Below are 72,089 nucleotides of genomic sequence, written 5' to 3'. Positions count from 1 at the left end.
AATAAAAGTTTATCATATCCATTACCATGTCCTGTCCGATCCAACGATTATCGCGTCACCCATTCTCCAACTATCTTGGCCGATCTCCACCGTCGATGTGACCCATCCAATCGAACGACTATCGCGCAATCTCACGCAGATTCTTGCATGACCGATATCAGATCGAGAGCACACGCGAAAAGTGGTTTTCTCGTGCTACGTGTCACCTAATAAGGTTAATCGCATGAAATTGAGGAATAATGTTCACCATTTTATAAGCACTCAAGATAATGCTTACCGCTTATGAATACTACTCCTCTGTTCTGCTAACACGTTTCTTAGTTTGATCTCTTCGTTTATTAACTTTATTTTGCATGACTTAATCCTAGCCGTCTATCTCCCTCACTCTCATTCGTTGATCTGATTGATCCAATGACTGTGATTCACTGCTCTGATACCACTTTCATCTGCATTTGAAGACTTTGATCCGGAGGCAAAACTGAATCCATTTTGGATCACTCCTCCCCATTGGAAGCTTTGGTTCACCAAAAGTTGGTTTTAACTATCGAGTAAGTGAGGATAAAGTTCCCTCACTTTTCCAATCTCTATCCATCATGATTTACTCGGATTTGTACCTTTTTTTCCAACTCAAACATACTCAACATTTCCCTATCGCAAAGTCCTTATCGTCCTATCAAGAACTGTGTCCTCGTGTAGCTCATTGAGATACTCGGGAAAAAGATCTTCAATGGAAGATAGCTGACCTTGCTCTTCAGGATCTTCAATCAATGAAGGCTCATACAATCACAAGTTTTCAACATTTATCACAGAATATATCCGCATATAGGCTGGTAGATCTAGGTGGAAAGCATTTTCACCAATTTTTTCAAGTATTTTGAAAGGACCATATCTAATTGGTTTCAACTTTTTACCTTCACCTTGTAGTATTTCTTTGCTAATGTACAACCAAACTTTATCACCAACTTGAAAACCATGCTCAACTCGATGCTTGTCATGTCATGCCTTATACTTTTCTTAGCTTCTTTCCAGCTATTCCTGTACTGCTTCGTGAATTTCCTAGATTTGTTCAATGAACTTGGTTGCTTTGTCCACTTCACTGTGTCCATCGACTGCTATGTCTTTGCCAAAGACAAAATCCAAGGGAGACTTTGGTATAAAAGCAAAACAAGTCTTAGAAGGAGATCTCTGAGTAAAAGAATGTTTTGCATGGTTGTAAGCATGTTGCACTTAACACAAATGCTCATCCCAAAGTTTGGGATGCTTGCTGAAATATCCCCGAAGCAACTGTATCACTATCTTGTTGACCACTTCTGTCTAACCATCTATTTTCAGATGAAATGATGTGCTCTTCTTTAACTTTGTGTCCATTAACTCCCATATACTTTACCAAAATTTCCTGACAAATCGAGAATCTCGATCGGATACAATAGAAGTGGGTAACCCAAAATGAACCCATACATTTTGAAAGAACAACTTTGTAGTTTGTTTAGCTGTGACTTGTTTATTACATGGTGTCAAAATACACATCTTACCAAACCTATCCACAACTACATACAAATAATCATGACTCTTTCTAGACTTTGGCAATCCCCCAACAAAATCCATGGAAACACTTTCCCAAGGACGAGAAGGAATTGGAAGTGGAGTATAGAAGCCTAATTTTCTATTACTTGGCTTGCTTGTAGCACACATAGTACATCCTTTAACATATCTAGAAATTGTCTCATTCATTCGTGTCCAATAGCAAAATCTTTGTAATTGTGCAACTATTTTACTTACACCAAAATGACCTGATATGAGAGAAGTATGTGCTTCTCAAATTATATTAACTCTTTCAGTTTGTGGAATGCATAACTTTCCCAAATGATATAAGAGTTTTTCCTTTATGAAATAATCCAATTCTTCTACCTGCTTGCCATGACTTAAAGTTGCATATACATCCCTAAAATATATGTCTTGAGCATATTGTTCAATGTAACTTTCATGAAATACTTAATTATGCTTAAGTATTGTGGATGCATTTATAATTGGTCTTGACAACATGTCTACAACCTTATTATGTATGCCCTTCTTATATCTGATAACAAGATGAAATTGCTATAGAAAACCCATCCACCTGTTATGTCTCGATTGTTGCAATTTAGTTTGTGAGTGTAAGTATTATAGTGGTTGATGATCTATATGTATGATTTTTTCTTTACCCATTATGTAATGTTTCCACTTCTTAACACTATGAACTAATGCATACAATTCTTTATCATCTATAGGATAGTTAACTACTACTAATGTGAATGTCTCAGAATGAAAGCATATAGGCTTTCTGTGTTGCATCAACACTGCCCCCATGGCATATTCACTTGCATTTGTCTCGATCTCAAATCGATGTTGAAGATCTGGCAGTGCTAGTACTGGCGTTGTACTGATCCTTTCTTTCAATGTGTCAAAGGCTTTCTATTGTTTGCCTCTGCACTGAAACACCTGTTTCACACTTGTAAAAGCATGTAAAGGAGCTACAATCAAAGAAAAGTTAGCAATAAACTTTCTCCAATATTGCTTTGCCCTAAGAAACTTCTAACTTCTGTAGCTGTATTGGGCTTAGGACAATTTACAATCACTGCGAACTTAGGGGGATCTATCTTCAATTCACCACCCCCTACAATATAACCAAAATATTCAAAGATGTTCTGCCAAATTCACATTTTGATAGTTTTACACAGAGATTTTCACTTTTCAAAAATTCTAAAATTTTCTTGACATGCTTGACATGTTCATCCCATGTTCTAGTGAAAACAAGAATATCATCTAAATAGACTATTACAAAATCATCAATGAATGGTCTAAATACATCATTCATGACTCACATGAATGTAGCCGAAGCGTTAGTTAAGACAAAAGGCATAACCATCCATTCATAGAGTCCTTGCTTCGTTTTGAAAGTAGTCCTCCATACATCTTGTTCTGAAACTCTAATCTGATGGTAGCCGCTTCACAAGTCCAATTTAGAGAAGTAAACTGCATCTTTTAACTGGTCTAACAAATCATCAATATGAGGAGGAGGATAATGATTCTTATTGTGATTTTATTTAATGCTCTAAAATCAATGCACATTCTCCACAGACCATTTTTCTTTCGCGCTAACACAATAGGTGATCCGCACGGTGATGTGCTTGGTCAAATAAACCCTTGATCGAGCAACTCCTATACCTGCTTCTTTATCTCTGCATTCTCTAGAGCTGATGACCTATACATAATAACGTTAGGTAGTGGAGCATCTTTCTGGAAATAAATCTCATGTCCTATCTCTCGCTTGGGTGGAAGCCCTTTAGGCTCTTGAAACAAAATATCATAATTAGAAACAACTTTAACTAGATCTACTTTCTGTTTAGGATTATAGCCTTGGAAAGCATTGGATTTATCAATATCATTTTCTTTTACAATCATAAGTAAAAATTGTTTACCTGAATTTACAATTCTTTTCATCTATCCTGAATTAATGAGAGAGAAATTATCTTTGAGTTTATGGACCCTTACAATATATTCAATTCCATCCTTATTGAGTTGATACTTATTTTCAGTTCAATAGAAGATAGCATTTCTATCGTACAAGTATGGACTTCCTAATACAATTCCACATATGTCCATTGGGACTATGTCTAACTCAACTTCATCTACAAACTTTGACCCAATAGCGAAACGAAGTTTACATTGCTTCATAACTTGTAGCTTAGTTTTATTACACATCCAACCTAATGGATATGAATTTTTATGAGGTTTTGTTTCTAGACCCAACTTCTTTACAATTGCTTCAAAAATCAAATTAACTTGTGACCCACTATCAAATAAAGTATCAATTTTAGTATGCTTAGAAATGACTCTATTGTGAAATATCTCAATTCTTTTCCTCTCATAATTATCATTATCAACAGAATGCGAAGAAGTACTTATAGATGCTTTATAATCTTTACCTTTTATACCTATATCTGTAACCATTGTCTCGTCACCTGAATCTGATCCCAAGAACTTTTGAGTACGAGTAGCATTCTTTCGCTCTTTACTCCCAAACTTCTCAGGCTTCAATTCCAAATTCAATGACCAGCAATGTGCCTCATCGTGTCCTTCCTTACAATGAGTGAATGAAGGTTTATCCTTCTTCAAAGTGTTTGTTTTCTTCTCCTTCCATTTAAGTTTTGTTTTGCTTTTATTCTTACTTTCAATAGGTTTGGATGATTTCCCAACATCTTGGGTTACATTTTTGCCTCTAGCTTCTAGATGAGTTGCTTGAACCGATACATCATCTAAGCTAGTTGGATTAAACATAAGTATGGTATGCCTCAAATAACTATGAAGACCACCTATGTATTTCAACAATGTCTCTGGTGATTCCAATGATATGACTAATGTTAAAGCTCTCTTACAGAATTCTTGAGTATAACTTTGAATACTTTGAACTTTTAATTAACGTAGTGTTTGCCTACTCATCATTTCTTGTTGCATATAAGCCAAAGGATAAAATTTCTTTTTAATGGCAAAAAAAATTTCATTCCAAGTTGAAATGATTTTACCATGCTTTTGGAGATCTGCTTGTGTCTTGCCTTCCCACCATACAAGTGTGGTTCCTCCAAGTCGAAGGCTAGCAAGCTGAATCTTCTTTCTTTCTGAAAAAACTTTCTGCACCCTGCAATATACTTGAATTTGTCTTATCCAATTATCAAGCTTTTCAACGTTAAGTTCTCCATCATAAATTGGCAAATCAAATTTTACATCTAATTTGAACAAAGAGGACTTCTTCTTCTTCTTCTTAGAAGGACTAGATTTATGAGAAGAAGAGGATGATGATGACGACGATGGTGATGATGGAGGAGATGGTGGAGGAAGCATTCCTACCTTTCCCTTATCTTCTTGATCTTAGGTGATGAAGTGCCTTCATCTTTGTTATTCTTAAACTCGTGATACATCTCTTCCACCATTGCACGTATCATCATGAAACTATCCAAGAATTGAGATTCTGACCCAAGTGGAGTTTCATCTGCCATACCTCTTTGTGAAAATACCCTTCCAATCTCTGGATTCGCCTCAACAAGTTCACCTTCACCTCATCCGAGCCTCAAACTAGTAAGCATTCAAATCTCCAGACAAACTTTTGAAGCCTTAAAAACCTTTCTGCTTTGATACCACTTGATCCGTTAATGAAAAAGGCATTATAGACTATGTGTGAATTTTATTGTGTTACTTAGTGCAACGGATCGAAAATATTTCGAATAATATAAACACATAAACATCTTGAAAAAACTTTCAAATGCATCAGCAAAACCAAGTTTAATAAAGGAGTACAGCAAACCTTCTGGCTACGTCTCCTGCTCCTTTCACTTCTAGTGTTGACCTCTTTATTTTGTCTTCAAATTGTTGTTACAAGTATGAGCTCGAAAACAAAGTCAAATAAGAAAATGGACATCACCATTGCGTTCAACTTGAGATTTCAAGTCAAACTAGTATAAACGTGACCATATTTGGCCATTGTGACCTCCAAACCCCCTGGAATGGTCCAAAACCACCTTTGTCCGTGCAAAACCACCCTCTGTTTAGCAAAAAACACCTCGGACTACGCACTGGTGGTAGGGCAGGTTCGGCACCTACAATGGTTTATTAAAAAATTGGTGGCTTGGTTAACTAAGTCCCACCCTTCGGCATGTTGGTTCTATTTTGGTGATATGGTATTGATATACCATATGTAGCTGCAATCTATGGTGAATGTGGGATAATGCGATAAAATAAAATAAAAGGTATGTCAGTCATGGGGTTGACCCCAACCGTCCAGCCTTTTTCTGTTGAAGATCCCGACACCAAAATAAATACAAGTTTATCATATCCATTACCACGTCTCGTCCGATCCAACGGATATCATGTCACTCGTTCACCAACTATCTTGGCCGATCTCCATCATCTATCAATCCCACGTGATCCAACGGCTATCGCATCGTCAGCTAGCTAACTAGCCTAGACGATCCCCACTGTCAATGTGACCCGTCCAATCGAACAGCTATCGTGAAATCTCGCACAAATTCTTGCACAACCGATATTAGATTGAGAGTGCACGAGAAAAGTGGTTTTCTTGTGCTACGTGTCACCAGCTAAGGTTAATTGGGTGAAATTGAGGAATGTCGTTTACCATTTTATAAGTGCGCGAGATACTACTTACCGCTTACAAATACTACTCCCCTATTCTACTAACACGTGGCTTAATATGGTCTCTTCATTTCTCAACTTTATTTTGCACGACTTAATCCTAGCGTCTATCTCCCTCACTCTCGTTCGTTGATTTTACTGATCCAACAACTGTGCTTCGGTGCTCGGATACCACTTTCATCTGCATTTGAAGACTTTGATTCAGAGGCAAAACTGAATCCATTTTGGATCAGTTCGTTACAAACACGACTTCCCAACATGTTGTTACTTCAGTCCCGGTGCAACCCACCATTCCAAATACTCTTGTATCGTCAATCCTAGTTACCCGTCAGGCACAACTAGTAGTTTCAAATATTGTCTGTGAGTTCTTCCATCCCGCTAGTCAGTGGCCAGGTTGTGCCATCACCTGGGGGTCAGAACCTGAATGTTTCTATGGTTTCAGGTGCCACTAATGTGAGCGGCTCACAAGCTCACATGCTTGCTATAAACTAGCCTTCTTCGAGTATTATTTATAACCCTGTTGATCCTACTAGATCAACTAATGTCCAATACCAATAGGTTCAGAATCCCATTGGTCTATCTGGATCGTGAAATATTCAGTACGAGCAACCTTATGGGGCTAAGGTCCAATACCAAAGTCCTTACGTTCCATATGGTTCTCAAGGAATGGTTAATCAACCTTACACCCTCCAATCTGGGCATTACATCCAACCTGGCTATGGCCAAATTCAGTTCAGTAATTTCCCAGGCACTGTTCAAGTACCCTTGCAACAGCAAGGATAACCTCTACAACAACAAGGGTAGCCTTTGTTACCACAAGGGAAACCTTTTTTGCAGCAAGGTCTCTCCGTGCAATAGCCAGGACAAATTATCCCCTAGCAAGGTCAACTGCAACAACCGCAAGGTAAATCCTTACAACAGTTGCAACAATCCACACAATAGCAGATGCAATATGCTCCGCACACCTCTCAACCCATGTCCTTGCAGGGCCAACCTCTGTAGCCCCAGGGACAAATTTTGCAACCACAAGGTCAACCCTTGCAACAACAAAACCAACTAGGGCAGCAAGAACCCTTGTATACATATCAACAAGGTCAACCCTTGCACGGGCAGGGTCAAGGTCAAGTCCTGCAGGAGCAGGTTTAAAATCCTCATGTCTTAGGTCAAAAGGTTTAAAATCTTGCTAGCCAAGGCCATCAGGTACAAAATCCTTATGTTTAAGGGCAACAAGTGTATCAACCTTATGCCCAAGGATGGCAGTTCCAAAACCCTCATGTTCAGGGACAACAGGTTCATCAGCCATATGTTTAAGGACAATAGGTCCCATATCCATATGTCTAAGGTCAACATGCTCAAAAACCTTTTGACCCATTTGTTGCTTATCATCAACCTATGGCTGGACAGTTTCAAGGTATTTAAGGTCAAAATCCTCCCTATGTTCAAGGTAATCCACAATGGGGGCAGCCTCAGATGCCATATGGCCAAAATCCCCCACGATGGGGCCAAAATCCTTACCAGGAGGGATGGGCTACTCCCTATGGGCCCGCTTATCGATCTCCCATGCCTTTTAATACCAAATTTCCATTCTTGGCTACACTCGAGTTGCTAGATTTATCCTGCCTTACAAATGATCCAATCCTTCATTTCCTGTACTGGCCTCCAGTGTCGTCCAAGATACCAAGTGATTGCCCAAAGTTTGATGGGAAAGCTAAAGAAGATCCTTAGGCCCATGTGATGACATATCACCTCTCATGCTCGTTGAACTCATACGTGGACGATTCCATTCGTCTCCATCTTTTCGAACGAACCATCACGGGTGCTACAACAAAGTGGTACATCAAGCTATCTTGAAGTACTTACCATGACTTTAACTCTTTAGCCATGGCTTTCCTCATGCATTTTCAACTACAATTTCGCCATGAAACTGACACCTATTTGCTCACATCACTTAAGCAAGATACTGCGACACACATCTCTCATCACATCCATGAATGGAGACGTAGATGTCACCTAATCAAATTCAAGATTGCTGATCAGTTGCTCACTAAATGGCTCACCAAATTGTTCATGGCCCCAATTTCTCGCAATATAGCTATGGGTGGATGCGTCACTGATGAGCAGGCCATCGCTCGTGTCGAGTACTTGGATCTAGTTTACTCTAGTCTGGAACTTTGTACAAGTTATTACCCAATGCTCCACGGCCATCATCTGATCCCGTAGCATAAAATTCACTAGTTGTTCCTCCCATTGATGGAGTTATTGGTTCAGTATCCCAGACCCCTGCTAAAACTTCTTCCAAACATAATTCGGTCTCAAATGTTGTTCCTAATAGTTCATCCCAGAATCCTCCTGGCCCTGGTAAAACCCCAGAGGTCCACACTGTCCAGTCCACTGCAACAGACAAATCCTCGAAAGAAAAGAAGAAAGGAAAATGAAAATCTAAATTTGATGCCCCAAAATAGTGTCCTCCCAAATTGTCTGCTGGCAAATCTTTGCAATGGAAACCTAAGTATCCTTGCCTCATTTTCGAGGAAGATCACTACACTAAGGAATTTCCCCAACAATCCAAAGTTAGTTTCTTGCTCAAAGGGACCCCTGTTGTCCTCAAAGAGTTGTTTCCATCTCAACAAACCCAAATGGTAGACCAACCCCCATTTGCTTCCTCCAAATCTCAATTTTTCATGATGAGTACACATATTAATGTGGCTACTTGGTTGAAAGACTATCAAACTCCTGCTCTAGCAGTTGGGAAAGAGAAAGAAGCTACACCTTCTTATTCTACCCTGATTTCTAGTCCTCTGCATATTGAGCACCCTAACCTTGATTCCGCTATGCGGCCACCCTCTCGAGGTGTACTGTGGAAATCCTTATATAATCCCAACGCCCGAGCTACTCAACACGACACTATTGTTGAGGATTTAGCTCAGGCACCATCAGCCAAGTCAGCTCTCAAGGTACTCCAAAGCTACCCATCATAGTGGAAATCTTTCCTATTAGCTATCGGGGGCATCGATCCCACCGATTCCAATTTGATATGTTTTTATCTAGAAAACCATGTTCCGTGGCTCCCTCATTAGATTTCCTTTTGTATTCAGGCAATCATCAATGAGAAGACCATCCAACAAACTATCATCATTGAAGGTGCTTCCACCTGCATCATGTCAACCGCATGTTGGAAGGCTATTTGTTCTCCTGCACTGAACCAATCTCTGAACACTTTGGAAGCTTTCGATGGGCACGATTCGTGACCCTTCGGTGTCTTACCTAACCTTGCCATCACCCTGGAAGGCAAGGCAATGCAAGTTGAAGTAGAAATTTTTGGCGCCAATCTCAATTATAATCTTCTACTCGACTGAAGCTGGACTCATGCCATGCATGCCATGGCCTCCTCCTTATTTCACATGATTTATTTTCCCCATCAAGGGAAGATTGTCACCATTGACTAGTCTTTCTTTGCCTCTTCCTCCTTCGACGGCAATGTTCCATACGTCAAGCACACTGGTGCTCCCTATGAGAGTGTCGGGGCAGGTCTCTTCAAATATTCTGCCTTAATGGGAATTTTTCCACTTACACCTCCTCATGTTCCCTCTGTCAACATGATCTCAGTCAAGTTTGATCCTTGGGTCATACCTGCACTGGATCTTGTTGATACCCGGGGCATGGTTATGCCACTTAGTCCTACCGAAGTCAATTACGTGGAAATTGTTTCATCTTCAAACTCTACATCCTTTGATTCTCATATGTCGAAGACCTATTTTGATATGCACTCTCAATCCCCATGGCTTGGAACTTTGGAATCACCTGATCCCTTAGCCGAGACCTTCCTTGATGATGAAAGTATCATGGAAGTCATGTCTCTCAAGGAATCGCCTTGGATCGATACTCATCATCTCTCCTCGTTCCTACCTCGCCCGATGGTCACGTGTACTATTTTTGAAAATTCCTCTTCTCCTTTTCCGCCACCGATTGTTACTCACGAAGTATGGTTGGAAGGAAATCTGGGTAATATTACCCAAATGATGCTGATTGACATCTCTATCAAACCCAGTATCATTGAACACATTCATATTGGGTTATCTTATTCTCCGTATGAGATCAAGACATATACTCATTTATTTTAGGAATTATGTGATGTGTTTGCATGGTCCTACGAAGAAATGCCCATTATTGATCCTAGCATTGTGGTGCACGAAATACCAATGTATCCGTATGCAAAGCCTATTCGCTAACAGCTTCACCCGGTGCACCCTAGGAAGGTCACTGATGTTACAGGTGAAGTGGAAAAGATTCTCAAAGCTGGGATCAACTATCCCATCCCCCTTATAGACTGAGTGTCTAATATTGTCCAGGTGACTGAAAAACAAGGCATGATCCATGTTTGCATGGATTATTGAGATATCAATCATGCCTGTTGTCTAGTCAATTTAACATCTTAAATTGTTCTACATAAATTATCAATCCGGGTATTGTAAACTGATGAAGTGTGGTGCACTATATGTGCTTAGTTAACCTTTTTCTTACTTCGTTGTTTTATAGTTTATTTTGTTTATAGTAATGGTTTTATAAACAAATGAGTGATTTGTGTGTGTATGGTGGTTTCTAAATGAGTGAGTGTGTGTAACTGGTGGTTTCTAACTACCTTTTAAACTTGCTGTTAACACCCAGGTTGTTCCCTATGACTCCCAAGGGAATACGGCCGGGGTAACCACTAACCAATCTTTGGATCACTGTCTCTAGCCAAACTGTGATCAGAGAGGGCTCTCTCTTTATGATTTGTAACTGTTTATGATAGGGTTTTAGGCTAGCTATTATGCACAGGTTTTGTTTATGTTTTGGTTGAAGAGTTTCTTTTAGGTCTTATGATGTAGTATTCAAAGAGTCAAATATCATTGGGCAATGGAGTCTATGGCTGTATAGGTGTCTAGAAACCTTGAGGTGAACTGGTGAAACTTACAGGGCCATTTGGATACTTCATACAACAAAATTTTTGATTTATAACACGAACAGGTGAAAAAACCAGTGAAAGCAATTAAGAATTTTCACTAAAGTATTCGAGTATTTCCACCAAACTAGGTATGAGAAACAGATAGATGCCTCAGGAGCAAAACTTGAATCCCTGGGGATGTCTATCACTGTAAAAGATATAGTTTTAAAGTGCAGCAATTAAGAATTACACTTCATTCACTGTATCTGAAGAAAACATGGATAATAGCTCAGATTGAGTTCAGGGTAATCAGTGATTAAATCCTGTAACTATTCTTCTACTTTGCTATTAAGTGTAAAACATTTAAACAATGAAAGAGAACAAAAGACTCGAAAACATGTAACACAGAGATTTAAGAAAGACTTATTGTTTTATGAAACACTCTGGAATCCTGCAACATCCACCATTCATCACAATGCATCAAGGTACACCAAGCTTCGGAAATTCCATTCACCCTTTGTATTATTTCTCTGAGAGTTTTACAGCAAATGAGACGCCCAAAATGAAAATAACAACAACCCCTTAAGCTTCAGTCAGGGGCGAATATATACATACGATTTCACAAAATATCTGAGTTCTGAGTTATCTCAGACTTAATATTCTCACCAACTTTTGAGATATTATTATCAGAAATTTATTACAGCATTGAATACAAGATAAAGGCGTCTTGATGTTCTGTCAGAAGATATTTTGGCCTTTGGGATCTGCTAAGTCGGTTGGGATACTTTGATCAAATGCTGGAGAACCCGACTTTTTGGCTTGTGCGCTGTATTTCGGGTCTGCTACCTTGTGATGGTGATTGTTGTTGTGGTAAGTAAATAGCCCTGCTGAGTTGGCTCAGCATCTGTCTCTTCCTTGTAGATTTTATCCACCAAAATTCTGCCTGTGCATGACTGTTCATAAACTGGAGAAAAACTATCGCTACAGGTTCGGGCCTGATAAGATTACCTGTGTCAAATTCCTCCATTCTTCCTGTGTGGGCAATTGATGATTTATAATTGCCCCCATAGTCTCATCTGCTTCTGTATACTTAAAGAAATTTGGTGGTGTATCAAACAGGTGATCAATTTCATTCATGATAAAAAACAAGTTATCCACCCTACCATACAAATTCTGCCCTAATGCTGGCCCTGTTTCTGCTGAGGTACTGGGCTGTTTTGCAATTTGTGATGCAGCATGGGCATCAACCCTTTTGATGTAATTTTCCAGGGTAAGCAGCCTTCCTACACTACTTAATATGCTGGGGAGGCCTCTGTTTTGTAATGCCACAAATCTGTCCAGGAATTTGTTGATCTCGGTCTGCATATCCTGTGTTCTTCTTTCCAGCGTTCCAACTAGGTTTCTTAGTGTCAGGACTCTTTTAACTACTGAGATTGTTTCAGTCGTGTTAGTAATTCCCATGGTAGCTAGTTGAGAGCTAGTTTTGTTATTCAAAATAGTGATCATTCTGCTGGCAGCATCTGGCATGTGGCCCAAGCTTGCTCTAGCTCTCTGTACTTCCCTGTTTGCCTTGGTAATGAGTACTATTTGCTCATCCATAGTCTCAATATACTGCCACTGATTGGTGATGGACCGCCCAATGTTACCCCAGAGGACTGCTTTTAGTTCTGCTGTTACTTTTTCTAGTGCAAGCTCTTTTTCTAGTTCAGCTATTCTCTTTTTTAGAGCTTTTATTTCTCTTTCCTTTGCTGCCTCATTCTGCTTGCTTTTATCAAATCTTTCATTCACCTTAGTCAAAGACTTTTTGACTTCATCAAGCTCTTTCATTTGGGATTCAAGAACTCGGATCTCAGCTTGCAACTTCTGCATATCCAGACTAGGAGTCTGCTCTGTTGTTGGCGTAGTTGTGGCTGTAGATGGTGCTGTAGTTCCCGTCTGCTGAGGAGGAAGAGTAGTTATTGGAGTAGCTTCTTCAAGATTGATTACTTCCGGAGGGGGCTGGGAAGTTTGGCCTTCTTCTCTTTGCTTTAATGCTGCTTGTAGTGCTGCCTTTGCAGCTTCTGATTCTCCTAGCTTGTCTTGAATCCGAACTAGCTCCTTGTACAGGGATATCATTAGGTCTGTAGCATCCTTTTCCTGCCTTTGCTGGGCAACCTCGTCTGTTTGTGGATGGATGGTAGCTGGGAGCTTGATTTTCTTTCTTAAGGCCGCCATGTCTGCATCCCTTAGCTTCAAGAGTTCTTGGATACCTTTAACATCTTTAGGATCATGTCCTATTTCTATAATTACATCTTCCAAGGACTTGATCCTGTTGTCCTTGGCTTGTGATGATGCTCTTTCCGATTCCAGCTGAGAGGCTGTGTTATCAAGGCTCCTCTTCAATTTGTAGTTCTCCAATGTTTCATCTGCCAAGGAGGCATACACCATTTCACCGATTTGTTTATGCAGTTCGATCTTATCCATAGGGTGTATGTCTTTAGCCATAACCTCCATGTTGGTTCTTAGATAATCCGAGGTAGATTGAGGATGCAGCGTTGTGGGCATGAAGTGACTCATGATCATCTTGCCTTCACTTACATCAAAGGCAGACATGAGTCTTTGCTGATTGGTAGGAGCCAGGTTCAGCAAATGATTGTACAGCTGTACTTTAATAGGATCACTTCTCCTCTTAATGTCAATAAATTGTTGTTTGATGCTTGACTGTCCTTCTCTGTGCTGGCTGGAGGAGCTGACCTCTCCTCCTATAGCTCTATCATGTTCATGCTGGAATGAACTGGCTGAAACTTCTCCACTGGGTGGGCCCATGCCCATTGCTTGCCTTACTGCTATGTCATCCTCCGGAAAGTCATTTAGTCTTTGTCTTTTCTCTCCCCGATTGATGGATGAAGTCAGGGGAGTCTCTCTATTTCTTTTCCTGGTTAAGTCCTCCTTTTGTGGGGTTTGGAGGACCGAGGTATCAACAGTAGTCTCTGCCCTAGGAGGCACTATTGTCTGAGCCTGTTGCTCTGTGGAGCTTGGAGAATCAATCACTTTTTCTTGCTGCAAGGGCTATTGTTCACTATATTGTACCTCTTCTTGTTGCTGCCCTTGTTCCCGCTGCTCCATTTCTTCTTGTTGCTGTAGCAATGTATCCACTTGTTCTTCTGTCAATGGAGGTGGCTGCTCCACCTGCTTCCCTTTATCTTTGCTTGCTATCTGCGGTGCCTTCTCGGCAGTTTGCTGCTGTGTTGTTGATGATGTAGTAGCTGCTCCCAGCTGTCTTCTGTATGAATGAGGAACCTGTCCACAATTTTCCAAGTCAGCTTGCTTTTGTATATTTCTAGCTTCTCTTTCTAGAAGCTCTTCAGCAGTTATTTCTTCTTCTAAGGTACCCTCTTCCCAGCTTAAGGCATTGGCATACTGTTCAATCTCACGTTGTCTCTTGTGTGCATAACCACCCAATTTGTATTTTATCCTCCTGAGGGAGATAGAATGATTGGGGTCATAGGGTACCCATTCAAAACTAGTTTGCAGTCTGAGGCCTTCCAGGATAGTGTTTGCCTCTTTCCATCCCTCCTCTTTTCTGTTATATAGGAAAGGACCCAGCTGGCTCCTTACCTTTAGCTGTGACTTCTTGTTCTTGCTCTGAAAATGCAGGTAGTCTGAGTTGCCAAACTGTCTGAAATATTCCAAGGCAAAAAGCCTCATGGGGACATACCTTGGCAATCTAAAAGGTGTCAACTCACAGCCATATATTCTGATGACTGTATGGTTTTGGTAGAAGTACCAATTCCCAATGCTGTAGGACTTATTCAAATGGAGAATTCTCCTCATGTCATCGGTTAGTCTAGGAGGAGGAGTACCCTGCAGTACTGTCATGGCTTGGGCTTCCTTGGGCATTGAGTTGCTTTAAAGGAAAAGAGAAGGTGGCTGGTTGATAAAACAAGAAGAGGTGGTATATGTATGAGGTATACCTGAATAGTCTTTCTCTCTTTAAGTTCATAAACTGGTCATGGATTTTATCTGCAATGTATGTAGCATAATCATAATGCACAGCTGGGGGCTTACCAGGAGAGAATAGAGACAGCATTGCTATTATGGTTTCATCCACATCCTCCATTCCCTTGAATCCTAGGGCATAGCTGATTAAATCCACTAACATCCTACCCAATTCATTCAAATATTGATACCCAATAGGAGGGGTTCTGATGGTGTCCGAGCCTGGTCTTACAAACAGCTGATTAATCTTAATGATTTGGTCACCTGACAGCTTGCTCCCTTTGTTTACCAAATTCTGCATATAGAGGGGGGTCAATTGCTTGGCAGTATGGAAGTGCAGCATTCCATTTATACTTTCTGGGGTAATGTGGAACAGGACTGACCCTGTGGGGCTGATGACAGCTCTTTGGTTTGGGTCATAGCATTCCTGGCAGCTGTAGATCAACTCTGGCATAGGATTTACTTGGGGGAGGTTGTAGATGGGCAAGTTTGAGTCCCAAATTCCCAGGATGTCTGCCCCACTCATGTGCTGGGCTTTCAACTCGTTCATCATCTGGATATTGTATTTGGATCCCATAAGGAACCAGTCCAGCATCTGATAATCCATGTCTCCTAGGGCTTTCCATGCTAATTCCTGGTGAGGAGCATTGAGGGGCTTGATATTCAGAGCAATAGGAGTCTCCATGGCCTTCTTCAAAGTTCAACAATTGTAGGTGGATTGTTTAATGGAAGCAACACAGAATAGAAGTGATTTTCTGTAAAAACAGTTTGTATCTCAGAGGCCAGAGGAGGAAATTACACAACAGCAGTTGAAATACTGTTTGTTTCAGGAGCAGGGCTTCTCTATGGTCTCACTATGTCCTCTTTTAGCGGGTGAATTGAGCTTAACAAGAAATTAGCCGGGAATACGCAGTGAATGTTGTTTTTGAGTGAAATTACAGGTATTAAGGCTCGGCTGGTGTCTTTGGACTTCACAATTGCAAATGTGGATGTGCAGAGGGAAATGGCCGGTGAAAATATAATTTTTATGGTGTCCTTAGCCCCCTGAGTAACTTTTATTTCAATAACAGGCGTATGGAGGGCAACAAGCGGTAAATACCTGTTAATTGACGAACAGAGGTCGCATGGGCGTGCACAGTTGGAGCTGTGGAGGTCGCCTCGGTCAATCGAGCAGGTTGGCGAAAATTTGGACGTAAACGCTCATGCAGAAAAACAGTAGAGAAACGCACAAACAATGGAAAAATAGACGTTTTTTGGCTTAATATGGGCTTTTTATGATTTTGGCGCTTTTTATTGATGACGTCAGCATGACGTCATTGGTGGGTCAAGGTGAGGTGGTGTCAGCTGACGTCATCGGGTGACGTGTCAATACACTGTTGGTCCATGGGGGCGATGAGGTGGCAGCCATGTCAGCGGCCAGGTGGACGAATAACAGGGGCGAGGACAAGCGGATATGACGTGGCGTTGTGACATAGGAGGGCAGCTGGCGGTCTGAACCGTAGCGGTTACGGTTAGGGCTAGCCGCTACGGTCTCTCGGGGCTGTTTAGGTACGGTCTCAGAACTGTCAGACCCGGCTCCGAGAGTCTTTAGCGCTTGACGCGTGGAGAGGCCCTGACGTGACGCAACGTCACCTTCTCGGGCGGTAAAGGGCGGCTGCGGGGGCTGCTCCGATATCATCGTGGATCGTCGGATCTTCGGGCCTTGATCCGACGGTGGGCGGAGCAACAACATGCGCGGGTGATATGTGGGCGGAAAACTTTGGGTTGCGGGTTTTTTAATGGTTTTTCCAATGTTTTTTCATAAAATCAAACTGCGCGCTAACCCTTTGGAAATGCGCCAGAGGCGGGTTTTTTGACTTTGGGTAATTCCTGCAAAGGTTTTAAGGGGTAAAAGAGGGTTTACAAGGGTTTTTCAATGCAAATGGTGGTTTGAGGAGCGAGTTGGCTTGTAGCAAGGGGGAATGGGATGTGATAGGTTCACCAAGGTGACCAGAGGTCTCTTTGGTTCCTTTTGAAGAGCATATGGCTATAATGCCAAGGGGAGGAGTATTTATAAGATTTTGGGGCTTTATACACCATAGTGTTAGTATTATTAGGGGAGGGGTAAGATAAGGGAGCTATATAGTAGAATTAGAGGTTAATATGAATGAGGGGAGCAAATGAAGGGGATTTTACTGAGTTTATGTAAAGTTGATTTAGTTTTGAGAGTAGATCAAAATGAAAAGATCTTAGACAAGAAATGTGGCTTCTGAAAGAACAAGAACCATCATAAAACCATGATCTCTCTTCATAAATCTCAGCTAAAGAAAGGGAATGTTAGTAATGGAATGAAGGGGGAGAGGGAGGTTAGTCATGCTCCTTGCTGTAATTTGATGGAATTCACCACTTTGTCCATTGATAGATTTTTGCCTTGGCAAAACACCTCTTGACATGTGTGAAATGGTGAGAATACCTTTTCTGCAACCACAACTGCTTACCCAGCTATTTTCCTAGCATTTTTTGTTTCTCCATTGGAGGGTGCATTTAGGCTTGCAAACCCTTACTTGCCTTTTCTTTTCTTTGGCTTTTTCTTTATTCTTTTCTATCTACTTCTACCCTTATCTCTTCCAAGGTCCCAGATTAAGCTGTTGGGAACCTTTACTTCTCTACCTAAACTACTTGTCTGCCAAGATTAAACAGTTTGGACAGACTTCTTTCTCTATTCTATAACTCAAAATTGAAACATGGCATGATCCAGGTTAAACTGTTGAATCATCCACAAAATTGAAATAAGGTCCTCAATATTTGAAACAGATTACACACCTCTTGTTCTCTAGGAAATATGGGATCTTTGTAATACCAAAGCAGAGCATATTTGGACTTTCCTTGGCCAATCATGAAATATGAAACCTATTAGTATAGGTATCCAACAGTGGCTCCACATGGGGATGGTTTTTCTTCTGAAAGACCAAGAACAGCAGGTCAGATTGCCTTGTTCTTTGACTGCCCATCCCAGTCTTTGAAATTTGCTGCAAAAATGTGTCAAAATTGTGTGCTTTTTTCTTGGAAGACCTCTGATTCTACTTGCCTCTAGCTGGTTGGTGAATCACTTGGAAAACTGTATTTTACAATCTAAAACAGAAAACAATATGTACATCTGCATATATACAATGAATCCTTAGTTTCCATTCATGGGGAATAGTCAAAGTAGTGCTTCAGCATCCTGCCATTGACAGGACCTTCATCCAAGTCAGTTTCAGTCAGACTTTTAAGGAAGTAAGTGTTGTTACCTTGTACTGCTTGGATAGCAAATGGTCCTCTCCATAAAGAGTCAAACTTTCCATGTTTTCCTTTCTCTTCTCTTCTTGCATCCCACTTTAAGACTTTGTCCCCCACATTGAAATCTTCTGCTTTGGTTCTCCTATCAAAGGCCTTTTTCAATTTCTCTTGTAATATCTGCACTCTGCTGAAAACTTGTTCTCTAGTTTGCTGTAAACAGATTACCTGATTGATCCTCCTTTGCATATCATTTGGCTCTGCTTGGCTCTCTTGCAGAAGTTTCATAACCGACACTCCTAGTGATGAAGGAAATTTGGCTTCTAATCCGTAGACTAACTCATATGGGCTGGTCCCAATAGATCTTTTTGTTGTTAGTCTATCTGCCCATAAAGCATTTACTAGTTTCTTATGCCAGTTCTTTTTGTTTTCCTCCAGCACTTTCTTTATGATGTTTATTAAACTTTTGTTTGATGATTCAGCAAGGCCATTTCCTTGAGGATAGTAAGCTGTAGAATGGCCCAAAGTAATGTGAAATTTATGGCAGAAGTTCACCATTTTCTTGGATCTGAAAGCAGCAGCATTGTCTGTTATTATCTTGTCTGGACAGCCAAATCTAGCCAGTATATTGTTTTCCAAAAACTGAATAATTACTGAATCATTTGCTTGTCTGCATGGGGCAGCTTCAATCCACTTGGTGAAGTAGTCTGTTGCTGTTAAAATCCATCTGTGTTGCCCTGAAGATGAGGGATGAATTTCCCCAATGAAATCCAAGCCCCATTGTTGAAAAGGTCTCTCTGTTGCAATGGGCTTCAAAGGAAGTGGCAGCAACTGTCTTTTGCCTTCAAACAGTTGGCATTTGTGGCATGAGGCTGTAAATTTCTTAACATCAGAGAACATAATGGGCCAGTAGTATCCAGCCCTCAATATCTTGTCCACAGTGGACTTCCAGTACAAATGTCCACCGCAATCTCCAGCATGGAAATCTTGCATGATTTTGTTAGTTTCATTCTCTATTAGACAGTGCAGCAAGATACCTTCATGGTTTTTCCAAAGTAGATTTCCATTCATCACACAAAATCTAGATGTTTTCATTTTTAGGAACCTACACTTAGTTCTGGACAGTCCTGGGGGAGCACACAGGTTTTGTAACACATAACAGATGTCAGAGTACCAAGGAGATTGTTCAAAGGCTACATTGATCTTTGGAGTCGCCAGCTCTGTTTCACTGTCCAGTTGGTTGATATCTAAGGCTTGGAAATTTGCTTCTGTCATTAATTTGGCCAAACCTTGCCCTTTTATCAGCTTTGTGGGTTTTATTTCAATGTCAAATTCTAGTATATTGGCAATCCATTTTCCTCTCCTACCCTCTAAGTTTTCTTGGGTGAGAATGTCCTTGACAATAGGACTTGGTACATAAGCCACAACATGGGAGTAAAGGATGTAAATCCTAAAGTCTTTAATAGCTTTGATCAAAGCATAGGCTTGTTTTTCCATAATTTGATACTTTAGGGGGGCATCTCTAAGAGCTCTGCTGAAAAAAGCAATAGGTTTCTCATTCCCTTGGTCATCTTTCTGTAATAAAACAGCAGCAATAGTATGTTGGGAGGCAAAGGAGAAAATGATAAAGTCTCTGTCAAACTGTGGATTGGTTAACACTGGGGTTTGAGTCAAGGCCAATTTTATACTTTCAAAGGCTTGTTTTGCTTCAACAGTCCATTTGACCTTTGAATCTTTCTTTAGCATATTGTTTAGTAATCTGATTAATTCTGCTAAATTCGGGATAAACCTTCTTAAAAAGTTGATTTTCCCTAAGAATCCTTGCAATTCCTTGACATTCCTTGGATGAGGCATTTGTAGGATAGCTTGTATCCTATCTGGATCAATTCTTATGCCATCTTTTGAAATAATGTGTCCTAAAAGTTTCCCTTCTTCCAAGCCAAATAATGACTTCTTGGGGTTTAAGGAAATGCCATATTTCCTGCATGTTATGAAAATTTGTCTCAAATGTTTCAAGTGTTCTTGGTCTGATTTTGAAAAGGGTGTGAGATCATCTAGGTAAATGACCAAGAAGTCATGAATCTCTTTTGCAAAAGCAATGTCCATTGCTCTTTGAAACGTTGCCCCTGCATTTTTCAATCCAAAGGGCATTTTCACATACTTGAAAGTTCCCCATGGGGTTGTAAATGCAGTTTTGTCTTGATCATCAGGGTGTACTAGGATTTGATTGAAACCTGAGAATCCATCAAGCAATGATATCCTTGAAGCCCCTACTACTCTTTGAAGAATGTGATCCATTTTGGGTAAAGGGTAGTTATCTTTGAGTGATACTTGATTCAAATTCCTTAAGTCTACACAAAGTCTAATCTCACCAGTTTTCTTTCTTGTAGGGACCAAATTTGAAATCCACTCAGAGAACCTGATTGGTGCTATGATACCAGCTTTGAACATTTTATGTAATTCTTTTTCAATGGAAGGAAGGAGCATAGGATTGATCCTTCTCAATTTCTGTTTGAATGGTTTTTGATTAGGCTTGAGGGGAATGGTATGCTGGATAACAGAGGTATCATAGGACTTTAGATCCTCATAACCCCAAGCAAAAACATCTTGAAACTCTTTAAAGAGGTCAATATATTTGGGTTTTTGATCAGGGGGCAAAGCAACAGATAGTTTTATTATTTTAGGCTTGTCAGTAGTACCAATGTTGCATTCTTCAATTGCTGCATCTAATGGCTGCATTTTTGGTTTCCTGGGGACATCATTTGAATCAAAAATGTCTTCTAATGGGGTAAGGCCTACTGGAAGGAAATTGTCCTTAAGTTGTATGATTTCAGCTTCAGCGCTGCTCATCTCTTCACAGTCAATTTGGTGAATTTGCTGAATGTTTTCATTGTTGAAAATAGTTGGACTCAGTAATTGTTTTGCTGTTCTAGGTGACATTGGGTGAGCAGACTGTTGAAACAGTATTTGTGATTGACTTGCTGACTCGGGTATTTGTGATTGACTTGCTCCATCAATATCAATATTTAATCCTGTGAACTCTTGTTGCAAGGTTAAAAAATTGTTTATTTGCATGTCATCCTCAAATACTTGCCATTCTTTAACATTGTTTGGAATAGAGGGTCTGTATTTGACCTCGGCTGTGAAACAGTTATTGGGTTCTAATGGGAATTCGAAGGTGCTGGCAAACGTTGCCAAGCTGTGTGCATGGAGATTGTGGCCTCTTGAAATTTTTGTGATAACACACTCAGAGAAGGTCTCTAATATTTCAATTACAGCAGATCTGTAGGACCTCAATCTTTTGTCATTGGTGACAAAGTTTCCTTTTACTTGTTGAATTACTAGATCAGAGTCTCCCATGATGGAGAGTTTAGGAGTTTGTAATGACCTTGCTAGTTTGAGACCGAGCAACAAAGCTTCGTATTCTGCCATGTTGTTAGTGCATCTAAAATTCAATCTATAAGCCCTGCCTTCTGCATAATCTTTCTCTTTGTTATGTATCCACACTCCAGCTCCTGCTCCTAGCTTGTTAACTGAGCCATCAAATTCTAGGACCCACAGGATGTCTTGCTGAACAGGAGATTTAAAATTCTGTTCATGGGATGGCAATGTGAGCATGAGTTGGGGTTTCTTTTCCCATTTGTTTTCTAGGACAATTTCATCAGTTGTTTGACAATCTTTGACAACTAGAGGAGGGTTAATGTGTATTGTTGGGCTGATTGATGTTTGGCAGGTGCTACTTGTCTGATCAATGTTTTGTTCTTGTGTGAGTGTTTCGGTCCTAATGTCATTGTTTGAGAGGTCTGCGCTGTCATTGAAGAGGATGAAGGAGTCTATGTCCGAATGAACAGCGTATATTGGAAAATTTTGAGGCTTCTCTTCACTGCTGACCATATACTTCATGAGTGTTTCCCTATAAAGTCTTTTTGGTTGCCCAAAGACAGAAATAGTTGCATATGACATGTCTAATTGCAGGGAGCCTTGGAGCTTGGCTCCCCATGATCTTGATAACAGCATCCCATATTTGGGTGGGATATCAGCGACTACAACATCCATTAGAATGGTTTTGTTGGGGTATTGAACCAGGGACACACATAAATCTTTTATTAGGCCCAAACATTTGACCTGGCTAGAATCAAAGGAAAACAGGTCTTTGTATGGTCTTGTTATATCCAAGTTTAATCTTTCCATGACTGCTTTTGGCATCAGGTTATGAGAGGCACCTGAGTCAAACATTGCATTGTGCAGTATTTTATCATGAACATGCAGGCTGACATAAAAAGGTAAAACCCCTGTGACTATTGTTTTTCCATCTACCTCTGGGCCAAACAGTAATTCTGGAGTGTCATCTAGCACATTTACATCATCTTTGCTATTAGTGAGTTGAAGGGAGTTCTTGATCTGCTGTTTATAGATATCATGCTTGGCTAGCTCTGAGAGGGGAATTGCTATTTTTAGCTTGCCAATCTCTGTGCCTAGGTCAAAAGGTTTGTCAACTTGGATTTTAGAGTCACGGATAGCAGTCTTTTCTTTGTTCACTAAATCTTCTTGTTGGATTTCATCTTGATTTTGAAACCTGCCCCTTATACTCATGTCTTGAGGGGTAATGTTTGGATTAGGGTGAGAGGACGAGGTTGCCATGGGCTGTTGTAGTGGGGACAGTAGTTCAGTAACCTCCTCAACCACTACTTCTTTTGTAGGCAAGTTTGTTTTGTCATTAGGTTCTGTGACTGAGGTTTCTTTAGACTGCTGTTTCTCCTTTATCTTTTCAGGCTGATTTACATTCACAGTCCTACTCCTTAGTTTGTATTGTTTATGGACTTCATAGACAGCAGTATCATATCCTTGTTTAAAGTCAAAGGATTCTCCTGTTTTAGTTTGGAATGTTTTGCTTTCATCCTCCTCATGGTCTTCTTGTGTTAAGAAAACATGGCTTTTACCATCCAGACCCATTAAGTTAATTTCAGGATCTTCATTGAGCTGATTGTCTGTGGAAGTTTCTGCATAGTTTTCTTGAAAAGGGGGTCTAATATCTTGGTCAGCACTTGTTTTTCCTATGTTTGGGTTCTGATTTCTCCTAAAATTTGGGTTTCTAGGAGGGTTGCTTTGTGATGCTTCCCATGATGATTTTCTTTCAACCGATTCCACTCTTTCACCCAATCTCTTCATGCTGTTTAGTATTGCATCCAGCTTCTGATCAAAACCTGAGGGCTCTTCTCTGAAGCCAGCCTTCTTTTCCAACTTTGCCCTGTTTCTTTTGGCAATTAGGTTAGCCTCTACAGTGACTGCAACCCTTTGAGCTTCTGCAAGGGTTGGAGGATCTCTTTCTTTCAATTGATAGGCCATATCAGAATCAAAACCGTCAGGGAAGTTATACAGGGCCAAATCAGGAGGGGGCCTTAAGTTCTGGGGGATAGCATTATATACATTGTTAAACCTAGCACAATATTCCAAAACTGTTTCTTGGGGACCTCTTTTAATAGTGTTATATTCACCAAGTATGTGGAGAGGATCTTTCTTCTTCTCCCATCTCTCAGCAAAAACTTCGTAAAGCTGATCAGGTGTTGCAATGGAGTTTGCATTGAGGGATCTGAACCAAGTTCTAACATCCCCAGTTAAGCTTTGAACAAAAATTCTCATCCTGACGCTGTTATCATCTATTTCATAGGTCTCAAAGTGGTCTTGCATCTTCTTAGCATGCTGGACAGCTGTCAAAGGGCCATGGGAGTCAAAAAATGAGATTTTGGTTTGGTAATCTTGGGGTAGAGCTGGAGCATTAGCTGGTATCTGCAGAGGTGCATACCTGTTAGCCATGTTTATGGGATTTACAGGGTTGACAGGAATAAATGGGACAACAGGGATTATAGGTGTGACAGGGTTAATGGTATGGGTAACAAGCGGGGAACTGGTTGAAAGAGTATGTGCAGATGGTGAAGATGGGAGAGGAGGGCTTTGAGGTGTTGATGATGAACTAGGGGAACTAGGTGAGGACCGGAAAAGAACTTTGCAGGGTGTAGGAATAAGGATAGGTCGATCTGAACTTATATCTGACTCAGCAGGCTTCTCCTGCTTTTGCTGTTTCCTAATGTTCTTTGGAATGGTATTTGGATTATCAACAATGATAGGTTGATTAGGGTCAGGGTTTGCCCTAGTGTGCCTTGGGTTTCTTTTGGGAGCCAGCTTCTAATTTCTCTTTGAATTTGTACAAGAAGCTGCTATATATGCAAGGACTGGATGAAAATTTTGGAATGGCTATATATGTTTCAAAGCTAGGATGAAGATTCCCTAATCAGCTCTTCCCTAAAGCTGTTCCTGTGGCACAGAAACAGTCCTGAGGCCTCTTGGCTAGTTTCGGGCTTGATGGTAGCTTCGGAAGATAGATAGTAATTGAAAAATCTTTAAGAGATCCCCAGTGGAGTCGCCAATTATGTTAACACCCAGGTTGTTCCCTATGACTCCCAAGGGAATACGGCCGGGGTAACCACTAACCAATCTTTGGATCACTGTTTCTAGCCAAACTGTGATCAGAGAGGGCTCTCTCTTTATGATTTGTAACTGTTTATGATAGGGTTTTAGGCTAGCTATTATGCACAGGTTTTGTTTATGTTTTGGTTGAAGAGTTTCTTTTAGGTCTTATGATGTAGTATTCAAAGAGTCAAATATCATTGGGCAATGGAGTCTATGGCTGTATAGGTGTCTAGAAACCTTGAGGTGAACTGGTGAAACTTACAGGGCCATTTGGATACTTCATACAACAAAATTTTTGATTTATAACACGAACAGGTGAAAAAACCAGTGAAAGCAATTAAGAATTTTCACTAAAGTATTCGAGTATTTCCACCAAACTAGGTATGAGAAACAGATAGATGCCTCAGGAGCAAAACTTGAATCCCTGGGGATGTCTATCACTGTAAAAGATATAGTTTTAAAGTGCAGCAATTAAGAATTACACTTCATTCACTGTATCTGAAGAAAACATGGATAATAGCTCAGATTGAGTTCAGGGTAATCAGTGATTAAATCCTGTAACTATTCTTCTACTTTGCTATTAAGTGTAAAACATTTAAACAATGAAAGAGAACAAAAGACTCGAAAACATGTAACACAGAGATTTAAGAAAGACTTATTGTTTTATGAAACACTCTGGAATCCTGCAACATCCACCATTCATCACAATGCATCAAGGTACACCAAGCTTCGGAAATTCCATTCACCCTTTGTATTATTTCTCTGAGAGTTTTACAGCAAATGAGACGCCCAAAATGAAAATAACAACAACCCCTTAAGCTTCAGTCAGGGGCGAATATATACATACGATTTCACAAAATATCTGAGTTCTGAGTTATCTCAGACTTAATATTCTCACCAACTTTTGAGATATTATTATCAGAAATTTATTACAGCATTGAATACAAGATAAAGGCGTCTTGATGTTCTGTCAGAAGATATTTTGGCCTTTGGGATCTGCTAAGTCGGTTGGGATACTTTGATCAAATGCTGGAGAACCCGACTTTTTGGCTTGTGCGCTGTATTTCGAGTCTGCTACCTTGTGATGGTGATTGCTGTTGTGGTGAGTAAATAGCCCTGCTGAGTTGGCTCAGCATCTGTCTCTTCCTTGTAGATTTTATCCACCAAAACTTTTCCTGTGCATGGCTGTTCATAAACTGGAGAAAAACTATCGCTACAGGTTCGGGCCTGATAAGATTACCTGTGTCAAATTCCTCCATTCTTCCTGTGTGGGCAATTGATGATTTATAATTGCCCCCATAGTCTCATCTGCTTCTGTATACTTAAAGAAATTTGGTGGTGTATCAAACAGGTGATCAATTTCATTCATGATAAAAAACAAGTTATCCACCCTACCATACAAATTCTGCCCTGATGCTGGCCCTGTTTCTGCTGAGGTACTGGGCTGTTTTGCAATTTGTGATGCAGCATGGGCATCAACCCTTTTGATGTAATTTTCCAGGGTAAGCAGCCTTCCTACACTACTTAATATGCTGGGGAGGCCTCTGTTTTGTAATGCCACAAATCTGTCCAGGAATTTGTTGATCTCGGTCTGCATATCCTGTGTTCTTCTTTCCAGCGTTCCAACTAGGTTTCTTAGTGTCAGGACTCTTTTAACTACTGAGATTGTTTCAGTCCTGTTAGTAATTCCCATGGTAGCTAGTTGAGAGCTAGTTTTGTTATTCAAAATAGTGATCATTCTGTTGGCAGCATCTGGCATGTGGCCCAAGCTTGCTCTAGCTCTCTGTACTTCCCTGTTTGCCTTGGTAATGAGTACTATTTGCTCATCCATAGTCTCAATATACTGCCACTGATTGGTGATGGACCGCCCAATGTTACCCCAGAGGACTGCTTTTAGTTCTGCTGTTACTTTTTCTAGTGCAAGCTCTTTTTCTAGTTCAGCTATTCTCTTTTTTAGAGCTTTTATTTCTCTTTCCTTTGCTGCCTCATTCTGCTTGCTTTTATCAAATCTTTCATTCACCTTAGTCAAAGACTTTTTGACTTCATCAAGCTCTTTCATTTGGGATTCAAGAACTCGGATCTCAGCTTGCAACTTCTGCATATCCAGACTAGGAGTCTGCTCTGTTGTTGGCGTAGTTGTGGCTGTAGATGGTGCTGTAGTTCCCGTCTGCTGAGGAGGAAGAGTAGTTATTGGAGTAGCTTCTTCAAGATTGATTACTTCCGGAGGGGGCTGGGAAGTTTGGCCTTCTTCTCTTTGCTTTAATGCTGCTTGTAGTGCTGCCTTTGTAGCTTCTGATTCTCCTAGCTTGTCTTGAATCCGAACTAGCTCCTTGTACAGGGATATCATTAGGTCTGTAGCATCCTTTTCCTGCCTTTGCTGGGAAACCTCGTCTGTTTGTGGATGGATGGTAGCTGGGAGCTTGATTTTCTTTCTTAAGGCCGCCATGTCTGCATCCCTTAGCTTCAAGAGTTCTTGGATACCTTTAACATCTTTAGGATCATGTCCTATTTCTATAATTACATCTTCCAAGGACTTGATCCTGTTGTCCTTGGCTTGTGATGATGCTCTTTCCGATTCCAGCTGAGAGGCTGTGTTATCAAGGCTACTCTTCAATTTGTAGTTCTCCAATGTTTCATCTGCCAAGGAGGCATACACCATTTCACCGGTTTGTTTATGCAGTTCGATCTTATCCATAGGGTGTATGTCTTTAGCCATAACCTCCATGTTGGTTCTTAGATAATCCGAGGTAGATTGAGGATGCAGCGTTGTGGGCATGAAGTGACTCATGATCATCTTGCCTTCACTTACATCAAAGGCAGACATGAGTCTTTGCTGATTGGTAGGAGCCAGGTTCAGCAAATGATTGTACAGCTGTACTTTAATAGGATCACTTCTCCTCTTAATGTCAATAAATTGCTGTTTGATGCTTGACTGTCCTTCTCTGTGCTGGCTGGAGGAGCTGACCTCTCCTCCTATAGCTCTATCATGTTCATGCTGGAATGAACTGGCTGAAACTTCTCCACTGGGTGGGCCCATGCCCATTGCTTGCCTTACTGCTATGTCATCCTCCGGAAAGTCATTTAGTCTTTGTCTTTTCTCTCCCCGATTGATGGATGAAGTCAGGGGAGTCTCTCTATCTCTTTTCCTGGTTAAGTCCTCCTTTTGTGGGGTTTGGAGGACCGAGGTATCAACAGTAGTCTCTGCCCTAGGAGGCACTATTGTCTGAGCCTGTTGCTCTGTGGAGCTTGGAGCATCAATCACTTTTTCTTGCTGCAAGGGCTGCTGTTCACTATATTGTACCTCTTCTTGTTGCTGCCCTTGTTCCTGCTGCTCCATTTCTTCTTGCTGCTGTAGCAATGTATCCACTTGTTCTTCTGTCAATGGAGGTGGCTGCTCCACCTGCTTCCCTTTATCTTTGCTTGCTGTCTGCGGTGCCTTCTCGGCAGTTTGCTGCTGTGTTGTTGATGATGTAGTAGCTGCTCCCAGCTGTCTTCTGTATGAATGAGGAACCTGTCCACAATTTTCCAAGTCAGCTTGCTTTTGTATATTTCTAGCTTCTCTTTCTAGAAGCTCTTCAGTAGTTATTTCTTCTTCTAAGGTACCCTCTTCCCAGCTTAAGGCATTGGCATACTGTTCAATCTCACGTTGTCTCTTGTGTGCATAACCACCCAATTTGTATTTTATCCTCCTGAGGGAGATAGAATGATTGGGGTCATAGGGTACCCATTCAAAACTAGTTTGCAGTCTGAGGCCTTCCAGGATAGTGTTTGCCTCTTTCCATCCCTCCTCTTTTCTGTTATATAGGAAAGGATCCAGCTGGCTCCTTACCTTTAGCTGTGACTTCTTGTTCTTGCTCTGAAAATGCAGGTAGTCTGAGTTGCCAAACTGTCTGAAATATTCCAAGGCAAAAAGCCTCATGGGGACATACCTTGGCAATCTAAAAGGTGTCAACTCACAGCCATATATTCTGATGACTGTATGGTTTTGGTAGAAGTACCAATTCCCAATGCTGTAGGACTTATTCAAATGGAGAATTCTCCTCATGTCATCGGTTAGTCTAGGAGGAGGAGTACCCTGCAGTACTGTCATGGCTTGGACTTCCTTGGGCATTGAGTTGCTTTAAAGGAAAAGAGAAGGTGGCTGGTTGATAAAACAAGAAGAGGTGGTATATGTATGAGGTATACCTGAATAGTCTTTCTCTCTTTAAGTTCATAAACTGGTCATGGATTTTATCTACAATGTATGTAGCATAATCATAATGCACAGCTGGGGGCTTACCAGGAGAGAATAGAGACAGCATTGCTATTATGGTTTCATCCACATCCTCCATTCCCTTGAATCCTAGGGCATAGCTGATTAAATCCACTAACATCCTGCCCAATTCATTCAAATATTGATACCCAATAGGAGGGGTTCTGATGGTGTCCGAGCCTGGTCTTACAAACAGCTGATTAATCTTAATGATTTGGTCACCTGACAGCTTGCTCCCTTTGTTTACCAAATTCTGCATATAGAGGGGGGTCAATTGCTTGGCAGTATGGAAGTGCAGCATTCCATTTATACTTTCTGGGGTAATGTGGAACAGGACTGAGCCTGTGGGGCTGATGACAGCTCTTTGGTTTGGGTCATAGCATTCCTGGCAGCTGTAGATCAACTCTGGCATAGGATTTACTTGGGGGAGGTTGTAGATGGGCAAGTTTGAGTCCCAAATTCCCAGGATGTCTGCCCCACTCATGTGCTGGGCTTTCAACTCGTTCATCATCTGGATATTGTATTTGGATCCCATAAGGAACCAGTCCAGCATCTGATAATCCATGTCTCCTAGGGCTTTCCATGCTAATTCCTGGTGAGGAGCATTGAGGGGCTTGATATTCAGAGCAATAGGAGTCTCCATGGCCTTCTTCAAAGTTCAACAATTGTAGGTGGATTGTTTAATGGAAGCAACACAGAATAGAAGTGATTTTCTGTAAAAACAATTTGTATCTCAGAGGCCAGAGGAGGAAATTACACAACAGCAGTTGAAATACTGTTTGTTTCAGGAGCAGGGCTTCTCTATGGTCTCACTATGTCCTCTTTTAGCGGGTGAATTGAGCTTAACAAGAAATTAGCCGGGAATACGCAGTGAATGTTGTTTTTGAGTGAAATTACAGGTATTAAGGCTCGGCTGGTGTCTTTGGACTTCACAATTGCAAATGTGGATGTGCAGAGGGAAATGGCCGGTGAAAATATAATTTTTATGGTGTCCTTAGCCCCCTGAGTAACTTTTATTTCAATAACAGGCGTATGGAGGGCAGCAAGCAGTAAATACCTGTTAATTGACGAACAGAGGTCGCATGGGCGTGCACAGTTGGAGCTGTGGAGGTCGCCTCGGTCAATCGAGCAGGTTGGCGAAAATTTGGACGTAAACGCTCATGCAGAAAAACAGTAGAGAAACGCACAAACAATGGAAAAATAGACGTTTTTTGGCTTAATATGGGCTTTTTATGATTTTGGCGCTTTTTATTGATGACGTCAGCATGACGTCATTGGTGGGTCAAGGTGAGGTGGTGTCAGCTGACGTCATCGGGTGACGTGTCAATACACTGTTGGTCCATGGGGGCGATGAGGTGGCAGCCATGTCAGCGGCCAGGTGGACGAATAACAGGGGCGAGGACAAGCGGATATGACGTGGCGTTGTGACATAGGAGGGCAGCTGGCGGTTACGGTTAGGGCTAGCCGCTACGGTCTCTCGGGGCGGTTTAGGTACGGTCTCAGAACTGTCAGACCCGGCTCCGAGAGTCTTTAGCGCTTGACGCGTGGAGAGGCCCTGACGTGACGCAACGTCACCTTCTCGGGCGGTAAAGGACGGCTGCGGGGGCTGCTCCGATATCATCGTGGATCGTCGGATCTTCGGGCCTTGATCCGACGGTGGGCGGAGCAACAACATGCGCGGGTGATATGTGGGCGGAAAACTTTGGGTTGCGGGTTTTTTAATGGTTTTTCCAATGTTGTTTCATAAAATCAAACTGCACGCTAACCCTTTGGAAATGCACCAGAGGCGGGTTTTTTGACTTTGGGTAATTCCTGCAAAGGTTTTAAGGGGTAAAAGAGGGTTTACAAGGGTTTTTCAATGCAAATGGTGGTTTGAGGAGCGAGTTGGCTTGTAGCAAGGGGGAATGGGATGTGATAGGTTCACCAAGGTGACCAGAGGTCTCTTTGGTTCCTTTTGAAGAGCATATGGCTATAATGCCAAGGGGAGGAGTATTTATAAGATTTTGGGGCTTTATACACCATAGTGTTAGTATTATTAGGGGAGGGGTAAGATAAGGGAGCTATATAGTAGAATTAGAGGTTAATATGAATGAGGGGAGCAAATGAAGGGGATTTTACTGAGTTTATGTAAAGTTGATTTAGTTTTGAGAGTAGATCAAAATGAAAAGATCTTAGACAAGAAATGTGGCTTCTGAAAGAACAAGAACCATCATAAAACCATGATCTCTCTTCATAAATCTCAGCTAAAGAAAGGGAATGTTAGTAATGGAATGAAGGGGGAGAGGGAGGTTAGTCATGCTCCTTGCTGTAATTTGATGGAATTCACCACTTTGTCCATTGATAGATTTTTTGCCTTGGCGAAACACCTCTTGACATGTGTGAAATGGTGAGAATACCTTTTCTGCAACCACAACTGCTTACCCAACTATTTTCCTAGCATTTTTTGTTTCTCCATTGGAGGGTGCATTTAGGCTTGCAAACCCTTACTTGCCTTTTCTTTTCTTTGGCTTTTTCTTTATTCTTTTCTATCTACTTCTACCCTTATCTCTTCCAAGGTCCCAGATTAAGCTGTTGGGAACCTTTACTTCTCTACCTAAACTACTTGTCTGCCAAGATTAAACAGTTTGGACAGACTTCTTTCTCTATTCTATAACTCAAAATTGAAACATGGCATGATCCAGGTTAAACTGTTGAATCATCCACAAAATTGAAATAAGGTCCTCAATATTTGAAACAGATTACACAGCTCTTGTTCTCTAGGAAATATGGGATCTTTGTAATACCAAAGCAGAGCATATTTGGACTTTCCTTGGCCAATCATGAAATATGAAACCTATTAGTATAGGTATCCAAAACTTGCAAAGAAAGAGATTGAAAGAAATAACTTGAAATGAAACTGAAAGAAAAACATAAAAACCACTTTCTAATGGCACTAGTCACTACTCATGCTGCTGCAATAAAAAGGTAAGAAAAAACACTTTAAAGACCAATTATAATGTTCAACTCTTCCTAACTCTCTGCTTCCAACATATAGTACTATGTGAAACACGATTAAGAAGTAGTTAGATATAAGTCTAAAAAGTAATCAAGCTCTAAGATGACAAATTATAACACCACTTTTCCTTTCTCCAACATTCTGCTTCCAACATACATTGTAATGTGTAACAAGTGAAGAAAGAGTTAGTGATATAAGTCAAAAACTACTCAAAGAAATCTGTGATTTATTAGTATTCTGATCTCTTAAAGATGAACAACTTATGATAAGGAGACCATCAATATGTTAGCATACAACTTGAGAAACTAAACTTAGAAATCAAGCTAGAAAAATAAAATAAAGGCAGCAACTTATGAATATGACAACTGAAAATACCATTAGAGATAAAGCAAATACAACAAAGACATCTGTACAAGGCAGGGGCCCCCTACCACCTATGAAATCAAAGAAAAATTAAACACACTTGCATAAATTAAAATTGCATGAATGAAAATCTAATCTACCTTACATTCTACAAAGCAATATTTACAAAATGAAATCTACTCTACTTACATCCTAATATGCTCCATGACATCTACTTCACATCTCCTTCCATGTTGAGAACATCAAAGCTTTATTCAATTTCTTCAAAAGTACAAAGTACAAAAGCTTTCAAAAGCCATGGGACTAACAAGCTAAAAGGACTAAGAAAAGACTAAAGGAAAGACTAGCAAATGAAGGAGAGAGATCTCCTATTTATACAAAAAGATGAGAGCCATCTCATTAATGATAGTCCATGAATCTCTCCCTCTACCTCTAGAGTCCTAATCAAAATAGGAACTGATAAGACACATGTCTTTTTAGAGTTACAATACAATTAGGAGATGTGACACATATCCTCATGATCCCATGATTCTTTCCAACCAAATTCGAATTTGGCCTTAGAGTGCCACATAAGGGTCTTCTAGAAGCCTCCTTTCAACCTACACATGTCAACAATCTCAACCCATTTGTTAGGTATAAGCATATGCACATTATTTTCTAATGTTTAACCACAAATTCACTTAAAAGGCTTAGAAATAATAAATATTGGAAAAACATAAAGGTGGCCCAATGATAATGAAAGTGGGATGAATGTGGTGACATAGTAGTGAAATGGAGGTGAAATTGAGGTGATATAATGGACATAATAGTGAAAGTGTAATGGAAATGAATGACATTTTCAAGACTCAACATACCCCCCAACTGAAGCTATTGCATGTCCTCATGCAATATATATTACATTAACTCTTTTGATCCTTGAGCTTTGGCTTAACTTTGCATGATATCATTTGATAACTTCATATTTTTGCAAAGTGTTTCACTTGAATTGCAACATGGTTGGTTCTTGTGTTACAACCATTTTTTTCTTTTGTTGCCTTCTATTTTGATCTTTGAACTTTGCATAATGATATTTTGATTATTGTTGCAAAGTATATCTTTATTGGATTGCATGATGGTTGGTTCTTGTGTGACAACCATGATTTTGTTTGTATCCAATTTATCCTTTAAGCACTTTTTCAAAAGCCATTGTATGCTCATAATAGCAATGTAATATTTAATATATGTTGGAAGTATGTGAGCTCTTGAATATGATATGTACATGGCAAGATATGAATATGAATGTATTCCCCCCCCCCCCCCCCCCCGCCAACTGATGGTATTGGCAATTTTATGAAATGAGGAAGAGAAATGTTTTTCCAACAATTATCATTCTAGCTTTTTATGGAATTCTATGGTTAAAAGTTAGAAAATGTCGTACCTTCACTTACCCTTTGGAATGGATGAGTTGTATGTGTAGTGGCTGAAAACTTCTGATCATTTTCTTCTTCAAGTGGCTGATCAAGAGGAGTCATGGATAGAGAGATAAGATGACTTTTTATTGCTTCTACTAAAACTTGTTGAATCTGCTCCAAAATGCTGAAAATAATAGTCTTCATGTCTTCAAAACTCATTGGCACAATTCCTACTATGTGAAAAGATGTTCTGATGTCGAACATAGTAGGAAATTGTTGGCTTATTGGCCATTAATGGATGCCACTAGTCAACACAAGCACTCTCACCATTGATGACAATGAGAGTCAAGATGCCCAAACACATCTTGCTAGGTACGAATGAATTTGCTGATGTCGAGTCACCTGAAAGATCTAACGAACAAGGGACATTAATGTATTCCCATTGTTTGTCAGCATGAGGACTTGCCATTAAGGCATGCAAGCCTCAAGGTGTTTTTACAAAGAAATTAGACTCAAAGGACTATGGACTCAATCATTTGCATTGAAGCAGGGCTTATTTGCGGAATGAAAATGACAAGGAATGGAAAATGAAAATGGAAAATGGCAATGGAGAACAGAAATGACAATGGGCAATAAGCATGTGAATGATCCTCTTGCTTGTATTGGTGGGTTATGAATGGACAAAAAGAGATGGAAAGTGTATGTGAATGAAAATGAAAAATATGGAGTGGAATGAGGTGAATGGTTTATTATGAAGTATGGATGTGATGGATGAATGTGATGGAGACAATAGTATCTGAAAGTTTTTCAAGTGTTTGGATCTGATTTTGCATCAACATATTTTCTCTTTGTTGTTGATCATCCTCTTATGAAACAAATTGGTCTCTTAGAGAGACACCATTCCCTTGTAGTCATTTGTCCTTCCTCCTGGAACCAGCAAAAAAACCTAATACTTCTTCTGCAATGGAATGTAAGATTATCAAAGGAGAGAGGTGGCCAATCTCTCTAGTTATGATATTTACACACAAAACTAAGAATTTGTATTAATGAAACAAGTTCTCAAAGGAAAAATCAAAAGAATTTATACCTGCTTTGGAATTAGTGCCTCAAGTTGATGTTGCTTCTTTTCAGCAATTTATTTCATTATTTGCCATTTAAAACTCTAATGATATATTTCTCATTGTATAGATCTTGTTGAGGTCTTTCCAATGGTACTTAAATCATCAAAATCTGATTTTGTATGAGAAAGATAGGCTGATTTGAACAATGAAGTTTTTCTGGCTGCGGAATTGGGGAACAGCTCTGTAGCTAAAAATCTTGAATAAAAAGTTAGCCATTCATCTTTCATTATCAGTCCAAAATTAATCAATACCTTCATAAAAGTGAGAAAATAACTTTTTCATTTCATTGATTCAAAATTATTATTTTTTCTTGACATGCAGCGACTTAGTGTGGCGACTCAGTGTGGCGACTTTGTGATAACACCCAATTTGACTTCCCTTTGACCGGGGTCTTTTTCATCAAATTTGACCGAATGAATAGGACACCATCCATGTACTGACACTTCCCTAGCTACCCATGTGACTTGTTTTGCCTGATGACACCTGCAACCTAGAGTTTAACAAAACAGCTGCGGAATCTGGGATTGGCTGCGGAAACGTTGTATTGGCTGCGGAAACACTGTATTGGCTGCGGAAACGCTGTATTGGCTGCGGAAAGTGCAGAGTGTAGAAATTACTGTGAAATGGAGTGGCTTGAAACAGAGTGTAGTAATTACAACAAAAACCTCAGATCATATCAGGGGATCATATAACAAAAAGTCCATAGCAAAATTATTTTGATCCTTTGGAGTCCAAATCTTAATGTTTTGTTGTTTTTTTTTCCTCTTTATGACATGAATTTCTTGTATGGGAAGATGACTGCATCATTCTCTGCTCTCTTAAGGGTAGCAACAACAGAGTATATCTCTCAAGGGCAGCAACAACATATTTTGTAACAGCAAAAGCAGCAGCACATGGTGAAGAGGCAGGCATTGTGGACATAGCTTTTCGTCAATAATATTGATGCAAGATTAATTTAGTAGGATAGCCCTAAACAAGTTGCCCATATGTAGTAGAGCCATAACCAAAAAATTCATGTGAAGTGGCTATAAGATGGTTACAAATGACGGCATGTACAAGTTCAACTTGTTCTCGAACTTCATTTGACAATTCAAGTTCTACATAAGCCAATTCACTTAAAGCCTGCTCCAACTGAGGAGTTACATTGTGAAATTTGCCTGCGGCTTGCTATGAACAGCTTGCTGCTCTCGTGGCCAAACTTGAGGGTCTCCACAACATGTTTAAGAGCCAAGCGCAGAGATGTCAAGACCTGCAAGGTATTATCCTTAAGCAGGGGATCCTTCAAACATGATTTTCTCCCAACATCTAACCGACAACGACTTCATGGGATTTAATGGCAGAGAGTCGTGTTCAATTGGAACACGTCTCTAAACAGGTTTGAATTGAATAAGAGGGAAGACGTGTAAAGGCATGTAATTGGTGTTATATGCCAGCTTGTAATTGATCCCAATTAGAATTCCTTCCCTCAGGCACGCGGAGTTAATCCATTAATCAAACTATCAGTTTAATAACTCAATTTTTTCACGCGGCGGCAAAAAAGAGGCTCCAAAGAACCAAAGATTTCTCCCAGACCGCCACGAATTTTCTCAAACGGTTTCTGGGTTATCTAATTAACCCACCTGGAAAAAAAACCCATGTTTTAGTTTTTTGAAATTCATATCCATTTTGGCAAATGGAACGTTTGAAGTTTGACATTTTTTCTGTGTTTACGTTTTTTTTTTCTGAGTTTTACTGTTCTCTGTTCTGCATTCTTTCTGAGTTGATGTTTTTATTGCTGCATTCGTTTTTCTTGTTTGATCTACTGTTTTGCAGGTGTGTACAGGTTCAACACATCCAAATTATTCAAATCATTCAACCCCCTGCATCTCTGTACTTTCACAATCCGTACTGTTTGCACACATGTTTTCTGCAAATCCGATAATCAGCTAAACATGAGTTTCATGACTCCAACTTTGAAAAAGGCCCTAGCTGACTTGTATGTCATTGATAAACAGTACGAGAAAGCTTTTGCAATATATGCAGATCTGAGGGAACCTGGCATATTTGAATTTATTGAGGAGCATAATCTACATGATGCTTTGCAAGATAAGGCGTTGGCACTCATGACTTTAGATCCAAAAAGGGCAGTTGCCTTACTAGTCCAACAAAGATAGTTTATTAAACCATCTGAAGTGGTCTCACAGCATATGAATTTTGATGAGCTTGTTCAATTATTTAAATTCTATTTTCATGAAGAGGTTCAGAACATCAAAGCTACTCCGAGCTAGAAAATTGGCCATGGCTGAAGGACAAGCACAGGGATGTAAACAACTCTCTGTTTGACTGATAATGTAGCTATCCAAGGGTGAAATCAACTCAAAAATATGCCACTAAATGATGAATGCCTCCTAAAGGAACCAACCTCCAAAAATGCACAATTCGGTCCTCTTTTTTTTTTCTCATATATACAGTGCATTTTTTATGTTGCATGTTTATTTCAGGCCAAAGCTTGATCAAGGAGGCAGATTTTTTTATTGAAGCCACAATGAAAACTAGGAATGGAGACAGCCATAGATTGCTTTTCTCTTTTTTTTTCTTCTCTGAAATTGTAAAATTTTATAAAAAGGATTAATGATTTTCAATTTCAGGCAGCAAATACTTCAAGAAAAATATGCTAAAAACAAGACTTTGACTGAGGTCCTAGGCTGGTTTTTCATCGATCTGAGCTGGGTGACTAGGATAGGATCCATGTTGGGACAATTCTGGAGATGCCCATGTGGTCGGTTTTTTCATTAGATGCCTGTAACCTGCTAAACCTTGAAACAGCTGCGGAATTGTTAGCTAGCTGCGGAATCAGGCAGTTTCCGCAGCTAAGTTGCAAAACCTTATTAAAACAGGATACCGTGTTTTGAAGACCACTACAAAGCATAACCAGACAATTTTGGACAATTTGAACCTATCAAAGCACTTGAGTTTCATTTTTTCATCATCATTTTTTTTTTTTTTATTGAATCAATTGAAATGTTAAAGTTTATTTTGTCTCCTATTTTTTCTTAACAATTCTTTTTCTGATCCTCCAGATCACACAGAGTGCAGGAGGAGAGCATACTCAAGAATTATTATTTTTCTTTTCTACTTAACAATCCTTTTTCTGATCCTCTAGATCACACAAAGTGCAGGAGGAGAGCATACTCAAGAATTGTTAATTTTTTTTCAGATGTAAGAAATAAGGTCTCCTAATTACACTTCCCCGGCAACGGCGCCAAAATGTCTAGTCAATTTAACGTCTTAAATTGTTCTACATAAATTATCAATCCGGGTATCGTAAATTGATGAAGTGTGGTGCACTATATGTGCTTAGTTAACCTTTTTCTTACTTCGTTGTTTTATAGTTTATTTTGTTTATAGTAATGGTTTTATAAACAAATGAGTGATTTGTGTGTGTATGGTGGTTTCTAAATGAGTGAGTGTGTGTAACTGGTGGTTTCTAACTACCTTCTAAACTTGCAAAGAAAGAGCTTGAAAGAAATAACTTGAAATGAAACTGAAAGCAAAGCATAAAAACCACATTCTAATGGCACTAGTCACTACTCATGCTGCTGCAATAAAAAGGTAAGAAAAACCACTTTAAAGACTGTTACACAGTAATTTGTCACTGCCTTCCTGTCAGTCACCCTGCTGTGCCAAGAATTCACAATCACCAAGTTCCTGCTTTCTGAACTGGCCCAAAAACCCATTTTTCTAAAGTTTTGTCCATCAGCGCATCTGTTCCTAAAAAATCCGCGATGACTGGTGCCCTGTAGTGTATTCCGTGCGCTGCCAGCGTGGAAGCACATCACTTTTCCATGCTGGGCGACAGCACGCCTTTCCCATGTAGTTCCGCGCTGACATGACTGTCCCAGTTATTAAGACGCGGCGACAGCGCGACAGCTGCCTAATTATCCGCGCTGATCCAGTTTGGGCGAATTTGTTCAAACAACCATCCTTCCAAATAACTCCAGGCTTGGTTGTTAGCTTTGTGAATGTCGACTCCTTTCTATGGCATGTCTGTTCGACCCTTTGCAACAACTTCCCTTGAAGATAAGCTCATCCTTCCACCCTTTTAGGAGACTCCTTCTCCTATATAAACTCCCACCATTACCATGAGCAGCTAGTGAGAGATAGCTTGGAATAGCTTGGATTGTACAAAGCTTATAGTGCTCAGATTGCTGCTACTATAGGTTTGGTGTGTTAGGAGTGGAAGTGATTGATTGTTTAGGGAAGGTTGTTTTGTGTTGCTAGAGTGTGAGAGAGAGAGTTGTTTGTCTTGGGAGAATCATCCTCAAAAGTGAATGCTTGAGATACATGCTGACTGGCCCCTCCTGAGAAGGTTACCGACGTCAGAACATTTGGTTGTACTCTTCTCTTTTATGATTAATAATAGATGACTGCTATTATTGTTCCATTCGCATTTGTCTATGCAATGGTTAAATGTGAATTACATCTTTTCTGCCTGATGTATGGTTGCTTTTACTAGATTTCACGCTTGCGTTTGTTTCCTCTTCGTGTGTGCAGGTATCTATTCGCAGAGATCGCGGAAGGATTGTGACCAGCCGAAGCGAAGGAGCGAAGGCAACATCTCTTCGTCAAACGACAGCGCAGGAATCCAAGTAGGTGCTCTTTACCTCTTGTTTAATCGTAATTAGGAACATGCATAGCAGCATTGTGTGATTGTTGCTAGACCCCTGCTGGGCTAGTAGGGATCGCCTCTATCCGTAGAGGGGATTTACCTCTCCAACAATTTGGCGACTCCGTTGGGGAGCAGCCTTTTTGTCTCTTGAGTCCACTTTTGTGTTTGACTTTGATTGGTCTCTTTTCTGAGATTTTGGGATTGTCTCTCTGCTTATAAACTTTCTGGGTACTTCTGGGAAGTATCTTAATTGTTAAAAGGCTCTTGCCTTTGGTTTGGGAAGTTTTTGCTTTGGCTTTGCTTGTTTTTTACTCTCAGCGCGTTTTAATTCAGAACAGTCGCGCTGACATCGCGCCCCTGTTCCTTTGGTATCCTTTCCATCGCGCCTGTACGTCTAACAGTCGCGCTGACCTCGTTTTCAGAGACAGCGCGCTTTATTCGTGTCCTTCCGCGCTGACATCGCGCCACCGATTCTTTATGATTTGTGTCATCACGTCTGTGTGGCTTCTTTCCACGCTGACCTCGTTTTTCCGAGACAGCGCGCTTTATCCCTGTCCTTCCGCGCTGACGTTGCAAAGTTGCTACAGGCCTCCTCCTATCAGCGCCGAGTTGCTGAAGGCTACCCGCGCTGATCCTGTAAAGTTCATTTTTGACCAAATTAGCCTCCTGAACCTGTTGCTGTGACTATCCCTTCTTCTCTCCACCTGTTTTGTGACTTGCTTTTCACTGTCTAAACTCTGAACTGCTCGATTACGGAGTTTGGTTCCATAGGGTTCCGTTTTTACTCAGTTTTTTAAGTTTGCAAATACCTTCCCTTTTGCTTTCGCTGCTTGGTTCGTGTTTCCATCATTACTTTTATAGTTGCTGGATTGTGTTGAGTCTCTAATTGACTGGTTGTGACTCTCATCCTTCGGGTGTTCGCTTTTCTCCATTGATTTCGCACTCTAGCCCTAGGACATCTAGAGGCCGTGTGTGTGTCAAGCCTACCGTAGGAATCTTGTTTGCTCGCTTGACCAGCCGATTTCAGATTTGTTTATGCACTTGTTCAGTGATTGTTGGAGTGTTTTGGGTTGTATTTCCGAGTGGTTTTCGCTTCCTCCTTACTTGCAATCCTTGCTTGTCTTGCCGAGCTTAGATCACATAGCTCGTGCAGAACTTAGTTTTCCTTTGATTTGGAAGCTTTTGTTGAGTGCTTTGGGAACTTTGTGTGCTTTCATTAAGTAATTTGCTTGGTGTTCCGGTTCCTCCAAATTCATTTAGATGCTTTGTGTCATTGAAAGGAAATCAAACTAGTAGCTTTGCTTTAAAAAATTGAAAAGGAAAAGAATATTTCATTGATTTGCATCTTCAAAAGAAAAGTTTCCTTTCCTCGCTTTAGTTGCATTAAGTTGCTTGTTTTCTTATGTTTGTTTTGTTTGGTCAAAATTCTTTGCCCTCTCATAGCTAGAATTCATCGAACAAAATGAAATTCTTTGGCATGTAGTTTGCATCTAGGTAATTGTGAGAGAACATACGATAGAGCTTGAAATCGAAACTTAATCTCAAGATCAACTGTAAAATGAACCAAATGAATCTAAAAACGCATTGGAACTAAACGCAAATATCTAGAGGTCTAGGTTAGAGACGTGTTCCGGCATCTTTAAACATAGTCACTGTTGTTTCACATTAGGTTGGGTGATTCCTCCTTCTGTGACTCGATAGTGGTCTAACACGAACTGTGCTCCCACGTACCATCGCGTATATAGGGAGACCCCATTAGGCTTTTATCCTTTATCCATAGGAAGCCGAGTCTGCCACCTTGTGAACCGTAACGCACCGAACACAGCATTCGGGAAGATTGACTGCAGTACAGAAAGTCCTTGGCTCTCATACGATTGCTGAGGTGTATAAGCAGTTTTACGGGTTGCTTGGTAAACCTTATACCTAAAGTCTCCAGAGAAGTCACTTTTGACCCTTTTCGGACTCCCTAAATGAAAAGGTGCCTGTGAGCGTCTTGTCACTTCGTGCTCATTAAACATTCGAAGGAGACTGGAGTCATCTTTTCGTCCTTTTCTCGACTCCTGAAACATGAAAAGGTCAAGTTTGGTTCTTGTGTCTTAAAATTAATTCAGCCACGATAACATCACCTGGTTAGATCTTGTGTGCGTTAGCTTGAGTAGGTTTCGTTTTCGTATGCTATGGCAACTTTTCCAGGATTCACTAACCCAGGTTCCCCCTCTGATGGGAATCCAGGACAATTCCCTCCTCTTGGGAATGTTGGTGCTCCGTACATGGCGACGTTGTCCCTACCTGGGTTAACTGTCGGGTTGCCTGTGTGGTTGTTTTCAACCTCTTTGGTCTCTACCGTATTGGCTGTTAGTCCATCAGTCCCTCCACCTGAACAACGTCATGTTGATCCTAAGGTGGATCTCTCCCCTTCGACGCCTACTTCTACGTCATCCTCTTATACTTCGCCTGGTGAAAGTCTCGATTCGCATAACCAGGTGGCTAAGAAGAAGAAGAAGAAGACCAGGAAGAAGAAGTCCCCTAAGGGAGAGCCTACACACACAGTCCCCCCCTCAAGTCTAGCTATCCCCTCCAGTATACCTGAAGTCAGGTCACCTTCTGCTCCTCCGCGGAAGGTTAAGTTTCCTTGTCGATTATGCAAGGAGGACCATCTGCTTCGTGATTGTCCTGGCATTCCCAGGGTATTAGAAGTTTGGTCTCACGATCCAGCCCGCCCTCCATCGTCCACTGATGATCATGGCGATGCTACCTCATCAGTTGGGAATGGTAAGGAGAAAGGGAAGCTTCGAATCCCCTGCCGACTTTGTGAAGGCAAACATCCCCTTCACCTTTGTCCACTCGTGGATAAAGCCTCTGCTGTGTTGGAAAGTCTTGTTGCTCCTCCGAATCCATTTCCCGCTGGTTATCAGTGTCTTTCTACAGCTGTAGATCGCGCCCCTGTTCACAAAGAGATCGCTTCAGATTCTCCTTTCGTCCAGGCCCCTCTTCCCGAACCTGGATATTCCGAGCCTGTTCCAGACCCGCCGTTGGTCGGAAAGGGTGTTGATTCGAGTTCACCTCCTCTCAACCACTCTGTTTCAGAAGAGCAAAATTCTCATGTTCTTCTCGTCTCCTTGGATTCTCCTGAGCTTGATAAAGGTTCTCCTGAAACCTCTCCGGAGAATTTAGATTCGGTTCTTTCCGAGCAGGGGGGCAACCATATGGTTCCCCCACCAAGTAGTTCGGTTATCTCCTTTGATTGGAGTCGTTTGACTGCCCCTCCCCTTCCGTCCCATGTGCCTTTCTGGGTCACCGCTTATGCCTGCAATAAGGCGCTGCCTGGCACTGTGTTAGACGAAGGAGCATCGGTTAGTCTCATGCCCGATACTACTTGGCGAGCTTTGGGTTCCCCATCGGTCGTACCTATTGCGCTGCATCTCACCGCGTTTGATGGAGGAACGAGTCAGCCATTAGGGATCCTCCCGAAGTTTCCTATTACTTTGGGAGGCAAGACTGTCTATATAGACGTCTCAGTTACCTCAGGTTCTCTAGACTTCAGTCTTCTCCTTGGTCGTGATTATGTGTATGCCATGGGAGCCCTTGTTTCTTCACTTTTCCATGTGGTCTGCTTTCCACACGACGGAAGAATCGTGACGTTCGATCAATTATCGTTCGTTCGTCCACAAGCCCCTCCCGCGCATTCGTCTTTCCCTCCTGGCTTTCATCCACAAGTTGCATCTGCCTCGCCGCAAATCAACTACGTGGCCACCCACCCCGTGCCCGTACCCAGTGATGACACCATCGTGCATAGTGTCCTGGGGGCATTAGGTCCTGATTTCCAGGATGTTGGCCCTCCCTCCGGAGCCACTTTCTTGGAGGCCTCCACTTCCCGTTCATTATGATGAAGTCTGGATGGAGCACAGTTCCTTGTCTTGTGTCAAGCTCGCTAAAAAATGAAACACGACGTTCCGAGGATAGTTTTGCTAATGTATCAACCTCGTTAAAAGAATGAAATCACTTTGTTCCGAGGACAGTTCTTTTACCTGTGTCAACCTCGTTAAAACAATGAAACATAAGCTCGTGCAATTCGAGCGCAATAACCATTTTGTCAACCTTCAACCCATTTTCAATGGCTTGAAGCTTGGGGGGCATGTACCTCGAATTGAGACACGATGCTGGGGGCATGCCCGTTCCTTTCCCATCAAGCATAGTTTGCATATATATACGTGCCTTTAAGCTTGCATCAAAAATAAAATCCATTGTTCAAAGCATAGTTTGCATACATGATTATCATGTGCGTTTTCAAGCTTTCATAAAAATAAAATATGTGCATATTTCACGATGGGTCGTTTTTTATGCAAGTAGATACATCAGATCACATGTGTGTCGAATAGTCGCATAGCATATAAAACACATCATCATATGTAAAATATCCATCTAAAGATAACCATACGTTAATTTTCTCAAGCATAGTTCGCATGCGTGCAGTGTGTGCTTTTAAGCTTGCATTAAAAAATATAAAAATACATGGGTCATGTGTCATGCAAATTCATACATAAGATCACAATTGTACTGAACAATTGCATAACATAAACAAGACATCATCACATGTAACAATGATCCATCTAAAAAGCCGGTATGTATATATATATATATATCGTGTGACGCACTAAGGCGCTCAAAAATAGGTGTACATGTCCAAAATATCAGTACATCTGAGTCATGTGTCTCAAAAATAACAGTGGAAATAAAACCTAGGTAACTATTGAGCCGGATGATGCTCTCTGTAGTACACAGCTGCTCGTGCTACCCGCCTCAGAAGGCGATGCACCCTGGGCTCCACCCCCACTGTATGGATTTGATGCTCTAAAGGGACCTCTTCGACCCCCTGGTAGTCAGGCACTCCCTCCAGCAACCCCTCAAGGTTGCGAGCTATAGTCTCTGACGTGTCAACCCCTGGGGGGACTAAGGCCAAGGCCCCAGCTCCCTGTCCTTCTCTCTGTGCCGTGGCAGCCAGGCCGATCGGTCTAGTAGGCCCCACATCTGCATACCATGACATTTATTAAGACATGTACATAAAAAATTCAAAAACATTGCAAAACTCAAAAGTCAAGTGTTATACCTGCATCATCCCACTGTTCACCTGGGGGCAGTACCATATCAGGGTCATTGCGGAAATCCATGCCCGCGTATGGCCAGTCCTCCACGAAGATAACCTGCTGATCTAGCCAGTCCCGGAAGAATGCTCCCCAGCTATGTGGCCGGCCACCACCTCCGCGTGGCATGATGCGAGCCCATCGTGTGGCCCTCGTCTCCCGAGGATCCCTAGGAGCATCCACGGCCATCGTCTGCAGCCGCATGGCTGGCACTCGCTCTAGAATGAGCGGGACCAGGATAGACCCGTAGCCAAACTGCTTCGTCTCTCCGCGACGACAGTTGCTCAGCTGCCTTTTCATGTTGTTGGTCACTGTTGTGGCCCAATCAAACACTGTAGGCTCGAGGCAATCGAGAGCTAGCATAAGGTGGGTCTTCGAAGCCTCGTGGTTGGCCATGCTTCCCGCTGCCCGGGTCACCATGAACAGGATGGTGCGAAGGACTATGTTCCCCACTGTGGGGATTGCTACTTTCCCACTCCGCATCTTCTCAGCCTCCAGACATACTCGAGCCATGAGATCATCTAGAGGACCGCCGCCAGGTCGTTGTCCCTCTATGATGGGCCTCGCACCCCGGCGTGACAACCCCGTCAGAAAAAAGATATCCATGTGGTCAAATTCAATATCTTGGCCCCGGATGGTGAACTTCCCATCCACCGGGTTCCATGCCTTGATCAGCAGCTCGAGGAGATCATGTTGGGCTCTTAGGCGCGGTGTGAGGAAAAACTTCATGAAACCGCAAGCCCGCATGGCATTGCAGCAATCCACATTTGCCCAAGCAGCTATATCTTCGACCTCGTGCACTCTTTCCTGCCATTGGAAAGCCATTACGTCCTGCACAAGCCATGAAAAGAAATTAGAAGTGCTGGCATGGAATTTTTTACGTTCAAATTGAAACAAAAAAAAATTTCCGCGCCAGCGCGGCTGTTTTAAAAACAGCCGCGCTGGCCATGGCAGCCCTTTGTTATTTTTCAAGGTCAGCGCGGAAGAACATGGGTTTTCCGCGCTGACCCGAAGTTGGCAGCGTTTTGTCCTAATTCGGCCAGCGCGGACCCGCGTGGAATATCCGCGCTGACCGAGAGCGCATCTATGCGCCAAAAATTCGCCCAATTGGGCAAATTCGACCGCTAAAATCCTATCAAATTTGATCAAAATGCAGGTCAAGGAGAGGAGAACTTGCCTGGAAGAAGCGGCTCGGGAAATGGTGTCTGTACGGGCTGGAAATCGCTCCGTCAACTTTCTGGCTTCTCCACGTCCTTCACGTCCCAAAATGGTAAAATGGTAAAAATGATTTTTCACCCCCCCTATTTATAGTAAAAACTCACAAATGACCATATTTTTGGGTTTCTACCACCTTTTGCCATGACTTTAGCCCTAGATTTGTCGAATGCATGTTTTAATATGTTTTTTACACATATCGAATGGATTTATGCGGGTAGTGCTCTTGTGCAGGTTCGGATAGGCCAGCTTGGTCGTGACAGTTTTCCGTGCATTTGGTCTCCAAATATGTCGTCTCTAAGCTCTTTTCTGACATTAAACGAGAGAAGATAGCTGAGCCTCCTTTCAGCTCGTTAAAAGGAACGAAAGGCGGTCATTTTAAGCTCTTTTTCGACCGTTGAACTAAAAAGATTGCCGGGTGTTTGTCGTTTCGCACTCGATAACGGCTCTAAAACGACGTGTTTTCGACCGCTTTTCTACTTTTTCGGGTCGAAGGCACTATCCACGAAAAGTACTCCTCGGTCGTAATGGTCGGGCGGTTCTTTCGAGCATAGTTTTATACTTTTTCGGGCTCGAGAGACACAACTGTACGAAAAAGGACCCCCCTGGAGTCTCCTTTTCCGCGATCTTTTCAGACTCTCGAAACAAGAAAAGATGCCGAGTTTTTCCTTTGTCAGGCTCGTTAAACACACAATGACATCGGGTATTATCGAAATGACACTCATCAAGCATATGCTATCCCCGTCAAGCTTGTCATCCAAAAATAATCGGGGTACCTGCCAGAAATGGTGGGGAAAATGGGAGTATGATTACAGTCATGTCGGCAGTACATCGCCCTTGAACATGGCACTCCGCTGCTTCGTGTCTGGGTGGGGCCATCTCATCTTGTTTTCACTAGCCTCCATGGGTTTGGGTTATCCTATTTGGCCTCTCATTTGCTCATTGCCATCATCACCATGCCCTCTGCTCATTTGATGTCAAGTACTGCCAAACCCGTTTTAGTGCCACCATATGTTCAAGAGAAGTTGACCTCTGCAACGATACAACCTCGTCTGCTATCTCACACAAACTATTTTACCTCTGTCTCGCGTCGATGATGTGGGAAACATCATGGCCCGCCTTCGATCAAGGTCCTTTCCCCCTCGACTCCAACTCATTATCCGGGAAGGTGACTTAGAGACTCCCTTCAGGTGCCTTGGAGCCTGCATGCCTCAATGGCAGGTTCTTCGTGTTCGACGTGAGGCTTACATCACTGGCTTCCGATCGAATGATTCCGTGGGTGTTCGACACCAGCTCATTGATTCACACGCCACGGATTGTACCTATAGTACCTTGAGGGCCATTGTCATTATTGGTGGTACCTCTCGCGTCTGTTAACAGTTTCCATCATTGACTGGTAATCAGACGATGTTCATGCATGTTCGACTTCAACTCCTGTATTCACATGCCTGGACTTGTACTTTGTTTGGGTCGAGATGGAGCGCAAGACCCTGGATCCCTGTCTGTTATGGTCCAGGCTGCGATTTTGTGGATGATCATTACATGACTCATTGATGGATGGCTGCGCCCATACCTGAGTCTTCATGGATGGCTGCGACCATACCTTATCATTCTTTTGGTCTCTTTAGCTGGGTGGCTGTGTCCATTCCACAGACCATTTTCGCATGTCTTTTGGATGGCTACGCCCATGCCTAGACTGCATGTACTTGATTGTCGGGGATTTTCGGTCCTTCCTAGTGGTGTTCCAGTTCGGCGTGTGTTGTAAAGCATTTCACCCCTCCCACTCTCTCGGTCTTCACGCTTTAGGGGGCATCTGTTACACAGTAATTTGTCACTGCCTTCCTGTCAGTCACCCTGCTGTGCCAAGAATTCACAATCACCAAGTTCCTGCTTTCTGAACTGGCCCAAAAACCCATTTTTCTAAAGTTTTGTCCATCAGCGCGTCTGTTCCTAAAATATCCGCGATGACTGGCGCCCTGTAGTGTATTCCGTGCGCTGCCAGCACGGAAGCACATCACTTTTCCGCGCTGGGCGACAGCGCGCCTTTCCCATGTACTTCCGCGCTGACATGACTGTCCCAGTTATTGAGACACGGCGACAGCGCGACAGTTGCCTAATTATCCGCGCTGATCCAGTTTGGGCGAATTTGTTCAAACAACCAGCCTTCCAAATAACTCCAGGCTTGGTTGTTAGCTTTGTGAATGTCGACTCCTTTCTATGGCATGTTTGTTCGACCCTTTGCAACAACTTCCCTTGAAGATAAGCTCATCCTTCCACCCTTTTAGGAGACTCCTTCTCCTATATAAACTCCCACCATTACCATGAGCAGCTAGTGAGAGATAGCTTGGAATAGCTTGGATTGTACAGAGCTTATAGTGCTCAGATTGCTGCTACTATAGGTTTGGTGTGTTAGGTGTGGAAGTGATTGATTGCTTAGGGAAGGTTGTTTTGTGTTGCTAGAGTGTGAGAGAGAGAGTTGTTTGTCTTGGGAGAATCATCCTCAAAAGTGAATGCTTGAGATACATGCTGACTGGCCCCTCCTGAGAAGGTTACCGACGTCAGAACATTTGGTTGTACTCTTCCCTTTTATGATTAATAATAGATGACTGCTATTATTGTTCCATTCTCATTTGTCTATGCAATGGTTAAATGTGAATTACATCTTTTCTGACTAATGTATGGTTGCTTTTACTAGATTTCATGCTTGCGTTTGTTTCTTCTTCGTGTGTGCAGGTATCTATTCGCGGATATCGCGGAAGGATTGTGACCAGCCGAAGCGAAGGAGCGAAGGAAACATCTCTTCGTCAAACGACAGCGCAGGAATCCAAGTAGGTGCTCTTTACCTCTTGTTTAATCGTAATTAGGAACATGCATAGCAGCATTGTGTGATTGTTGCTAGACCCCTGTTGGGCTAGTAGGGATCGCCTCTATCCGTAGAGGGGATTTACCTCTCCAACAAAGACCAATTATAATGTTCAACTCTTCCTAACTCTCTGCTTCCAACATATAGTACTATGTGAAACACGATTAAGAAGTAGTTAGATATAAGTCTAAAAAGTAATCAAGCTCTAAGATGACAAATTATAACACCACTTTGCCTTTCTCCAACATTCTGCTTCCAACATACATTGTAATGTGTAACAAGTGAAGAAAGAGTTAGTGATATAAGTCAAAAACTACTCAAAGCAAGCTGTGATTTATTAGTATTCTGATCTCTTAAAGATGAACAACTTATGATAAGGAGACCATCAATATGTTAGCATACAACTTGAGAAACTAAACTTAGAAATCAAGCTAGAAAAATAAAATAAAGGCAGCAACTTATGAATATGACAACTGAAAATACCATTAGAGATAAAGCAAATACAACAAAGACATCTGTACAAGGCAGGGGCCCCCTACCACCTATGAAATCAAAGCAAAATTAAACACACTTGCATAAATTAAAATTGCATGAATGAAAATCTAATCTACCTTACATTCTACAAAGCAATATTTACAAAATGAAATCTACTCTACTTACATCCTAATATGCTCCATGACATCTACTTCACATCTCCTTCCATGTTGAGAACATCAAAGCTTTATTCAATTTCTTCAAAAGTACAAAGTACAAAAGCTTTCAAAAGCCATGGGACTAACAAGCTAAAAGGACTAAGAAAAGACTAAAGGAAAGACTAGCAAACGAAGGAGAGAGATCTCCTATTTATACAAAAAGATGAGAGCCATCTCATTAATGATAGTCCATGAATCTCTCCCTCTACCTCTAGAGTCCTAATCAAAATAGGAACTGATAAGACACATTTCTTTTTAGAGTTACAATACAATTAGGAGATGTGACACATATCCTCATGATCCCATGATTCTTTCCAACCAAATTCGAATTTGGCCTTAGAGTGCCACATAAGGGTCTTCTAGAAGCCTCCTTTCAACCTACACATGTCAACAATCTCAACCCATTTGTTAGGTATAAGCATATGCACATTATTTTCTAATGTTTAACCACAAATTCACTTAAAAGGCTTAGAAATAATAAATATTGGAAAAACATAAAGGTGGCCCAATGATAATGAAAGTGGGATGAATGTGGTGACATAGTAGTGAAATGGAGGTGAAATTGAGGTGATATAATGGACATAATAGTGAAAGTGTAATGGAAATGAATGACATTTTCAAGACTCAACACCTGTCTTAAAGACAACTATCCTACTACCTTCATTGATCAAATCATTAATGAATGTGTCGGGAGTGATCTTTTCCTTTATGGACGATTTTTCTGGTTATAACCAAATCAACATCGCACCAACCAATCAAGAAAAGACATCCTTTATCTGTCCATGGGGTACGCTCGCATAAAAGAAGCTCCCTTTTAGCCTCACAAATTTTGGAGGCACATTTCAATGAGCAATGTCCTATGCGTTTCATGACATTTGCAACATTGTCCAGCCTTACTTGGATTACCTTCCCAATCATTCTCGTAAGCGCCAAGAGCACCCAAACCATCTTCGGCAGATTTTTCTGTGCTATAGGAACTATAACATTCAGTTAAACCCGCACAAATTTGTTTTCTGCATAGAATCAGGACGACTCCTCGGCTTCGTCATTTTCCAGAATGGTATCCGCCTGGATCCGCTAAAAGTCGAGGCCATTGTAAATTTACCCCCTCCATCCTCACTACACCAACTCCAAAGCCTAGAAGGAAAGGCCAACTTTCTCCATCGTTTTATACCCAACTATGACGGGCTAGCCACAGGATTTACCCGATTTCTCAAACAAGGAACACCCTTTGTATGGGACGAGGTGGCCCAAAAATCCTTTGACAATCTCAAGGTCATCCTCATAAATGCTCCTCTATTGCACCTATCAGACTATTATTGAGATTCCTTCCTTTAACTAGCGGCGACCCCTAGCACCATTGCTATGGTTTTGGTCCAAGATGACGACGAAGGCAATGAACATTTAATCTACTACCTTAGTCGGAATCTCCTCGACACTGAAACACATTATGCACATGTTGAGAAGTTGGGTTTGGCTGTCATTCAAGCTGTTCAACGGTTTCGACACTATATCCTTTTGCACATGACTACAATGATTTCTAAATGCAACCCTATGACCTATATCCTGACTCATCAGTTGCTTGGGGGCAATTATTCTAAATGGATTGTAATCCTGTAAGAATTTGATTTGGTCTTCACTATAGCCAAATCTAGTAAGTCACTTGTTTTCGCCAAGTTGATTTGTTCCCTTCCCTCCAAGGCTCTCCCTGTTGGGGCAGATAAACAACTTCCAGATGAGACCCTTTTCCTGATTAGCACCCTCGATCCATGGTATGGTGATATCATCGTGTATCTCCAGACATCCACATTTCGGTCTGCGTTGACCAAGGATGATCGCCGAAGGATTCAGCATCACTCCCAACCCTACCATATTATTGGCGATACTTTATACCATGTCAGTGTCGATTCAGTTCTTCGTCGATGCCTTACAATCGAGGAAGCTGAAAGAGTTCTCAATGACTACCACTCTAGGGCATGTGGTGGTCATATGCCTAGTTACACTACAACTCAAAAAATCCTTCGCGCTGGTTTTTTCTGGCCATCTATCTTCAAAGACTACATTCTTGTTGTTTGCAGGCGCCATGAATGCCAAATTTACCAGCACAATATGCGCGGCCCACCCGCTCACCTACACCCCGTCATTACAGTTGGTCCCTTTGCCAAATGGGGCATCGATTATGTGACATGTCACCCTCGTTAGGTCGGGGGGCCATGGATTATCATCGTTGTGGATTATTTCACCAAATGGGCTGGAGCAATGCCTACATATTTTGCAGATGGTAAGATGGTAGCTCAATTCCTTTTCAACCATGTTATTTCCAGGTTTGGCATACCCCAAGCCATTGTCACCGACCATGGCTCCCATTTTAGAGATTACATGATGGCTGAGCTGACATCTGCATTGGGCTTGTGCCACGATGGCTCGACCCCATATTACCCTTAGGCCAACGACCAAGTTGAAGCCATGAACAAGGTCTTGGTCACAATGCTTCAGCGTACTATTGGGATGCACAAGTCAAATTGGCATCTCATGCTTTTTTCAGCTCTGTGGGCCTACCAAACCTTAACCAAAGACGCATCTGGTTTCACACCATTGTAGCTAGTCTATGGTCTAGAAGCAACATTGCCGATCGAATGCGAGATTCCTTCACTCAATTTAGTTGTTGAACTCCTCCCCAAAACGTCACCTCAAGAGGAACACCTCTTATACTTAGAACGATTGGGCGAGACTCACCATCTCACTGCCTTCGTCACTGAAGCACAAAAGAAACAGGTTAAATCCCATTTCGATCAGTCGGTCTCCACTCGCGCGTTCTCTGAGGGTGATTTGGTCATACTATACAACCAAGATAAGCTGGGGGCAAGCAAGTTCAAACCTATGTGGCATGGGCCCTTCATTGTGAAACGCGTTTTGCAGAAAGGAGCCTATGAGCTTATTGATTATGAAGGAAATCCTCTCGATAAGCCCCAAAATGGGCTCTACCTCAAGAAGTACTATGCTTAGGTCATCTTGAATGGTTACTTGTGTACAATAGTGTGTGATTCATTTTTGTATAGTGAGGTTTTGTGTGATAGTTTTCAAACAACTTTCCTATTTACTATGCTTTTCTTGCTTTGAAGATGTTTGCCACTCCCCACGTTGGCTTCAATGATGGTGCTTTCCATAGTACCCAAAACCTATCATCTACGGCATGGGCTATTTATGACCCTAACGATGAATTTATTGATCTTCAAGGTATCTTTCTAGGTCGCACAACCAACAACATTACCGAATACAGTGTGGTCATCAAACTGTTGTCAGAAGCCATCGCTTTGGGAATAAGAGAACTGGTTATCAACCTGGATTCACAACTTGTCATCCTTCAACTCAATGGGAAATATTCCGTTAGAAACCCTCAAATATTGAGAATGTATCTCCATATTTGTCTATTGGAAAGGAATTTTGATTACATTACATATCATCATATTCCTAGACGCATGAATACATTGACAGATGCATTAGCTAATCATGTGTTGGATAGACATTTATGAAACATGTAAAAGATAAAACAAACCATTTTTACCATAGTAGACAGTAAAATACAACATATATATATATATATGGTGATGAACTTTGATACATCAGAACCCCAAAAAATAATATGTGTGTCTAAAATAACATTGGTGGCTCGCAGGCCTCATATATCTGTGGCACACAGGCCTCAAAAAATATGCAAATGATGGACCTATGAACAAATCAGCATGGTGATCATGGTAGCATGATACTGCTCATGCAACATGAGTTAGCAATCGGCGCATACGCTCTGACACTCCCACCGTGTGTATCTGGAACTGAAGAGTAATGTCTCCTACCCAAGCATACTCCGAGATACCACGAATCAACCCCTCAAGGTTCCTCGCAATCTCCTCCTCGTTGTCTCTCCCCTCCTGATAAGGAGCAACATCATCAATAGGGTGAGGGACATGCCTGGCTATTGGGGACATCCCAACAGGCCACTCTGGTCCAATGTCTGCATTAACAAGAGAAATGTTATACGAACATATATACCAAAAACAATTAAAAAATATCAAAATTAAAAAAATTTGGTTTTTACCTTTGTCATTGAAGTCCTCTCCATCTGGTAAGGGCATGTCTGGATCTCCTCGGAAATCAATGTCATTGTATGGCCAGACCTCCACGATGATCTTTTGTCATCATAGCCATGAAAAGCATTCAGGTTGGTATGACATGTGTTGACCCCCAGTGATCCTGGGCATCAAACGGCTACAACGGGCCATCCGCGGATCGCTTGCATAGGAGGATCTACCTCAGTCAACTAATACTGGAACAGTGGTACTCATTCCAGGAAGAAGGTCATAAGCACCGATCCAAAGCCAAATTGCTGTAGATTCCCTGCCTTAGCTTGGGAAACCTGGCACTTGATGTTCATCTTCATGGCTTCTACCCAGTTGAAGATCGTAGGAGTTGTGCAGTCAATAGCATAAAGGAACTTTGACTTGTTAGTCTCATGTTCCACCTGGGACCCCGCCACTCTATTGATAGTCAACAGAAGCACCCTCAGTGTCAGATCCTGTACACTGGAAATCTCTATCTTCCCACTCTTGGATTTCAGGGCCTCAGGGAAGTGTTCAACAAGCAAGGAAGATATGCTTTCCCCAATTGGACATGACCCGTAGAAGCTCACAGGCTCCCCTCTACGGGGCAGTCCAATGATGAAGTATATATATGCAGTTTCCAACTCCAACTCATGGTTGCCAATGACAAAATCTCCCAACTAATGTCCCAAAGACTAATCAAGTACCGAAGCAACTCGGGTTGGGCCTGCATCCCTGGCGTAAGAAAGAATTTGAGGAGGCTGCAAGCCCTCAAAGCCTCCTGGAAATATGGGTCATTCATTTCCTGGGTGTCAAAATCTTCATGTTCCCGTTATTTCTATTCCACCATTTTCAGTGATTCTCTCCTGCAAAAGCCATTAATTCGAGTCAATAATCATCCTTGGCACATAAAATTTAAGTTTAAGCAGCTAGTTTTTGAGAAAATAGGGTTTTTCCCTATCCACAGCGTCGGTGCGCCTGTTTTAAAAATAGTTGCACCAGTCGGCACGAATGGCTTTGTTAATCACCCCCAGTCGGCATGATTCCATGCCCGGAAATCACGCCGACCGAGGGCAAAAAAGATTTTCAAAACCCTCCCCAAAAATCTAAAAAAATGGATAAAAGAAGAAATAAATAACATGAAAATGGAGCTGAGGGCTTCGACAGTTACCTGGAACAGGAAGCTCGTCGATTGACCTCCCAGATCTCCCGCAATATGCTCTGGAATAATTAGGGCAGAAGTGAGTAAAAAGTCTTCACAACAAAGGTAAAATGGTAAATGGTAAAAATATATTTACTTTTCGCCTTTTTATTCATTTTTTCATGAAAATATCAGGTTTTGTAAATATTTTGACCTATTTTGCCTCAAGGACTCGATAATACACTTTACCTTACACCTTTTTCGGACTCGTTAAAATATTAAACAACATCGGATTCGTCGCCATGAAGAACATGAGCTTCTCCTTCCTAGTGCTTGTTAAACTTACTAGGTCGGATTCCTCTGAAGGATGAACTTACAGTGCAAGCATATGTTATCCCCTTCAAGTTTGCAATTAAAAAATAATTTGGGTACCTTCCAGAAATGGTGGGGTGAAATTTGGAAATCTATCAGTTGCGTCAGTAGCTCACTCTTGAACATCGTTGTTGGCTTATATGGGCTTGACCCGGGTTCAGAAGAATTATTTAGCCAAGCAAATCCCACAGCTACCGGCCCTTTCGACAATAGCCCGCAAAGCGCGAACTGAGGTCTCATCCAAGGTAGTAGGGGAGGGTGTTGGAACATGGTTTCCGCACCCTTGGGTTTTCTAGATGTGGTTTGGAGGTTTCATGCCCCATTCTACAGCTTTGCGTTGCATTGTCTTCACGCAGTTCCCGAATACCTCTTACTCTCTATTAGCACGCAGTCTATAGATCTAATCTATTGGATGAAGTATTGCAACTCGGATCTACTCTAGAATAGTATTTAAGCAAACATTTATCAGATTTATTCAGTTCGTGTATTAAGATTTAACCCAGATTCCCAAGTATTCAATAAGCAATCATATGTGCATAGATCAAAACAGTCTTATTACTCATACAAAATGCTAGATTTGCGATAATTCAGATTTGACATAGGATTCTCAGAAGGAACTTATCTTTATTTCCCCTTATCACCAGTACATCCAGATCTACCCTATGCACTCAGCTGTAGGGGTCCACGCACACAGCTGTGGACTCTTCTAGGCCTCTGCACACACAGCTGCAGAGCCTCTATCCTCTACCCACACCCTCGACTTGGACTTACAAATGCTTTCAGAATGCTTTTCTCAAAAACCCATTATATGATAGATCCAAAACCATACCACAAGACTTAGCTCCTCTACCCATAGAGCCCCACTCTATTAATACCTTTCCATGGACCATGATTCATGGGCGGGCCAACTCAACTTTCATTTATTTACATTATTTTTGGGCGAACTAACCTTTTGACTTTGACTTATTACAGTTCGCGCTCCACGCATCCCATGGAGTCTTTACCTTGTTTTTACCCAAAATTGTGGGCTTCGTGCCCCATGACCATTGCGTGGGGCTTCCGCTACCCAACACTCCCCTAACAAAATCATCGTGACTCCTCCTGAGTCACTCAGCTGGTTCGGCCAACTTTGCATAGAGATCAGTTAGCATCTTCTATGCATCGCTTGTGCTAATAACAAACTCTTCCATCATTCACTGCATCTATTCCACGTGTGTCGCAACACCTCAGTCCCTGTCTCTGTTGTCTCCATAGTGGCATACTTAGCCTGCCTGTGGGCTACCTTGCGATCTATGGTGGTTGAAACTGAAAATGCCTCATCCAACCACAGTTGGAGACAGGCTTTATCCACTGCTTCCTTTTGTCTGGCGGCATCGGCTTGGATTTTCAGGTCCTGCGCCTCCTGCATCTTGGCCAAGTGCTGTGTAATAGCAATGGTCTGTGCGGTTCCTCTGATATGATCACAAGTGTGCTGGAACTCCAGGCCTCGATTTCCAATCAGCGAAGTGTTGGATCCTCCTAAAAGGCGGTGAGTGTAACAATAAACTAAGTTAGTAGCTCAGTACATTCTACCATTGAACGTGTGAGCATCGCGCGCCCCATAGTAATAATGTTCCTGCATTTCTCTAGGATCTCTGGTGGCGTCGGTGGTGGAACCTGTAGTTTTAAGTCTGTGATCTACGAACTGAGCTCTAGCTGGATCTGCGCGGCCTCCTCCTTTGCATTTCGGAACCCAGTAGCCAGTTTATGGATTTGTGTCTCAATAGGCAAGTCCTCTGCAATTTCTAACTCTTGGGCACTCGAGCAGGCTTCCACTACTAGTTTCTCCATCTGCTGCTTTTGTGTGACTGCTTCATTGCGTTGGAGGCACAACTATTCGATATTAATTTTCTACTCCTGGAGTACTTGATCGGTGCAGCCGGCCCTGGCGTGGAGTTCAATTGTGGCATTGTCGTGGAGTTGTTGCAAACTTTCGCGTGGTATAGCAGCCACGTTTAGCCCCAACCCTGTAAGTCATTCTAGCACAACTCGGTCCTCCGCATTTGTGGTGATCAATGCTCCTGCTGGAATCAGGATGGAATGATCCATTTGGGCTTTTAACAACGGTTCCACAGCTATCATACTGGAAACCCCTGGAGTAGCGCTAGTGCCTATCGACGTGATTCTTGTTCCAAGTTCTTGTAGCTGCGTACGGAGTTCCCCCAACACAATCTGCTGCTCCAACATGGCCTCGTCAACTGCCTCCCGAGCAGTGTCTCGAACAATATTTTCGATGTCAGTTAGGTCCCCTTCGGTTAACATGGTCACTCCACTATCCGTTTAAGATGCCTTTGCCTTCTTTCGTGGCTTCGACTGTTGTGATGGCGCTGGCTGCTTCAAAGGTGAATCCGTGCCCATTGTTGTTGGTTCATCCACGACCGTCTTAGTGGGTGCCTTCTGACTTCTCTTTTCCATTGTCGACATATCCCCTCCTGGTGGTGTCTTTGTTGTTTCCACCTGTGCCGCCTCCTAAGTTGTCTGAACATCCGTGGCGAACTGTTCATTGCGCTTTTTCTGTGCGGCACACTTAGCTTCGACCTTTTTCTACCGAATAGCAGCCTTGTTGTGCTCTACCACCTTCAGTTTGCACCATGCCGGTGGCTAGGTATCCACAATCCCATCGACAACATCATCAATGGCAATAAATCAGAGTGAGGTCCATGCCTGGGCCAGGTCCTTACGCACTGTGATGTAGATACGATGCATGTCTGCTTTAAATTCAGCAATATGCTTCATGCTTTCATAGATCCCATCGGATAGGTGGGGTAGCTCATTAATCCATTGATGTACATTCGTGTCTATCAGTATCCAAAACGTTTTGATATTTCAAATTCATCCTGCATCCCTTGTCACCCAGAGGGAAGCATATCAAGCGGCTTCTGGCCATTCCGAGTCCAAGACAGGAAATTAGCTTTCTTCGGGTAAGTCAGTGGCGACCATCATGACAGACAGTAGCAGCCACACATAATGGAAAGTCTTGCCCTCCTCCTGCACTTCACGGAAATTGGTCAGAAACTCTTCACAAAGGAACTATGACCAACTGAACCATACACTGGCTGCGCATTCCTCAGCAAGTGAGATAACTACTGCGGGAACCTAAGTGCTACAACATTTCCTCATTACCTTTCCTACCAACAACTGAGTGGCAACGTGGACTGCGTTATCTGAGATACTATCAATGATGTACCCTCGTTGTCCCTTCGCAAGCTGATACTTCTTTTTTAGTCGCTCTATCATCGTGACATCGTTACTTCTATCAGTAATTTCCCGAGGGTCTCTTCCATTGCAGGGAAGGTGCGAGACCCGATGAACAAGTTCAGCTGTGATACAGACAGGTTTGCCGACCCATAATATTTCCTCATGAACTAAACAGAGCAACTGCTTTATGACCAACATGGTGATAGGAGGCTGGAGGAAGTGAGGAATAGACAAGAGACAGAGCAACCCAGCTTTGTCCACCTTCCATAGCCACTCCTTTGGTTGTAGCGTTGTCACCGTCCCTTCTACATTTCGCTCCATCAATGCGTCCATCGCCAGGTGGGGAAATTTTACTATATCTGCGAGGTCCCAATCTTTGAATTTCATTGTCGCAACACGACCAACCACTGAGTTTTCCACTGGGACTGCTTTTGGTAGAGACGGGGTAACGATTACAGTGTCAACTTCATCTAGGTTTGCAGGTACCTTCACCTTCCCCTTGCTTGGAGGCACATACTTGGGTCATCGTACTAGCTATATGGGATCCTCCTCAGGGTTTACTTCTTCGATATATGTGGGAGAATATTATGCTTCCTCGTCGCTGTCAATTGTAACAGTTTTACCCTTTTCCTCCATTGTGAACTTGCCAAAGTGCAGGTGTCATGGCGACCTTCTTAATGATTCTGGAACCTGAGGGTCCTTCCTAGTCCTTGGCATCTGGGGTGATTTAGGGAGCTCAGCTGCTTGCGGAGAAGCTTGTTGTGGATTACCGGTGGTAGGGTTGTGTGCTTTGAGGATTGCTTCTTGGTAGTGCTTTGGCAATGCCTTAAACCATGAACTTTCTTCAAATTTCTTGCCACTCATCTTGTGCTTATTTCTAACCTAGGGTGGTTTTCTTACAGGATGTTAAGACATGGTGGTGTGACCCTTACTATGATTATATATGATTTCAAATTTAAAATTGGCTGTTTGCCCTTGTAGCAGCTCATAAATGCGATTTTGGCGGTTATTTTTCTGCCTTAATTGCCCGCCGCCTGCTCCATTGTGCTTTAAATGGGCCATCATATCATGAATAGTACCTGCAACAGTCGCTTTCCATCTTTCCTTCGCGACAGCGAATCCCCAGGGTCGCAAGTGCGGTTTTTGTATGTATGCTGTGGCCATATCATGTAGCTTCGCAGTAGCCTGTTTTATAGTCTCGTGCCAAATTTCAACTGCGTGGGGCACTGGGACTGGGCCTCCTATGGATAGTCAGGTGGGAAAACCCCTCATGTAGGTCTTCCGTTTCCCAACTAGCCCGGGCTGCGAGCACCTTCTGCATTCCCTCGATTCTGCTAACGGATTGCAGTGTGTGCGGTCTTGTCCTTTCTAGTGCAAGTGCAACCATGCTAGCGAGGTCGCTACTTGTGGCAGGGTAGGAGAGCTAGCCATGTCCGTTTCCTTCGTTAGTTCCTTCACATAATCCGTGTAGGTGGCTTCTAACTGCAACTTGTCAATTTCTTTATCCAGCTTCGCACTCTGTGCACAGAGTCTAGCCCCTTTTTCTTCTAACTTACCCAGTTGCACCTTACCGTGCAAAATGGCTGCCCAGAGCTGCTGAATTCTTTCATGGATGTTGTCACCAAGGTGAACTGTCTTTGTTCTGGTTTTTTCGGTCATAGAGAGACTTCCCTGCCTGGCCATGCGAGCCTTCATTCCGCGTAGATCCGGTTGGGTTAATGGCCTCCTGATGTGCACCCGTACCCGTCGTCGTTGATGAATGGTCATTCTATACCATCTTGGCAGCCACGTACATCCTCCAATGCGTACTTGGAACCACTTCCTACATTTCAGCTTCTACAACCCCCCTAGGTGTGCGTAACATGTCTTCCGCCACATTATGTTGCTCCCATGATGCATATAAAGTGCCTAGCTGGTCAAGTTGCCCTTCATCTGTTGTGATGTTCTCTACTAGCTATTGTCTTTCCTCGGTGGTTATGCGTCGCAATGACAGGATCATCATATTGCAGTCAAGTGTCGTAACTTCCTACAACTAGTTCTTCCATCTTTCAATCTCCTCATCGGAATCCACTATACAGGTGTTATCACGTTCCCACGAGATTCTTCCACTGTCTACGGAGTGCACTTGATCTAGGTCCTGCATGGTTATCTGATAGATGCAATCCAGTTCATCGTCACTGTCCTCATCGCACACAGGTTTGGTGTAGCGTTCTCCTTCTGTTGAGTCCAACGGAACTACTACTCGCAGTAACTTCTTTTCGAACATCGTTGTCTGCCTTTTTAAGTTAATGATCCCTTTCATGTCCATTGCCCAATCAATTCCAAGCAATGTAGGGTAAGGGTTACTGTCATCAACAATCTCTATGACTTCGAAATCAGTCTGTGTACTTACACTGTCGATATCCACGGTCACTCCTTGCAGTCGACCCATTGGTAAGATCTTTTGTTGGTTGGCCATTCGTAGCTGAATTGGGGACCATTGTAGTGCAGGCTTGCCCATGTGCTCCCATGTTTGTTTAGGTAATACGTTCGCATCCGAGCCTAGTTCTAGGATGACCTGATCCATTTCATATTCACCGATTTGCGTTGTTAGTCTCATCTCCCCTCTGATGTGCAGAGCATGTCTTCTTATTTTCTGGACTACCTATGGCTCGCTAGATCTAGCGCACCTAGTGATCAGCTCTTGTAACCCTTGAACATATTTACTATCACACAGCAGTTTCATGCAGGTTTCGAGAAAGGTAGTAATCATGGAGGGGTCCAATCCCAACTCCATTTGATCCTTCCTACCTAGAGTAGAAGCTTTCGCGAAGAGCTTCCCTTGACATCTTCTTCCCCTGTTCTGGCTCAAAGTCATGTTACTTTGTAGGTGTGTCGCACCTGTTTCCGCCTTCCGCATGCTCTTCTTACGAATTACCTCCTATAGTAGCACCGCTCCTTAGTACGATATTTATACTAGGATCCTCTTCACGAGGTTCTACTCACATCATCTGGATATTCTGGGTTGGTGGAGATTGGAGTACTCCATTTTCACGCATTTGGGAAATTAAGGTCAGACAGTCTACCATTTCATGATAAAATTGCTCGCAGTAGGGGCACGAAGTCCTGGTCGGGTTAGTGCAGTCATGAGCGTAGTGTCCTGGCCCTCCATAATTATAACAGATCAGTTGTTTGTGGCCCTGCCCAGGCCCCATTCCTCTTCCTCGACCGCATCCTTGAAATCCTCCTCGCACTTCAGTCGACATTCGGTAAGATGGGGTTCTTTCCATCATTAATTCATAACTTCGACACGTTCGCTCATCATGTCCCACCAATCGAAAAAAGTTGCAATACAATTGCTACGGGGTCTGGGTATACTTTTTCAATAGGTGGCAGTTATCTGTTGCATGTTTCCCACCCACTTGACAAATCACGCACCAGAGCGCAGGTGCGGCACTTGGTCCTACTTGTACCTCCATTTTTAACAGCATTAGGCCTCCCCCCGTCAGATAGTTCACGAAGACAGGGCAATGATCCTTATCGTTCGCTTGGCTCTTTCATTTAATACAACCTACCTCCATACGTACCTCCGGTTAGGACACTTTTTCTTGCTTCAAGCTTTGCATTTCTAAACTCAAGTTTTGAAGTTGTACGTGGATTTGCTGATCTCCCAACCCTGGATTTGGTATTGGGGTCTCATGTAACCTCATTGCTATCTCCAGTGCCTCGACTTGGGTTGAGATATTTTGTTGTGACAGAGTCATCCTCAGATGTGGTGTCAATGACACCACAAACCATGCGCAATGTTGCGCATCTGTCAAGGTCATGTTGGCTTCGCGAATAGTGCTCTTTAACCTTTGGTCTAGGTCCCATGGAGTTTCGCCAGGCAACATTGCGATCTCCTTGAACCCAATAACCAACTGGGTTTCTGACTTTGGTCGGCCAAACTCTTTATTTAGTGCATCCTGGATTGCCACTATTCCCTCATTCGAATGGTCGGTTGAGTATTTTATGTACCACGTTAGCACACGGTCTTGTAGTGCACTAACTAAGGTGGCCTTATTGATGTTCTCATCTGTAATGCCTTGGGCATCCCATACAGATCGTATCACAAACCAGAATCGTCCTATTTCTTCATTCCCCACACCCTTAAATACTGGTAGTTTGATTGCACTCACCATCCCGACTTTTCGTGGAAGTGGTGGAGGAGGTGGGGTCAGGGTTGGTGTGGACGGATTCGATGTAGGTGAAGCGGGTGGTGGCGTGGACAGAGGTGGTATCAGTGGGAAGCACTCCCTAATCAACCAGACCGCACTTCCTGGTGAGAACCTCATGAGCTCCTCCTCGCTTTCCCGGGAAATGGAAGCTAAAGGACTATTCTCTACTCCTCCCATTCCACGGTAACCTCTTCCACTCCGCGTTACTCCAGACATCAATAAACGCGCATAATCTGTTTTTCACACAACAACATCTTAATCCAAGTATTCAATGATTTGATATACCTACCTCGAGGTCCTTGAAGAAACTGCCTTTCCGCTTCGCTATAGCTCACGGTAGTATCTATCGCAAACTCAGTGATAAATCCTCCTATTACCTAATCCAGCCAATGATCTACTACGCGCGCGATTTTATCCTCAATGGCTTCTAGTCTGCGCACCAGTTCTGGGGTCCACATGATAGGCTAGTCCAATCTACACCTTCCCATGTTGTCAGCTAGCCTTGTGATCCACTCATACAGCTCTACCGGAAATGATGTAAAGAAGATTTCGTAAATGTCTGTGAATATATACCGGTCCAGCCAATCTTCTTCTGATACTTGCGGGTTCTTGTCTTGTGAACTCGTGTAGTTTTAGATCCCACCACTCTTCAATCTCTTTCTTCGTAGGGTTCCAGTGTTCCCACATCAAACACCCCTTAGGCAGATCCCGGTCCTGGCAACAGAACCATTTGTTGGCTTATATGAGCCAGACCCAGGTTCGAAAGAATTATTTAGCCAAGAAAATCCCGCAGCTACCGGCCCTCTCAGTAACAGCCCGCGAAGCATGGACTGAGGTCTCACCCGAGGTAGTAGGGGAGGGTGCTGGAACTAGGTTTCCACACCCTTGGGATGTATAGATGTGGTTTGGAGGTTTCATGCCCCGTTCGGCAGCTTCGCACTGCACTGTCTTTGCGTAGTTCTCGAATACCTCTTACTGTCTATTAGCACGCAGTCTATAGATCTAATCTATTGGATGAAGTATTGCAACTCAGATCTACTTTAGAATAGTCTTTAAGCAAACATTTATCAGATTTATTCAGTTCGCGTATTAAGATTTAACCCAGATTCACAAGTATTCAATAAGAAATCATATGCGCATAGATCAAAATAGTCTTATTACTCATACAAAATGCCAGATTTGCGATAATTCAGATTTGACACAGAATTCTCAGAAGGAACTTATCTTTATTTCCACTTATCACCAGTACATCCAGATCCGCCCTGCACACTCAGCTGTAGGGGTCCGTGCACACAGTTGCGGACTCTTCTAGGCCTCTGCGCACACAACTGCAGAGCCTCTATCCTCTACCCACACCCTCGACTCAGACTTACAAATGCTTTCAAAATACTTTTCTCAGAAACCCAGTACATGACAGATCCAAAGCCATACCACAAGACTTAGCTCCTCTACCCATAAAGCCACGCTCTACTTATACCTTTCCATGGACCGCGATCCATGGGCGGGCCGACTCAACTTTCATTTCTTTACATTAATTTGTAGCAGACTAACCTTTTGACTTTGACTTATTACAATTCGTGCTTCGCGCATCCCGCAGAGTCTTTACCCTATTTTTACCCAAAATTGTGGGCTTCGTGCCCCATGAACGTTGCGCGGGGCTTCCGCTACCCAAGAATGGCACTCTTTGCTTCGTGCCGAGTTGGTATATCCTCCTTTGTATCGATGACCTTCCTGGGTTGGGCCATTCGTTTTTCCTTCTGTTTGATCTCTGCCACGTCATCGTGACCACTGATCCCATGGATCCAAAAGCTACCAAACTTCCAGTTGTGTCACCAATATGTTTAAGAGCTGTCCTTCTGCAGTTACACTTACCTTTCATTCTCTGTATCATCCAAAATCATTTTGCATCCACTCATCTCGCGTCGATGATGTGGGATTCATTATGGCCCTCCTTCGACATGGTCGCTTTCCATCGACTTCAACTCATTATCCAGGAAGTTGACTAAGAGACTCCCTTCCAGTACCTTAGAGCTTGCATTCCCTAATCGAAAGTTCTTCACACTCGATGACAAGTTCACATCATTGGATTTCGATCAAGTGATTTCATGGGTGTTCGACTTCAGTTCTTCTATTCACATTCCATGGATTGTGCTGATAGTACCTTGAGGACCATTGTCATTATTGGTGGTTTCTCTCGCACTTGTTAACAGTTTACATTATTGACTGGTATTCAAGTGACTTTCTAACATGTTCGATGTCAACACCTCTATTCACATGTTAGAATTTGTACTTTGATCGGGTCGTGTTGGAGCGCAAGACCCTGGACTCAGATCACACAAGTCCAGGTTGCGAAGTGGTGTGACATGATTATGATGATATGCATGTATCTATCAGATGGTTGGTTGCGACTAGACCATGAGTTATCATATGTCATCCTTCTCATTACTGGATGGCTACGACCATATTGTGGTTTCGTTATGATCCTCTTTGATGGATGGTTGCACCCATACCTGCATCCATTTACATGATCATTCTCTGGATGGTTGCATCCATACCATGATTCATGTATCATTTAACAGAGATATCAGTTTATGTATATGTATCTGTACTTTCTTGCAGGTTTTTGGACGCCAGATCGGTTCCCCACACTAATTTATAAAGCATTTCATCCCCCGCTCCAACTCAGCCTTCACACTTTAGGGGGCATCTGTTACACAACATTTTGTCACTGTCCCTATACTCCCTGTTCCTTGATCCTAGAGGACCTCTACAGTGAAACCCGTATGCTTTGCCTTCATGAAGGAACTCCCATTGTGTCATTCTTCATGAGCAGATCAATTCCCTTTTGTGCCATTTCCCCTTAAACATCTATTTTTCCCAGTTTACAAGACTGGTGCTAATGACCTTTGTCTCCCCCATACCAATGTGAAGAGATTAGCATTGTCCCTCACACTAACCGGTGCGACTGAGCTGTGTTCCAGTCACACCAATCCTATTTTGGAAAGTTTTTTAAATTAGCAGTCAAAGCTTCCAACTCTAGAAGCTTCGTAACAGAAGTCTGGTAAATGGTTTGGCCGGATGGGGTCAAGGATGTCAGTTTAGGCTCCTTACCCCTATAATGATGGAACTACCTCAAGGGATAAGCCCTTCTCCCATGAGAAAAGTATCCATCTCCCATCCATTTTTTTTATAAACCTCCCTTCTTCCCAAGCACAAGCTAGTGTTAATATTGGTGTGCTTATGCTATTTTGGTTTGGAGTAGACATCAAGCTATTACTATTTGTAGCTATCTAGTTGTGTGAGGGAGAAGTGTGATTTGGTTTGGAGTGAAGCCTAAAGGGAAGAGCCTTAAAACTATTGTTGATTGAGGCCATCATGGAATGCTAGCAGAAATGTGTGGGAACTTGGTCTTGTCAGAGGAGGACTACGATGTCAAGGCAAATGGTTGTAATCTCCCTTTGATATTAATATATGAAACTATCAATTGATTTCCTACATGTTTTGTCATATTATACATTCATGGATTAGTGTTTCTTGACTTGGTAAGTAGGTTGAATTACACTTTGTCTATTATCACGTTTGTTTTTTGTTGTTGTTTACTTGTTTCAGGTGCTTGAAGAAGGAAGCGAGAGATAGCTAGAGCGAGAAAGCATGGACATCATCAATCAAGATAAGTAGACTAAGAGATACGCCCTATTAATTGGTTCTAACCTAAGGAAATATTCCATAGAATGTATCTTTTGTGGCTAGACCCATTATCGGGCTAGAGGAATTTGTTTGTGTCTGCACTTATAATTTTACTTCACCACAAGGCTGCTTCCCTTTATCTTCGCCAGTCGTCATTCCACTTTGTAGCACTATATTCACATTAGGATCCTCTTCGCGGGGCTCAGCCGTCATCATCTGTAGGTTCTGATTCAGATGTTGAGGTTGTGCCCCCTTCTCACGTATATTAGATAGTAATACAAGGCAATCTTCTATTGTGTGGTCAAACTGAGTACAGTATCGGCATGATAAGCGCATCGGGTTTGTACATTCTTGTGTGTATTGTCCTGGTCCCCCACAGTTGTAGCAAATAACCTATCCCCAACCTCTACCAAGTCCTCCTCCACCTCGGCCTCATCTATGCCCCTGATATCCTCCTCGCGCTCCCCAAACAACTTGGTCCAGAGGCTGAGTTTCTACCTGCACCCACTATCCGGGCATTATATCCATCATTAACTCATAGCTATGGAAGTTATGCTCCTCATGACCCACTGATTTACAGAAGTTATGGAAGAGCTGTTGTGGTGTGTGTACAAATTTCTACATTAAGTGAAAATTGTGTGTCACATGTTTTCCAAGTACCTAACAAATAGTACACCACAGGGCGAGGCCTCTACTTGGCCTTGCTTGAGCTTCCAGCCTCAAAGGCATCGGACCTCTTGCTGCAACATAATTCGTGAAGACTAGATATTGATCTTTGTCATGCCCCTGACTCTTGCATTTCAAGCACCAAACTTCTTCACGCACCTTTGCCCGAACTACTCTATCCTTCTTCACACTTTGAAACTCAAGGAAATGGTTCTGGAACTGCACATGAATCTACTAAACTCCCAAATTAACATCTTGCATCAGTGTCTCATGTAATCACATCGCAATCTCCAGAGTTTTCACCTGGGTCCCAATATTTTTCTATGATAAAGCAACCCTCATATGAGGCAAGAGAAAAGCCACAAACCATTCGTGGTGCTTCCCATCCATAAGATTCATGTTGACTTCAGGGATCGTGCACTTCAATATTTGATCCAGATCCCAGGGTGTTTCACCAAAATTCATCATGATCTCTTTGAATCCAACAATTGATTGCACTTCAGACTTGGGCCTATTGAATTCCTTATTCAGCGTGGTTTGAATATCTACCAATGTAGTCGTCAGGTTATCAATGCAGTACTTAATGTACCACGTTGGCGTGCGTTCCTGTAAAGTAGTAACCAACATTTATTTCTTCATATGATCATCTGTAATAACCTGGGCTTCCCATACAACCTTTGTGACGAACCAAAAATGGTCCGAGTCCTCATTTCCCAAGCCCTTGAACACAGGTAATTTTACTGAACTCACCATATTGAACGGTGGCAAAGGTGGTGGCAGTGTGGACGACGGTATATGCAGCGGAGGTGAAGATGGAGATGGTGTGGGTGGATGGGGTATTCACAGGAACCCTTGTCTTATCAATTGAGAAGTGCTTTGCGGAGAAGCTTGTGCTACTTCCTCGTCATCACTCAGAGGAGGTCCGACCAGCGGGCTCTAGTAAGGGCTTGTTCTCACTCAATCCCTGAAGATCTTTCCACTTCGCGTAGCTCAAAACATCAAGGTAACTGCATAACCCACTTTTCACACAAGATCATTTTAATCCAATATTTAAAGACCTTAAATACTTACCTCGTGGTCCTTTGAAGAAGCGGTGCTCTGCCTTGCTGTCGCTGACCGAAGTATTGACTGCAGACTCTATAAAAAATCCTCCTATGATATGATCAAGCCAATGATCGACATCGTGTGCAATCTTATCTTTAAAGGCTTCCAATCTCTGCACTAACTCCAGGGTCCACACTATTAGTCCGTCAAGCCTCCACCTTCCTTGGCCATCCACCGATTTGGAAATCCACTTGTATAATTCAAACGGGAAGGAACAGAAGAAGATTTTGTGTATCTCTATGTACATATATCTGTCCAACCACTATTCTTTCATCAATCACAGATTTCTATTTTCTTGCACAGCAAATTCGTGGATCTTTCTATCCATCTGGTCTTCAATTTCTTTCTTAGTCAGATTCCAGTGATGCGAAATCGCACATATCTTTATGCAGATCCTGGTCCCAACAATGGAATCATTTGTTGGCTTAGTGGGCCCTGACCCAGGTTCAACGTTAGTTTAGCCAAACAAATCCCTACACTATTAGCCCTTTCGACATCAATCTGCATAGTGGGGACTGAAGTCTCACCCGAAGCAGTATGGGGGATGTTGGAACGAAGTTTCCACACCTAGAGATGGTATTGATGTCGTTTTAGTCCCTAATTATGCCTTCGTGCAGATTGATAAGCCTTTTAGGGATTATCGATGTACTTCTCTTATTCAGCTTCTAGACCTTCACGAAGGTCTACGAATGTCCTTTACGAACACTAAATAGGTGAATCAACCACTTATGCTCCTCTGTGACTACTCTTACATCCGTATTTACCCAGATCGGCTTAAGTGTTTGATAACTTCAACATGCATTAATAGTGTCTCCGCGTAGACATATATTATTACTTGCATTCAGATAACAGTGTAAAAGATACAGATTCACGCATTAATATAGCATTAAATCATAAACCCATTATTCAGCATAACATAACTGCATTCGTTCATAACATAACTAAAGACATCAAACATGAATATTTCCAAAGTAATCTTCTTTATTAATGCTTTAGATCTTCGTATAGACTCTAACTACCCTGCGCACACAACTATAGGGGTCTGCACACTTAGCTGTGGACTTCTACCCTAGGCCTCTGCACACATAGCTGCAGCGCCTATTTTCTACTCTAAGACTCTTTTCTCTTAGCTCTTACTGACCCATCAATGAATTAACTCTAATATGCCTTAGACTCTTCTAAGACTCTCCTTTTTATACAATCCCATGGTCCATGGACCATGGGTAGATATTCTAAAGCCAACACCACTTACATAAAAGAAGGGGGGATTCCCTTTATGAAACTTTACATTTACGTGTTCCGCAACCACAAATTACGGAGACTTTACACTTTACATACAAAAACTTGGGCTTTCTACCCCAAAACTTGGGCTTTTAACCCCAAAATTGACCCTAGGGGACCCTGTCCCAACAGTTGTGTGTCTCTAATAGAGTTGGGACTATTCCCTTTTGACTTGAGACTCACTCTCACCCTCTCTCTCTGCAATGAAATAACTTTGACACAAGCGACACTAAGCACTCACCAGGCACACAAACCTCGTTGTTTGAAGACTAAGTATACCACTCATGTGCTGACAAGAAAGACCTAAGGCATATCTTTAAGATAATGACAACTGAACCATCATACCGGATGGGACTCCTACACCAAATGGTGTGAGGTCTAGTTGGGACATCATATTGGGAGATCTCCTAATGTTGGCTTGAAGGGCCCTAACCCAGGTTCAACTTTAATTAGCCAAGCAAATCCCTACACTACTGGCCATTTCTGCATCAATCCACAGAGTGCGAATTGAAGTCTCACCCAAAGCAATATGGGGGGATGTAGGAACCAATTTTCCGCACCCAGAGATGGTAGTGATGTCGTTTTATATCCTAGACCTTTGTTCGTGCAGGTCGATAAGCCTTTTAGGGCTTATCGATATACTTCTCTTATTCATCCTTCAGACCTCCACAAAGGTCTATGATCATCCCTCACGTACCCTAGATAGGCAGATCAGACACTTACGCACCTCTATAATTATCCTAACATTTGTTTTTACCCAGATTAGCTTAAGTATTGAATAACTTCAACATGCATTAAGATGATCTTCATGTAAATAGTGTTCTTACTTGCGTTCACATAACAAAGAAAAACATATAGATTTTCACATCAATCTAGCATTAAAACATAAGCCCAGTATTCATCATAACATAATCATTCACATTTATAATAGAAGCAAAATAGATCTTACACAGCTAATTCCAAAATAATTCCCTTTATTGATGTTTCAGATCTTCTTTACAGACTCTAACTGCCTTGTGCACATAGCTACAGGGGTTCACACACTCAACTGTGGACTTCTACCCTAGGCCTCTGTGTACTCAACTGCAGAGCCTCTTTCCTACGCTAAGACTCTTTGCTCTTAGCTCTGACAGACCCATTACATAAAACATAACAAGACTCAACCGAACTGAACTAAAAACTACCTTAGACTATTCTAAGACTTCCCTTTTTATACTGTTAGGTTCCTATACCAATAGGTTTCATTTTTCATGATTGACCTGGGAAGTGCTAAATATGTTCATCTTTTCATGCTGCAAAGGTTCCATATTTTGTAAAAGAATTAGAGAGAGTTAAAAAATGTAAAGAGGGTATGCCCTAAAAGAAAAATCAAAGGGCAAGAAAAATCAATTGGTCAGAAAAAATGATAAAAATGAACCCCAAAGAAAGACCAGGAAAGTGGCTAGCCCAAATGCCACTGCTAGCTTGATGGATGGCCCAACAGTTCAATCTGGACCATGCCATGTTTTAAATTGCTTGTTCTAGACTAGAGAATGAATATCTGTCCAAACAGTTCAAGCTTGGCAGATCACTAGCTAGGTAGAGAAATTAAGGAGCCCAACTGCTTAATCTGGGCCCTTGGAAGAGATAAGGGTAGATTTAGATAGGAGGGCACTCAAAAAAAAAGAGGATAATCAGGGTTTGCAAGTCTAAGTGCACCCATTCAAAAGGAAGAAAAAATTTTAGGTGTATTAGGCTGGGTAGGTAGTTTGAGGTTGTAGAAGCAATGTTTGGATCACCTGATGTATTATCAATCGGAGCTTATCTCATCAATGAAAGAAATGTCAAAATAGTTGTTTGATGGCAGAACTTTGGAGGCATGTCTAACTCCCTTTCACCCTACCCCTCAAATTTTCTTACTAACACCCCTTAAGGACCTTGGGATCTGCCCAATAAGTCCTACTCTCACTGCATTTTGTCAAATACTAAGTCAAGTTTTGGGTTTTCTTAAGGAAAAGAAGCCACATTTCTTGTGTAAAAACCTTTTCTTCCACATTGCATTCACTTCCTATATCTAAGTTTTCCTTCATAAAACTAGTTTCATGCCCCTACACTTTCACTCCAAAAAATCATATTAACTTCTAATTTTACTATATAGCTCCCTAGCCTATGTTCTCACCCCTATTTTCTACAAAAAATATGTAAAAATCCCAAAAAATATATTAAATATCCCACCCTAAAGCACTATAGCTTTGTAATTCAGTCTTGGGGAATAATAGTCCATTTGGGACTATTATTAACCCTTCCGCGTCCTAACCCTGGGATTAATCTAACCTCTGGTTAGGTTAATAGCCTATACCTATTCCTCTACCCATCAAAACCTTATGATTTTGTCCCCCCGCAGTCATTTCCCTAAGGTTTAGTGTTTAAATGGTTCAATTAAACATTAAACATTACCCCTGGCGCATACCCATAAACCCATATAACCCAAAGTCTAAACCCCCACAACACTATATAGAGATTTAAATATATAGCGGGCCCCTGTACATTAACCTGCCGCCACCTTTGTGCCCCTTCGGCCCTTCGATCTGCTCTCCCAGATCCGACGCTCCAGGTTGATATCGGAGCGCCCCCGACGTACGGGAGTTAGCGTCCGACGGAGGGTGGTTTTACCACCGTACGCAGGGAAACGTGCCCTGTTCTCATTGCTTCAGGCCTCCTCTGACACTTACCACCCTCGTACAGAAGGCGGTCCGATAAAAACCACTTACCGCCTTCTATCCGGGCGCGACTTCCCCGTGACGTCACCTCTGCGTCAACCCACGGCTGCTCCGTGTCAC

Source organism: Pinus tabuliformis, chromosome 4_1 (genome assembly GCF_031772625.1).
Source record: "Pinus tabuliformis cultivar Carrire ecotype Pingquan chromosome 4_1, CPIR1, whole genome shotgun sequence".
NCBI classification, from domain to species: domain Eukaryota; kingdom Viridiplantae; phylum Streptophyta; class Pinopsida; order Pinales; family Pinaceae; genus Pinus; species Pinus tabuliformis.
The sequence above is the reverse complement of the archived record's forward strand: the minus strand, read 5'-3'. Positions refer to the sequence as shown.